The 72089-nt window shown below is 38.2% G+C and overlaps 2 protein-coding genes and 1 pseudogene across 2 annotated transcripts in view; 1 reads left to right on the plus strand and 2 right to left on the minus strand.

Moving 5' to 3' along the window:
• Window positions 1-17163: 17163 nt before the first annotated feature.
• On the minus strand, window positions 17164-28545 carry LOC145824298 (uncharacterized; annotated as a pseudogene).
• A 16990-nt stretch (window positions 28546-45535) lies between these two features.
• ALDH3F1 (aldehyde dehydrogenase 3F1) lies at window positions 45536-52618 on the plus strand. Its single transcript, XM_082867143.1, has 10 exons — window positions 45536-45783; window positions 47686-47754; window positions 48693-48789; window positions 50629-50835; window positions 50924-51048; window positions 51132-51236; window positions 51375-51547; window positions 51632-51722; window positions 51811-51960; window positions 52174-52618. Exons 1-10 carry the CDS (start codon window positions 45601-45603, stop codon window positions 52438-52440), a joined length of 1467 nt encoding a protein of 488 aa, XP_082723269.1. The 5' UTR covers window positions 45536-45600; the 3' UTR covers window positions 52441-52618.
• Window positions 52619-68058: 15440 nt separating this feature from the next.
• Window positions 68059-72089, minus strand: part of LOC114264203 (S-adenosyl-L-methionine-dependent methyltransferases superfamily protein) — a 4131-nt gene continuing 100 nt past the window's right edge. The window contains exons 1-9 of the mRNA XM_082923020.1: window positions 71656-72089; window positions 70575-71517; window positions 70347-70496; window positions 69690-69960; window positions 69481-69591; window positions 69227-69401; window positions 68857-69129; window positions 68590-68784; window positions 68059-68470 (exon numbers count right to left, since the gene is read on the minus strand). The exon at window positions 71656-72089 is cut by the window's right edge and continues 100 nt beyond it. Of these exons, the coding sequence (XP_082779146.1) occupies window positions 68254-68470; window positions 68590-68784; window positions 68857-69129; window positions 69227-69401; window positions 69481-69591; window positions 69690-69960; window positions 70347-70496; window positions 70575-71517; window positions 71656-71969 (2649 nt within the window). The 5' untranslated portion in view covers window positions 71970-72089 and the 3' untranslated portion in view covers window positions 68059-68253. The remainder of the gene's footprint in view (window positions 68471-68589; window positions 68785-68856; window positions 69130-69226; window positions 69402-69480; window positions 69592-69689; window positions 69961-70346; window positions 70497-70574; window positions 71518-71655) is intronic.

The raw sequence follows: 72089 nt of genomic DNA on the forward strand, positions 1-72089 counted from the left end.
AATAGACTCAAATCAAGCTAGAATGACATGCTACTTCATGAAGCACACAAGGCTAGTTTGTGTGATTTACACTACAAGTGCATTAGGCATGCATGGAGTGATAAAACCAAGCAAAAACAGCGGCATGCCACAGCAAAATAACCACAAATACATCCTAAGATATGGCTAACATAAACGTAACAAACATGCTCACACATGAGGCATTCAAAACAAGTAAACAAGACACAAGGAGAGGGGATGACCCTCTCCTATTTAAGACTCCAAAACCACCTTTCCACCACTGGTAGAAAGGTCATGCAAAGGTTGTAACAAGAGCCTAAAGGGATGGCTCAAAACAAGGCCTAAGAGGGGAGTAGATCACCCTAAACGAAAAAGTGACCTTAAACAAACTTTTTAAGAATGCAAAAATAGAACTTTTTCCAGTAGAAAGCTAAGCTTAAAAAAACATGCAAGAATGGCTAAAATCTTAAGCAAGAATGGGGGTTTTAAGGGATAGATACTCACCCTTGAAGACCTTCTTTAAAACTGCAGCTCCAGTAAGCTTTTCAAGCTCAAATCAACGCAAGAACACGAAAAACAACTTCAAGAAGCCTCAGCAACACAAGCAAGGTGTTTAAGTGTGTGTTTGTGTGTTAAACTAAGACAAAGCTACACTTTTGAAGCACAAAACAAGAAAAAGAGAGATATAGATACAAAGCTATATCTATAACTCTCAGCCCATTTTTATGAGCCTCTAAAATGAAGGAGGAGCCTCTCTTTATATAGAAGAAAGGCAATGCAAAGCTTGTTAAACATGCTTGAAAAGGGCTTCATCCCTCCATACACGTGTATGGAGAAGGGATGAGTGAAAACCAGCTGGCTCAAAAGATCTAGCATGAAATCTGCTGAGACAAGGTATTCTATCAGCCATCATCAGTGGCCGGCAGTGCCTCATTTATGGCCTCATCAATGGCAGGCAGGGACAAATGCATGGCCGGCAGTGGCAGAGAGTGGCCGACAGTGCACCAAGAGGAGCATGCTGAAAGGACCGACATATGGTCTAAAAATAGGGTAGAAAGGATAAAGCGTTTGGAAAACTCAAACCTGTGACGTTCCGCTGCGAAAGTCGAGTACCTGACGAGCAATCGAACTTGTGGTTAGATGTACCTGCAAGCACAACCAAGTCTTGAGAACGGTAAAAAAATGGGGTGTCTACACTGTCATAGAAAGATAAGACTCCGGCGGTGGTTCGTCCACCCGGGGACACTCCGACGATCAAATCAGTACTTAATTATCTCTCAAAGATAGCAAGCAGTGCTTAACTCACTATCCAAGATACAAAAAATGTACCTCAGACCCGCGAGGGTGACTTACTTTTATAGCCAGCACTAACCTGATCTTTATAGAAGCCTAGCCTCGCTTGGACTCTGGCTTAAAGCTTATCCTGGACTCTCTAATAGATAAAGATAAACTCTCTAAGAGCTTTATCCTTATCCAGGTTGAGGCCTTCCCCCATTCTAGGACACTTATAGCTTATCTGTTTATCTCAAATTTCGGTATCTCTGCAGATAACCTCGGCCTAGCCGAGATAACCTCGGCACCATGACCAAGACACGTGGCACCTCGACTGACACTTCGGTGTCACCTTAGCCACGTATTATCATTCACAAAATATGTCCCCACAACTGCCCCCTAGGAATGACAACAGGCGGGGAAGGGTTGGGGACCCCACTTCCCGTCCCTGATGCCCGATAGTGAGAAATTCCCCGTCCCCGCCCCCGATCCCCGGCAAGGACCCCCCGCCCCTAAGGATCGAGTATCCTCGACCCCGCCAAATCCCCGAATTACAGAAATTTTTTTTTTTAAGAAAAAAAAAATTAAACATCTTATTAACAGAATTTGTATATATTTTAAAATTAAAAGAAAATCTGTACATCCCATAGCACAATCTGTAAAATTGAGAAAATCTCATAGCATAAAATTAAAAGAGAATCTATAAAGTTAACAGAAAATCTGTACATGTTTTAAAAATTTAAACAACCTATTAAGAGAATCTGTAATCTGTACATATTTTCAATAATCTGTCAATATGACTAATAAGAGAATCTGTCAACATAATCTGTCAAGCTAAACTCAATAGCAAATTAAAAAATCTGTACATATTTTTAAAAAATCTATAATCTGTCAATACAACCACTTGCAGAATCTGTCAACATAATCTGTCAAGCTAAACTAAATAGCAAATTAAAAATATGTACAAGTTGACATAATCTGTCAATAGCATAGTAACATAATCTGTCAATAGCATAGCAACATAATCTATCAATAGCATAGCATAATCTACATAAAAAATTCAACAAGTTGACAGATTCCATCAAGCAGCCATAATCTGTCAACTGAAATAGCATATTCAGTCCAGCAGCCCACATAAAGGAAAATTTAACAAGTTGCAAACATAATAATTAGTCCCAAGCACAACCCGCATGGGATAGGCTACCCAAAAAATAAAATTAAAAAAAAAAAATCCATTACAATATAAAAAAGAAGATTGTTTGTCCAATACAACTTTCATCATCTTTCAAACCACATTACAACTTTCATCATCTCCTTTAACTTGAATTCCTGTTAAATAACAAAAAGGGAAAAAAAAACAAATAATCAATATTAATAATAAGATGTAAAAAATGTTAACAATTAAAACAAAAAAGATGACAACTAGCACAAAAGTTGCACACGACTCATCCGAGTCGATCTCATCATCATCATATATAGTTGCATAGCCCACCGATTCCAATGTTGAATTTCCTAAAAAAGTAAAGACTATAAATTCAATATTGAAATTATTTCATGGTAATATAAAAGTGAAATACTAATATGTAGATTAGATGAAATAATAATGAGTACCTTTCATCTCAACACCCCACAACCAACTTTGTGCACACATTAATGCCTCTAATGTGTTTGGATGAAGTCTACTATGATGTGGACTCACCAACCTTCCACTAGTACTAAATACTGACTCAGAAGCAACAGTGGATACGTGAATAGCTAAAATATCCCTAACTATTGCTTGTAAGGTCGGATACTTTGGTCTGTTGGCTTTCCACTAATTCAAAACATCAAAATCTGAAGTTATTGGCAAAACATCATTTTCTAGATAATGGTCCAACTCTGATCTTACATTCTTCATTTTTTTACTTCTCTTTCTACTAACAAACAAATCAAACTCTGAAAAGGGTCTCTGTAACAATTTATGAATGAATAGAAGAGTCACCAACAACATCGGTCTCCATACCAACTCGATACTGATACTCTTACAACAAATCATAACAAATCTGATAAACCCTATCAACTTCGTCTTCAGCTTTTTTTTCCATAAAGTTTTTCAAAATAAAACTCCAATACACTCAACTTATACCTAGGATCAAGTACCACAGCAACTTCAATAACACCATGTATCACTAACCAATATTTATCAATTTTTTCAACCATTTTTGATGCCATTGTTCTAATCACTTCAATTTCACAAGAGAGCCATTGAGACAGTGTCATCCTAATCTCACATAAAGTTGGGAAACAAACATTGGCTGTGGGATACTTAGTACCAGAAAATAACTCTATGATAGAAAAAATATTTTAAACCTCCCACTAATCTCTCTAGGAAACTCTCATTCTTGCTCACTTGGCACAGTCTTATATTGGGGCTCTCTAATTTTCAACCGAGAAAAGACATCCTTATACAATAAGGCAGTCTAAAGCATCAAGTAGGTTGAATTCCACCTAGTTGCATAATCAAGTCCTAATTTCTTAGTATGTGGATTACGCAATTGATTGACTGTTTCTTCAAAAAAAATTTGTCTTTTTGGTGTTGATGTCCAATAAGCTACACTCTCTCGAATTTTCTCCACAGCCACTCATATGACATCCAGTCCATCTTTCATAATCAAATTCAAAATATGCGCGTAACAACGCATATGAAACAAAGTACCACCCAACAACAGCGATGTGTTACTCAATTTATCCATCAACATGGTAATCATGGCTTCATTTGTGGAACATGGGCAAATACAGATGCATTAAAATAATGCAAAATTGGGAATGAAAATAAAGAAGTTGAGGACTTACCAAGTAGTGTCGACGGAAAGGACGCTGGAATGACGATCGCTGGAGTCAAATGGCGTAAGTGGTCAGAGCCAAATGACGAAATACTTGCCAGAATAGATGATTAGAACGTTACAAAAGTTTCAAAACACGAAAATGGCTGTTTTTGGGAGAAAAACTTTAGAGAGAGAAAAATTGAAAAACGGAGGGAAAACAAGAAATGTAAAGTGAAGAGACGGAGAGAGAGATATTTTGTTAAAACGCGAAAAGGTGGCGAAGCATAAATGACATGCCTTGGATGACGTGTTTGTCAGACGGCGTGTGAGAAGTGACGCGACCTGATGGCGCGTGTCAAGTACGGATCAAGGGAAAAAAGACACGTGGTGGAAACGGTTGAGAAACCATGCGTGACAGCTCATGTGCAGATAAAAATCTTGGAGTTCTTGGTTTAATGGAGCGAGAACCTCAGCTAGGAGGACGATCTCGATTAAAGAACTTGAAAAACTTGGTTCTTGGTTCTAAGGCATTGATAAGACACACTGCAGTCTTTAGCCGACCTGTGATGACCCCAATAATAAAGGGTATAGTAAGTTTTTAGCCAGCGCGTTATGTGGACAAATGACATAGGTTCCATCACCTTAGGATGCCGAGGTAATAAAACCTAGGGGACAGTAGAGATGGTAATCGGAACCCGGCCCGACGGGGACCTGACCCCCCGACCTCGAATTAAGCGGTTATTCCCTGAAAAATATCCCCGACGGGCCGGGGATGGTTTTTAAAAATGTATCCCCTGTGATGTTCGGGCTAGGGAGGGGGATACGTGTTTCAGTCCCAAACCCGGCCCGACCCCGACCCCGACCCCGATCCCGATCCCTATCCCCACCTCGTATAAACCCCGATGTGAAATTACTATTTTGCCCTTCATTATATATATGTGCGCGTATAGGGTATTAGGGTTTGGTTGAAACACTCTGCTCTCATCTCACACACGAAACACGCTATTCTCTCTCTCTCTCTCTCTCTCTCTCTCTCTCCGCCGTTGCCAAGAGCTTAGGGTTTTGCCTTCCCCTCTCTCTCTCTCTCACACAACGAACAACGGCTGACGCTCCTCCGTCACCGCCGATCCTCCCTTACTGCTGCTCGTTGCTCACCACCGATTATCCTCCTTCACTGTCACTGCTACTCTCTCTATCTCTTCGACGTTGTCAAGAACTTTAGGGTTTCACCTCCCCCTCTCTCTCTCACACAACGAACGACGGTTGCCGCTTCTCCGTCACTTCAGATCCTCCGTCACCACTGCTCGTACCTCACCGTCGATCATCCTCCCTCACCGCTGCTGTTTCGGATATCTCTTTCTCTCTCTCTCTCTCTTTAGGGATTTCGATCTACTAGGGTTTACAGACATATATATATATATATATATCAGAGTTTATTTATTTTTCTCTAAATTTATTTATTTATTTATTTTAGTGTTTTCTCTAATCAAAATATATATGATTGATCTGTAATCTATTATTGATTTGTTGTATATATATGTGATTGATCTGATGTTACTGATCTGTTATATATATATATATATGAAATTTAATCTGTATCTGTTATTTATTGATCTGTTATGATCTGTATCTGTCTTTGTTATATGGAATTTGTATCTGTATCTGTTTCTGTTATTTATGAAATTTGATATTTATTAAGCAGAGTTATATATGATTGAAAATTATTTATGAATATGAAATTTGATTTGTATCTGTTATATGAAATTTGAAATATGATTGATCTATATCTGTTATTTATTAAGCAGAGTTATATATATATGATTGATCTGTTATTGATCTGTTATCTGTTACTTATTAATCTGTTAGTAGAGTTATTTATTAAGCAGAGTTATCTATTATTTGAAATTATAGTTAATTTTATTAAGCAGAGTTTGTAACCTGTAATTTTTTACAATGAAAGAAAAAAATAGAAAGAAAGAAAGAAAGAGGTTGATGAAGCATCAATGAATAATGTTTTCAAGAGCTCTCTAATACACATCAGTGATGATATGATTGGTTCTTGGGTTTGTGAAAATGTGACTTCAAAACTTTGAACTAGGGCAATAAAGCTAGCTAACAAAGTGTGAATAAATAAGAGAGCTCTTATTTGCAGACACAATCAAAATGTGATATTTTTTTAAATTATTGATTTGTTTATTTTATTAATCTGTTTGTGACCTGATTTGTTAATGATTCATTCACATTTTAATTCAATCCATATTATTTTTATAAAGGTAAAAAATGTTAGATGTTAACTCTCAAGTACTAGTTAACCCTGAACTATCAGTTAACTCTCAAGTGCCATTTGAGAGTAACGCATCATAACAATCATCGCCAGTTACCAACTCACTTACGAACTCACCGTCTCCCCTCTCTAATAAAAATGTTATTGATTTAGAAGAAGAGTCTAATACTTGTGGAGGAAGTGAAAAAAAAACCTAGTGTTGTGTGGGAACACTTTAAGAAACAACTAGTCAATGGGGTACAGAAGGCAATATGTAATTATTGTAATAAGCATCTTGGAGGTGATTCAAAAAATAGAACTAGGCATTTGTATGATCACCATTGGAGTTGTACTAAGAAAAAAATGATGGACATGAGGCAAAAAGTTTTAACTAACAACTTTAATAGAGAGAGTCCAAAAATGAATTATTATATTTTTTTATCAAGATTTTGCTAGGAAAGAGTTGTCACATGCCATAATATTATATGAATATCCCCTCTCTATCATAGATCATGTTGGCTTTAAACGATATTCAGCCGCACTTCAACCATTGTTTAAAGTGCTTTCTCGAAATACGATGAAGAGTGATATTTTAAAGATTTATGATTATGAGAAGGTGAAGACATTGAGTTTGGTGGAGTATAATAAAAGTAGAGTAGCAATTACAACTGATATGTGAACTGCTAGCAATCAAAAGAAAGGATTTATGGCTGTCACCGCATACTTTATTGATAATTTATGGGCATTGCAAAGTCACATTTTGAGGTATATATTTGTAAATTTGCAAATCATTTAAAAGTTATATCTTATTCAGTTCAATTTGCATGTTATTAATACTTGTGCATGAATATTATATTTTAGGTTTATTTATGTTCCATGTCCACACACAAAAGAAGTTCCCTGTGATACTTTGCTTGAGTGTATGATGGATTGGAATATTGATAGAAAAATATCTGCTGTTACTGTTGATAATTGGATTGAGTTATATGCCTTAAACATATTAAAGATTTCCTTAAAAGTTATTAAATAAAGAAGAACTAGAACTAGAACAAAAACAAAATATATATTATTCAAATAAATTATCACTTATTACAAGTTAAATGAACTTAAACAACAGCAAAAAATTGAAAAATATAACAATCGATAAAAAAAAAAATAAGGATTCAAAAAAAATAATACTGGCTTACTCCTAAAATTGCTAATTTAATTATTTATAATTAAAAACTAATATCACGATTTGTAAGTGGCTTAATTGAGGTTTTCTTCGTCTTCTCTGATCATATTTATAGGCCACAGTGGCGCGTGCCATGATCCATTTGTTAGGTTGTTACCTTTTATACACCTCCTTGGTATTGGAGTCCGTTTATTTTGGGTATGGGAAGGGAATTGAGATTAAAATAGTTGTGGGTCTTATTTAATGTGTTATTTATTTATAGAATTGAGAAAGGGATTGTTAAGGTGAAGGGCTTAGGACAGACCTTACAGATGAGATTTGGATGGACCTCTAAGACATGATATTAGAAAAACAGTCTGACGGATTAAAAAAAAAATTTCTAAAAATTTTTTATTTTATTTTTATTTTAAATTTTTTTTTTTACATGTTGGGCATTTTTTTTAAAACATTAATGTTTAATATTTTTATATTAAACATATTTGTTTTATTATTTTATATTTATTTTATATAAATAATTTAACAATCCCTATACTAACAACTATCATCAAAACAAATACAATTTTACTTAATACATTCACTATCAATCCCCTCACTAACAATCTCCTCACTATCAATCACTTTTATCCTACTTTCATAAACTAACGGGGCCTTAGCCTCTTAGGGGTTATTTAAGATGTCCTAAATAAGTGCACTTTTTGACTTTTTGGACTAAAAAGTTGAGGAAAAAAATATGGCCGTTTGGGTTAACTTTTTGACTTTTTATGAAAAAATTGTATGAATTAGTGTGTATGGAAAAATTAGGCTGGGGAGTTGTGCAGCTGTACTTTTTGACTTTTGATGAATAGTGATAACTTTTTAACTTTTTTAGTATCTTTTTGACTTTTTAAATTTTTTTCAACTTGCCAAACTTAGCCTTAATAAGCAATGTGCACCCTGCACAAACTAATAACAATAGTAATATTAATAATAATAAATGATAAAAATAATAAAATATGACCATAATCATTTAAAAAGATAATTTATTATTTGAATCGGCAGATCACAGTAGGATTAAATTTGGTCACAATTAATTTATTACAATCAACGTAAAAATTAATATATAGTGTCAATAGCAGGCTAATTATTATTATTATTTTTTTAAGTTAGTCTTAAAAAAATGCATCAAAAAGTCCAAATATTTAAACAAAACTAATTATAATACTTAATAATTAAAAAAATTTATAGCGATAAACCTTCTTAAGCCAAACAGTAACCAACTTCTAAGAAACTTTATGCATTTAGGCGTAAACCTTGAACAAACATTTGCACAGCCCCATAACAACTGATGGGAGGGATTAGAAAAGTTTAGACGAAAACCAAAAAAGTTAGGTATCTATAAATAATAATAAAATTAAATAAATTATTATTTGGGCTAAATTACGTACTTGAATCCCGAGCCCAACCCATTTGCTAAGGCTTCATTTGATAAGTGACTTTTTGACTTTTTTAGTTATTTGAACTTGCTAGTTTGGAAAAGATTTTTAGTTTTTTTGACTTTTTAAATTTTTTTATGAGAGAAAGAATATAATGATTATTAGTTGAATGTGATATTTTGTCTTATTAAACTAAAAAATATATTTTATTTTTTGTGATTATTTTAGCCAAAATAATCCCAAAATCCACTCCCCAAAACCGTATGAGTTAAAACACCTTCTCAAGTCTTAAAAAAATTGGGCTAGGTTGGGTGGCTAGAGGGACTTGCCCATCCCTGATCGTGAGGTATAAAAAGGGTTGGGCAATATGACAGGTCAATGAGATCTATTATTGATTTTGTTTTGATATGTTGAATTATTTATTTTGTAAAAACTTTTGTATATATGCTCATGAAAAAAATTTAATAATTGTAAGTTTTTATTTTATCATATTTGTCATTAAAAAATTACATAGTCTATTTTTAAAAATTTACTTGTTATCAATTTTGTCAGAAACAAACATAATAAAATAAAAATAGTATGATTATCGAATTGACCGAATATTTTCTTTGAATAATATATTTTAAAATTTTTATAAAATAAATGATTCAAATTATTAAAATAAAATTTATAATGAGTTCATAAATCAGGACTATTTTCTCAAATTTATATTTGAAATTGAGTGAAGTCGCCCTATTAAAAAAATTGCAACACCACGTCATTTTGACTCCTTCAGAGTACTTCAGGGAGTCCAATAATAAAAGGAAAAAAAAAATTGAGTACTTCATGGAGTATTGTATTTAGGGGTGAGCAGCAGATATATCGATTCATCAAAATTGATCGAATCGAATCGATCCACCGCATTTTGGACGAATGCGTGATGACGAGCGGACGGTTGCGGATTGATTTTCTCTAATCCGCAAATCTGGCGGACGAATGACAGATTTGAGATTCCTTTAGCCGCAACCGAAGCGCCAAACCGCGAGCACCCCTAGTAATTTATAAGACTTTATGTTTTAAGTTTATTTAAATATTTTGTTTGTGTTTTCAATTAAAAAAATTAAATATTCTGTTGAAAAAAAGTTTTCAACTTGAATATCTTTTTTGAATTGAAAAAAATAAACGTATTATTTATCTATATTTTTTGGTTTTTAAATCTATCTCTAAAAATAATAAGGAAACAATATGATATATGCTGGTTGATTTTTGTTTTCAAAAACAGATATAAATGTAACAATACAGAGACATACAATCTCTACTACCACTCTGTTCATGGTTTTGGTGGTTTGAATTATTTTTATATTTTAAGAACCATATATTGTAATATTTTATGTGGATGAGACATGCTGTGATTGTAGTATGTGAATAAGGCATGCAGTGATTGTGATATTCTAAAGTTTCAAACTTTCTTGCTTTGGATAAGGCATGCAATGATTGTAATATTTTTTAAGTCATTGATTGTAATACTTTCTTTCTTTTTTTTTTTTTTTTGAGGAAGTACATAAGTTGAATTATGTTGAAAATTTATAAAATTTTAAACCGCCAAACCGATTCGCATCCATCCTCTAAACCGCCAATCCGCTCAATCCACATCCGCCGGATTGGCGGACGGATGCGGATTGATTTTCTCCAATCCGCTAATCTGGCGAACGAATGGCGGATTAAAGGTTCTGTGGCCGCAACCGACCCACGCACACCCCTAATTGTACTCTAGTAGATCTGGACCAGAAGTTATTGTTTGAGCTTTGGACACCATCACGTGGTGTTCTGTTCCGGATTTGGAGTGGCTCTTGTGCGGGGTATACAACAATTATTGTTGTGCAGTTAAATGGGTCTATTTTAGAATTTATTTTGATAATCTGAATTATTTCTATTTTAGAATACATCAAATAAAACATACCTAAAAAAAATCAAGTTAATCGGATATTGTTTACCATTTCATCCACTTACATTTGTATTCATTTTAATACTGTAAATCCCAATTGTTATTTATTTTTGTAGATACAAATATGAGTAGATGAATAGGTAAATGATATCCAATTAACTTGATTTTTTATAAGTATGTTCTATTTGATGTATTCTAAAATGTGAATAGTTCAGATTGTCGAAATGAGTCTTGAAATGGGTCCATTTGGCTACATAACAGTGGCTACTGTGCACCCCTACACAGTAACAACCCCAAATCCGTTACTCCAATGATGTTGTGATTGGTGAAGGGGACAAGATGCATGAATTTGTGTTGGGTGATTGAGAAACATGAGAGACATTGTGAATTATGATTGGTGTGAGATATAATTACGTAATGCTCCAAGACTAACTAATAATTTTTCAGATCAAACACCTATTGAGCCTTCGTTTGGCAATGACTTTTTTAGTTGGCTTTTTGACTTTTTTTAACTTTTTTAACCTGTGACTTTTTTGTTCGTTTGGTATTATTGATTGGCTTTTTTGGATTTTTAGCTTTGGAATAGTAAATTTTTTTTTTTTTATCTTTTTATGATTTTTGACTTTTTGTAATTTTTTAATTTTTTTTTATCCTTTTATAATTATTTTGCCCAACATATTTACCAAACACCACCTGAAACTGAGATCACATGATTATGTGGTCCTCCACAATGATGGTTAATTTAGCAACTCATCCACCTTCTTATTTCAATGCCAAATGTGGCACAAATTTTTACTGTCAAGTAAATTGATGATTAATGCCAAGATCATGTCGCCACGAGATTTCCTGTTCCAAAATTTGACTCGTCTTCAACATCCTGCAAGACTTGCTCTGCATATCAAGCATCTAGAGTCTATATATAATTTAACTATAATTGGTCCCCAAATTTCTAATATGTTACATGGATACTATATTTATTAACACAAGGCTCTTCAAAGCTGGTCTTTTTCTTAAAACAACTAGTAATTATTTTTCTTTCCCTCGTTCCCTCTGTTACAATATTTAAGAGAAAAAAATTTGTATTGTATTAAATGTTGTGTTGAATAATTATGCAATAATATATACAAGACTCATTTATATAGGAAAAGAGAAACCTAAGTATGATAATTCTAAATATGGTAATGAATATAATATGATATGTATGATAGACAAAATATGTAGTTATTATATTTAACACCTCTTCAAACTCAAGTAAGGATACCAACTTGAGTTTGAAGAGAGAAAGTAAAACATGAAATTGTGGAGATGTGGTTTGAAAATACTCTTCTGATCTTGGGGGGAGCTTGTGATCCGCTGATAGTCACCTGAAAAGGAATAAACACTCCGGTCAGGGGTGCCGGAATTAGTACTCCGACGGACAAGTCAGTCTCTACACTCAATAATGCTTGTATTCTATGTTTAGCACAACAATTCTCACATACCTTTCTTATTCTATTGCTCATTTATTTATACTTGTTCCCTGGGCCTCGGGGCCAGGCCCACTCTTCACTCATCATCCTCTTATTTACTCAACTCCATAGTTCAATATTTATTCGGCCTATTTGTATTATTCAGCATTTTGATCGTGTAGGATAGAGCCGAGTAGTGTCTGTCTTCCAGAGTACGCTTCCGACTCTTCCAATTATCCGGCTCCTACAATTGCCCCCCAAACACCCCACTAGCATCAGTTAGTCGGCGTGTTTGGCTTATAGTCTGGGCAGTCAAAAATTCGACGGTTAACCCTCTTCCCAATGCGCGTCAGAACGCGTACATGCTTTTTGGTCACTGCAACGCTTTCGTGCCTCATTCATGCTTCTCTCGCATTTATTACGATTTGAAACTTCAGTCTCTTCGAATGCATGTTTTTTCGAATATTTGAACCTCCTGGATTGCCAGTCGGTGTCTCTTCTCCAACGTGTTTTCTACGTCTCTTCTCTGTCTTCTCCTTTGTCTTTCATAAGTTTTCTTCTCTTTACAACCTTACTTTCCGTATTTATCTTTGATTTTAGAATATCCTTGGGTCCTTACTAGGATGGCTAAGCATTTGAAAGACCTCCTTTCTGAGGTCTTTGGCCGATAAAGCTTCCAAGCTCAAGGGCCGAGTACTATTCCGAATTCGGAACGCCCTCTAGAATGAAAACATTTACACATCAAGGCAGGGATATGAAGGTTGAGCCAGTACAACCGCATGAACAAGACAAAACATGCCAGCATTCAAAATAAGATGCTTAATTAAACATATAAAAATTCAAAATGAGATAAACTTTTAAAATAAAACATTTTATTCGATTAAACAGTAATTACAAAAATGCAATCCGCGTTCGAAGCATTACAATATTTGTTCTCATACGGCGTCGCGTTGGTACAGCAGCAGCGCTGAATCAACGCCCGTTGATCGGAGAGCATCCGCAACTTGAAATGCCTTGATCTGACCATACTTGAATCTGCGATGTTCACACCGGCGAGACAATCACTCTCGAGGTGGAGAGCTTCGACACCATAGACAACGTCAAGGCCAAGATCTAGGACAAGAAAGGAATTCCTCACGAAAACAGTAATACTCAACAGTCGCGGCGCTACGTCGGCCTCATTTCTCGATGGCGGTTGCGGAGAACTCCCCCATTGCTATTTCTCCCTTTGGGCTGATCTGCTTCGATGACTTAAAGGCTGACGTTTTTCCCATTTTTTGAACGCCCTACCTCCCGCGCGAGTGGGTTCTATGCTGCGATTCATTGCAATGTCAAGCTTAGCCAAAGTCAAAGTTTCTCCTCTACTGCTGAAGAAAACTCCATTTGACATTCACACTTATCTAACCCCACGCAACAAAATCGTTTTAAATCGAGTCTGAACACAGTAAGTGAAGTTACTAGAGCAAAAAGTCCGAGGTACTTTATTTCTAAATCCTTGCAGCGACCCCGAGGCGATTTCATTAACGCAACCCCAAAAGACGGACGCCGAGCGATATTGGCCACAGCCACTCCACGTACTAATTCTTGACTTTTTTGGAGTTAAAATGGCCTAATTATATAAACGGCAATTATAGATGAGCTGACTGTCTCCGGATTCGGAGCCCCAAGTGCATGACACCTTTAGGCCGGTTACGCCTCCGAATTCGGAGCCTTATCGGCGCAATGGATTGTGCATGACATACCAAATATATATTTAATAAAAAATGCTCATGACAAGCCGGCATGTAACCGTTCGGAATTAAAATGCCTAGTTGACTCGAGCCGGTCAATGTTTATACAATGAAACACATGCAAACACGTGTGTGCCAAATGCAAATTACAATGAAACATTTTATTCAATCAGACAAAAATTACATAGTTATGAACGCGATCTGTGTTCGAACATTACATTGAGTGTTTTTACACGACGTCGCCCTCATCCTCACTCTGCTCGACTTTAAAGGCGAAAAATGGAAAATGGTTACGCTGGTACAGTGGCAATGCCTTGTTGACGCTCGCTACTCAGAGAGCTTCTTCGGCCTGAAGCGCCTTGATCCAACCATGCTTAAATCCATGATTTTTACATCGGCAAACTTTCTTGGTGAGCTTTTCCTTCGTCTTCTGTATCCCTACTTTCCGGCCTTCGTGGAAGCCTTGTTCATAGGCCCTCCCCTTTGCGGATTCCATCGCGAACATGCTCGCCGTATCGCGATCGGCGAGCGCGGTACTGATAAGCCGCTGGGTGACCCTTTCTTCCACGATTGGGTTACCCTGTCCGACGAGTTGTGCCTAAACAGCCTTGACCTTCCTTAGCTTACGCTCAGCCACCTCCGCGCGAGCCTCCAAGCTTCAGATGCGTTTATCCCTCTTCTCTATTTCTCGGCGGGCAGCACGGAGACGCATGCCGATTTCATAGGCAGTGTAGAGCCCCTTCACCGCACCGTGAATGCCTTCACGAAACACTTCAAAGTCCTGCCGACCTACCATCGACTGCTGGACCTCGAGAGGAAAAATCTGTCAAGCAAATTTGACTACCACACTTGAATCTCGAACGATCGATTCTGCATTTATCATGGGTCTATTCCCCACGAAGACTGCAAAACTCAGTGGGCGTGGGTTCGCACCGGGCTCCTTTCCAAAACGGGGTTACGGGGATTTGCCCTATGGCTCCTTGTCCCTCCTAGGCGACCTACTTCGACGACGAGGAGATTCACGTCTCTCCCGATCCCTCGAAATCCTACCTCCTGCACGCCAAGGTTCGCCACTTCGATTCATGTCTCCTCCCAGCTCAGCTAGCGTCCTCGCCTCCCCTTTACTGTTTAAAAAGAGTCTATTCGACATTCGTGCTTGTTTATTCTTCATCAAAGACCTGGACTGAGTTACTCACTGAGCACATAGATAGAACCTTTATTCATTTATTCCCTACGAGGGTAGCACCACCAAGGCAATCTCATTAATATCGAAACCTCAACAGCCCGGTGCCGACCTAGTCGTGCCCCCATCAAACACCGTTATTCGGCAGTCTTAACTTTCGCAAGGGCAGATTCATCAATTTATTCGGCTTATGTGCCGCAGCCGCTTCACGAATCGACTCGACAATATTGTCTGATTCGACGTTAACGTTCATGAACCAGCTGGGGCAGGGGCAGATTCATCAATCTATTCGGCTTAAGTGCCGCAGTCGCTTCACGAATCGACTAGACAATATTGTCTAATTGGGCGTTAAGGTTCATGAACTAGCTAGGGCAGGGGCAGATTCATCAATCTATTCGGCTTAAGTGCCGCAGCCGCTTCACGAATCGACTCGTCAATATTGTCTGATTCGGGGTTTAACGTTCATGAACAAGCTGGGGCAGGGGCAGATTCATCAATCTATTTGGCTTAAGTGCCGCAGCCGCTTCACGAATCGACTCGTCAATATTATCTGATTCGGCGTTTAAAGTTCATGAACCAGCTGGGGTAGGGGCAGATTCATCAATCTATTCGGCTTAAGTGCCGTAGCCGCTTCATGAATCGACTCGACAATATTGTCTGATTCGGCGTTAAAGTTCATGAACCAGCTGGAGCAGGGACAGATTCATCAATCTATTCGGCTTAAGTGCCGCAGCCGCTTCACGAATCAACTCGACAATATTGTCTGATTCGGCGTTAAAGTTCATGAACCAGCTGGGGCAAGGGCAAATTCATCAATCTATTCGGCTTGAGTGCTGCAACCGCTTCATAAATCGATTTACTAGTCCTATTTGGCACTAAGAGTCGATTTACTTGTTCGGATAAATTAAAAGTTTAAACTAATATAATTGCCAAGATTACACTAATATCCAATCGATAGTTAGAAGGCACAACGGACAATAATCATTTTATCCAAAGTAGTGAAAGGCAAAACTCTTCATTAATATCAAAAAATGCGTACAAGTAATAGTGAAACAGGAAGGAAATTTTTATTAATAAATTGAGCGCAGATAGTGACTAATTTATACATGAAAATTACCTTGAACTAACAAGAATCCACTAAACAAAAACGTATATTGAAATTGAAGATACCTAATAAAACTAGAATGTCTCCCAAAATCAATCCTCGGGATCAGACAAAAGTGGCTCAACGTCCACTTGCTCGTATGGAATTGGCAAGGCCAATGTAACTCCAGCGGTAGCAAGGGCTTTGAGCCACCCATGTTTGAATCCCCAATTCTCGAATTTGGGGACCTCATCTACGTATTCCTTCAAGGCGGCACTCTTCCCAGCCTCTAGCGCCGTAGAAGCTTCAGATTCGGCTTTTTCCTTAGTCGCCTTCAATTCTTCTAACTTGGCCTCTACCTTGGAAAATGCCTCCTAGGCTAACTTGAGTGACTCCTCGCTCGCGTTTGCCCTATCCTCGGCTTCAAATCTGAGCCGGTCAACAGTCCGAGCCCTCTCCTTTTCAGCTTCGGCTCGAGCACTTTCCATTGCGGCTCTCATTGCCTCGAACTCGGTCCTGTTTTTTTCACCTTCAGCTTCAAACTTTAAGCGGCCAATTCTTTCAATGGCATCACGCTGCCGACGGCCTTGTTCGGCTATCCTTCCAACTGTCTGCAAAACAAGTTTGGATCACCACACCAAGCAATATCATATGCAAACCAAACCAAACGAGAAGGGCCGACTGGGCAGCGAACACTATAGCTACCAAATCCGGCTCTTCTCGAAAGGTGGCCTTGTCAGCCGGTAGCGAAACTGAGGCGGCCAAGCTCAACGCCACGGCTGGATCCTTCATGGTAGATGCGTCAGAGGAGATTGGCGTGTCTTTGATCTTTGGTTGAACAACGAAAGGGACAATCACGTCAAACTCCTCTAAGCGAGGCTGTTTGCCAACAGGGCTATCTTCTGAGCCGGCCCCTCCCTCAGCGAAACGTTTTTCGCCCTCTCTTTTGAAACCATTCGTTCTTCCATAACCTGCTGTTCAGCCCCCTCCATCTTGGCCATAACAACTTGAGCCGTTTCTTCTCCAGTAACCGATTGTAAAGATTCAACCGGGGCAGGCTCAGAACAGGCGGCCATTCGCTCGACATTTCTCTTTCTCGCCATCTGCGTGAGATTTTCCCGAGCCATGCCTTCAGAAAAAGTGCCGGGTAGATCTCCCAAGTTTGTAAAAATATCTCCGAAGGAAAACTCCGCCCGACCCAAAGCGGACGGAGAGTTAGGCTGGTTAAGACTGGCTGCCGCAAACGCTGATTTCAGAGCTTCGTCGACCTCTTCGGCCTCTGTAGTGAACACCTTCGTTGATTCGGCAACTACTTCGACTACCGGCTCTAAGTCTTGCTCCGAATCAGAAGCTTTGAGACCAATTTGCCTGAGGGCCTTGAAGTTGGAGAAGACAAGAGCCGTAAGGTGTTGTTCGCCGGTTGGGATCGGAATGTCGTCCTCGGCAGAGAATGTAGTATAGGTAGGCTCGTACCGCAGGAGAATATGGGCGGCTCTCCCTTGCTTATGTACGTTTGGACGGCCAAAGTACTTTAGTGCAGTATTAATTTTCGCAAGGACTTCATCATCAGCCGAGGTCAGAATCCTCTTCAACTTATTGCCTGTAAAAACAAAGGGTTAGACTTCGAGAAAAAATCGAATAAAAGAAAGATCAACAAATAGGGAGTTATACGGCAACCTGGTTCACCCCTCCGTCTGGGAATAGGGTCTAGGCGATCTTTGCCTTTGCCGAATTCCCAGTTGCCTCGGACATTGACCATTACATCATCAACTCATTTGCCAGAGCTGCAAGTATCGTTATCAAGTGATGGTCGGTGTCTTTAGTCCTGAGAAAATAGCGCCTGAGCCGACCGGAGGATTTGGCTAAAGCGTAGCAGTGCCGAATCGCCGGAATGCCAAGACTGATCCCGATACGCCGGTTCAACTCTACAATTCCAATTATAATTCGAAAAAAATTCACATTGGGTTGTGAAGGAATCAAACCCCAATAGCGGAGGATGGCCCTAAGAAATGGGTGTAGGGGAAAGCGAACTCTGCCCTCCGCAATGGATAGGAGAGGAAAGACAATTGTATTTTGGTCATCCCTCTCCATATCAAGGGTATTGTCCGTTACTAGAGATAGATGGACATCATCGGGGATAGAGAAATGTCTTCAGAACCCAGAAATTCGACCCTTAGAAATGAGGTCTTTCAAATGCAGGACCCAAGGATATTCTAAAATCAAAGATAAATGCGGAAAGTACGGTTGCAAAGAGAAGAAAACTTACGAAAGGCAAAGGAGAAGACGAAGAAGAGTCGTAGAAAACGCGTTGGAGATAAGACACCGAATGGCAATCCAAGAGGTTCAAATATTCGAAAAAGCATGCATTCGAAGAGACTGAAATTTCAAATCTTAATAAATGCGAGAGAAGCATGAGTGAAATAGGAAAAACGTCAGTCTCTAAGTCGTCGAAGCAGATCAGCCCAAAGGGAGAAACAACAATAGGGGAGTTCTCCGCAACTGCCACCAAGAAATGAGGCCGACGTAGCGCCGTGACCGTTGAGTATTACAGTTTTCGTGAGGAATTCCTTTCTTGTCCTAGATCTTGGCCTTGACGTTGTCTATGGTGTCAAAGCTCTCCACCTCGAGAGTGATTGTCTTGCCAGTGTAAACATCGCAGATTTAAGCATGGTCAGATCAAGGCATTTCAAGTTGCGGATGCTCTCTGATCAGCGGGCGTTGATTCGGCGCGGTTGCTGTACCAACGCGATGCCGTATGAGAACAGATATTGTAATGCTTCGAACGTGGATTATGTTTTTGTAATTACTGTTTATTCAAATAAAATGTTTTATTTTAAAAGTTTATCTCATTCTGAATTTTTATATGCTTAATTAAGCATCTTATTTTGAATGCTGGCACGTTTTGTCTTGTTCATGCGGTTGTACTGGCTCAACCTACATATCCCTGCCTTGATGTGTAAATGTTTTCATTCCGGAGGGCACTCCGAATTCAGAATACTACTCGGCCCTTGCGCTTGGAAGCTTTATCCGTCTTGTGCCGATGGGGCTCCGAATCCGGAGTCTTTTGGGGCTCCAAATCCGGAGACTTAGTTTAGCTAATCGTGATATTCACGAAGGGCGCTCCGAATACGAAGGCTTAATCGGCCCAAAGACGTTATGCACCGATGGGGCTCCGAATCTGGAGACTTAGTTTAGCCAATCGTGATATCCACGGAGGGCGCTCCGAATCCAGAGGCTTAATCGTCTCAAAGACGTCATGCGCCGATGGGGCTCCAAATCCGGAGACTTAGTTTTGCCAATCGTGATATCTACGAAGGGAGCTTTGAATCCAAAGGCTTTTTCATCCCAAAGACGTCATGCGCTGATGGGGCTCCGAATCCGGAGACTTAGTTTGGCCAATCGTCATATCCACGAAGGGCGCTCCGAATCTGACAACTTTTTCGTCCCAAAGACGTCATGCGCCGATGGGGCTCCGAATCTGGAGACTTAGTTTGGCCAATCTTGATATCCACGAAAGGGCACTCCGTATCCGGAGGCTTAATCGGCCCAAAGACATCATGCTCTGATGGGGCTCCGAATCCGGAGACTTAGTTTGGCCAATCGTGATATCCACGAATGGCGCTCCGAATCCAGAGGCTTTTTCGTCCCAAAAACGTCATGTGCCGATGGGGCTCCAAATCCGGAGACTTAGTTTGGCCAATCGTGATATCCACTAAGGGCACTTCGAATCTGAAGACTTTTTCGTCCCAAAGATGTCATGCGTCGATGGGACTCCGAATCCGGAGACTTAGTTTGGCCAATCGTGATATCCACGAAAGGCGCTCCGAATCCGGAGGCTTAATCGACCCAAAGACGTCATGCGCCGATGTGGCTTCGAATCCGGAGACTTAGTTTGGCTAATCGTGATATCCACGAAGGGCGCTCCGAATCTGGAGGCTTAATCGGCCCAAAGACGTCATGCGCCGATGGGGCTCTAACTCCGAAGACTTAGTTTTTCCAATCGTGATATCCACGAAGGGCGCTCCGAATCCGGAGGCTTTTTCGTCCCAAAGACGCCATGTGCCGATGGGACTCTGAATCCGGAGACTTAGTTTGGCCAATCGTGATATCCACGGAGGGCGCTCCGAATTCGGAGGCTTTTTCATCCCAAAGACGTCATGCGCCGATGGGGCTCCGGATCCGGAGACTTAGTTTGGCCAATCGTGATATCCATGAAAAGTGCTTCGAATCCGGAGGCTTAATCGACCCAAAGACGTCATGCGCCGATGGGGCTCCGAATCCGGAGACTTAGTTTGGCCAATCATGATATCCACGAAGGGCGCTCCGAATCCGGAGTCTTTTTCGTCCTAAAGACGTCATGCACCGATGGGGCTCCGAATCCGGAGACTTAGTTTGGCCAATCGTGATATCCATGAAGGCCGCTTCGAATCCGAAAGCTTTTTCGTCCCAAAGACATCATGCGCCGATGGGGCTCCGAATCTGGAGACTTAGTTTAGCCAATCATGATATCTACGAAGGGCGCTCTGAATCCGAAGGCTTAATCGGCCCAAAGACGTCATGCGCCGATAGGGCTCTGAATCCGGAGACTGAATTTGGCCAATCGTGATATCCACGAAGGGCGCTCCGAATCCGGAGGCTTTTTCGTCCCAAAGACGTCATGCGCCGATGGGGCTCCGAATTCGGAAACTTAGTTTGGCCAATCGTGATATCCACGAGGAGCGCTCCGAATCTGGAGGCTTTTTCATCCCAAAGACGTCATGCGCCGATGGGGCTCCGAATCCGGAGACTTAGTTTGGCCAATCGTGATATCTACGAAGGGCGCTCCAATTCCGGAGGCTTTTTCGTCCCAAAGACGTCATGCGCCGATGGGGCTCCGAATCCGGAGACTTAGTTTGGCCAATCGTGATATCCACGAAGGGCGCTCCGAATCCGGAGGCATTTTCGTCCCAAAGACGTCATGAGCCGATGAGGCTCTGAATAAGGAGACTTAGTTTAGCCAATCGTGATATCCATGATGGGCGCTCCGAATCCGGAGGCTTAATCGGCCCAAAGACGTCATGCACCAATGGGGCTCCTCATCCGGAGACTTAGTTTGGCTAATCGTGATATCCACGATGAGCGCTCCGAATCCGGAGGCCTTTTCGTCCCAAAGACGTCATGCGCCGATGGGGCTCCGAATCCGGAGACTTAGTTTGGCCAATCGTGATATCTATGAAGGGTGCTCCGAATCCGGATGCTTAATTGGCCCAAAGACGTCATACGCCGATGGGGCTCCGAATCCAGAAACTTATTTTGGCCAATCGTGATATCTACGAGAGGCGCTCCGAATCCAGAGGCTTTTTCGTCCCAAAGACGTCATGCGCTGATGGGGCTCCGAATCCGGAGACTTAGTTTGGCCAATCGTGATATCCACGAAGGCGCTCCGAATCCGGAGGCTTTTTCGTCGGAGCGCTATTTTAAATAATTATCCAGCTTCTGAACAAGAATCCTTCCATTACAAAGGTGGAATGTGTACATAGCGAATCTTTTAGAACTAGGATCATTCCCCACAAGTCGGGTTTGATGATAGAATTTTCGTGAGTGCTTCAGGAGCAATGCCGCGTACCTAATTTTCCATCAACCGGTCTCCTATCATCCGGAAATACTTCAGGAGCAACTTTCCCGGCGTGTAGTGGCGCGGCTGAACGTGTTGATCATACGTCCTGGCAAGCTACCGCTGGTATCGCCTAGAGCTTCCGTGGCTTTTCGCTAGGGAGTTGTCCAACGTCGTCGCGACTGTTTCGATTCGGCACTTCTGTGGAGTTGACCTGCGACTCTATTGGTGTCTTTCTAGAAAGGAGATAACATGCTTTGTGCGGATTGCCGGGAACCATGGATCTGCTCAATGCCGTGTTTGGTCGGGAAGTGTAGCAGCTGATGATAGGTGCTTGGCACGGCCTGAATATGATGCAACCAAGTTCACCCCATGATGAGATTATACAGCGAAGGGAGATTGACGACCAAGAATTCCACATCCACTGTTTAGGAGCCCGCTCGAACAGAAAGTGTGATTTTCCCCAATGGGTACTCTGGATTTGCGTTGAAGCCGAATAATGGGTGAGGAGCCGGAGACAGGTCTAATTTGTTGAAGCCGAGTTTGATGAAGGTCTCGTAATACATAACCTCCGAAGTGCTCCCTTGGTCTATGAGGATGCGTTCAACGGTAATTCGATTTACGTATAGTTCAATGACCAATGGATCAATATGGGGGAGTGTTATGCCGATAAGATCGAAATCGTCGAAGACAATACTCGGTGCTTCATGGGGCTGTTTCGTTGGTGTGCGTTGCCTCTGGGGGGCTAACTGAATTACGTGTACGGTACGTGGCGTTGGAAGGCTGTATATCATATGAATAACGCCGAGCGGAGGTGAGTCCTGCCGAAGGGCAACTGTTTTGATTGCGCTCTTTCAGACATGTTGCTGGAGGCGACCATCTTAGACCAATTCCTCAATGTGGTCTTTCAAAGCATAGCAACTGTCCGTATCATGACCGTGATCTTTGTAATATTCACACCGCCTGTCCTGCCTTCTCGTGTCAGGGGGTCCAACCATTTTGGACGGCCATTTGAAGAACGGAATATGTTAGATTTTGGACATAACCGAGCTGATTAGCTCTGACAGCTCCGTATATTTCTTGTCAGCGTGCTTTGTGCGCCTGCTATCGACCTGCAGTTGCTCATTTGCTCGGTGTGAGCATTGATCGCTTGATCGACGAGAATCCCGTTTCTTGTCTCGTTTAGTTCGTTGTCATGGTTCAGGACTCTAAGGTGGTACGAAACTTATTGGCTAAGCAATTTCAAGAGGGGCCGTTTTGTTGGCCATTTGTCCAGCTTTAACCTGTAAAGTGTCGTCTTCCACTTTGCAGTATTTCTCAACTTTCTTCATCAATGCCCAGACTTTTTTGAGGGGCCTTCTTATCAGGGAGCTGCGGAGGGCACTGTCTAGGTGTAATCCCATTTTGAAGGTGGTTGAGTCGTTGCAGGCGTCGTCAACAAGATTAAAGCACTCCCAATATCGTGCCGAATACGTCCTTAATGTTTCTCCCGGCTGGATTTGCATTGCCCAGAGAGAGTCGGCTTGTTTCAGCTGGACCTCGTTAGTGATGAATTTGGCCCTGAAGGATTTCTGTAATTGTTGGAAAGTTTTGATCGAAGCCGGCTCCAATTTATAATACCACCTGACGGCCAATGGTCATAAACTGTTGGGGAATATTTGGCACATGAGGGCCTCGTCATCTACATGCAATGTCATGGCTTGCTTATAGTGGCAGATGTGGTCGGTGGGGTCTGATTTGCCGTCGTACAAGGTGAATGACGGTGCTTTGAATTTCTTGGGTAGCACCGCCTTTTCAATCCGTCATACGAAGGGATCGTGTTAATCTTCGTCCGAAATGTGCCTTCTTTGCTTGTGCCTTATATGGGGACTTTCTTCAGAAGAACTGGTAGTTTCAAGTTGCCCCTTCTTCCTGGGCTCCAAAGATAACGAGTCGGAGCCGCTATCAGTGTCGTCTTGTCGGGCTCGAGGTCGTCGACCACCTGCCTGCGGAGATCGATCCGGCTTTAGGCGTACAGCTTGTTTGGACTTCGCCACTTCCAATGCCAGATCTTCACGTAGACGTTCGTTCTCCAACCTTTGTTCGTTTTGCTTTACTTGTTCCATGATCACTTGCATTGCTTCATGCTCTGGAGTCGAGGGTGAGGCGAAAATCAGAGTGCGTCTTACAGGGACGGTGTCCTGTCCAAGCATGTTTGATGGAGTGAGGTCGTCTCTTTGCGTTGTTTCATCAGTGGCTATCGGAGGGTCTTCCGTTGTGCCAGCCATGGATGTGTTTGAGTATTCCCATAGACGGTGCCAATTGTGGAGATGTGGTTTGGAAATACTCTTCTGATCTTGGGGGGAACTTGTGGCAATCCTTACCTCTGATTAATGTTAAACTGCGATTGAGAATGATAAGTAACTGATTTGACTGAGATTCCGAATTGATTGCGAGTGTATACTGTTTTAAATGCATTTCTATCTGTTAGTCATTAAATGACCTGTTCATGTTTTATCTTTGAATTGCGAATTGAAAGTCCTATCGGCGACCGAATCAGAAATCGATTGGTATTTTATGTTAATTAGAATTTATGTGATTTTATGGTAGTTTTAACTTAAATTTGATTTGGAATGATTAAATTGGATTAAATAATGTAAATCACATTAGTTCAAGTAAATTACCAAAATGCCATTAGTGGGCCACTTTCATAAATTATCTTGAGACTTGATTATATGTCAATTTGTTCATCTTCTTGAGGGCAAAACCGTGAGCAAGAGAGGGAGAGTAAGAAGAAATTTAGTTTATCAAGAATTTGGCTTGGAGACTTAGAAGATTTGAAGGATAATTGCATATCACTACTACAAAAACAGATAAAGATCACACTTTTTTTGTGTGATGTATGTTATTTAATCACACCTTTTAAGTTTTATTAAAGTGTGATCTTTGGGAGTGTGATTAAAAGGGGTCATTTTTAATCACACTTTTTAAGTGTGCTTAAAAATATTTAGATCACATCTTTTAAGTGTGATTAAAAATATTTAGATCATACTTCAAAGATGTGATTAAAAATATTTAGATCACACTTCAAAGATGTGATTAAAAATATTTAGATCACACCTTTTAAGTGTGATCTTTGGAAGTGTGATTAAAAAGGATCATTTTTAATCACACTTTTTAAGTGTGATTAATAACATTTAGATTACATCTTTTAAGTGTGATTAAAAATATTTACATCACATCTTTTAAGTGTGATTAATAACATTTAGATCACATCTTTTAAGTGTGATTAATAACTAATAAAATCTGTGATAAAAAAATGATTCGACATATTTGAAAAATAATCAATATTATTTTTGTATGCACATTTGAAGAATGTAATACACACTATATACTATATTTTGAATCATAACCACATATTGAATAGAATAACGTCATATATTTCATAAATGGAAATTAAATATTCAAAAGTATATACAAAAGAATTAAATAAAAAAAAATTAATTGTGCTTACATATATTAAAAAATAAAAAAAAAACTTAAAAAACTAAGTTCTTTAATTCTTGAATCATATTTTGCATCTCTCCAAAAAATTTCTGACCTGAAAAATGAAAACACAAATTAATTCGGAAACCGCTGATGCATATGAATAAACTAAGAAGTTAATTCAGCAAACCAAAATAGGAATATTAATCATTTCTCCTTGATCTTAATCCTTTTGGAAGTAACTTCCCTGTTAACAATTAGATGTCATAGCAACTCAGTGTCAACGACATTGTAATTAGGAGGTCACTAATGAGCACAGTATTTAAAAATGATAAATTTCAATACAGCTTGTGTACGATCTTTTTGTGAATGTATATTATTATTACTATTGAACCATAATTCTAGGTACCCATAAATAAATAAATAAAAACTCAAGAATTTACTCCATTTTTTTTTGTTTGGTAGGGGGGAGAGTACATACATTGCAGTCTGCATTTTCTTTGGCACCTTTGGAGGAAAAAGAAGAGAAAACAGCAACCCATTTCATGCATGTCTGTTTACCAAAGAATAAGTGCAAACGCTAACAGCTAGCACAAGCGTATGAAAAATCATAAAGAAAATACATTATTATCACAAAAATAATTACTACTATTAGAAATTAAAAGGCATACTGTTGATCCTACGTCAACTTAAACAGCTACTGATGCTTCAGTTTTCCATACTAAATTGTACAACACGTAGTTCAGAATATATGTTGACCATAACAAAGTTGGTTTTAGCATTATAACTATATTTTAATCTCTTTTTTTCTTTGGTTGAGATCATTGGAAGTGAACACAGTTTCTTCCCATCCCAAGCTTCGCATCAAACCTAACTGGGAGTGTTTCCCTTGCTTCCTTCTACAAGGAACATAAAAATTCGGGTGCAAAATTGTGCTTAGAGTCTCAGATCAAGTATTATTCAATCATTTCCCCCTTCCTAATGCCAACATGCGTAGTTAAATACAACACAATTTTTTCAACTTTATCCCAATTCAGAGGATAAAAGTCCCATCTGTATGATAAATACCCATTGAAACTTAAACTGCCTATCACAAAGATGGAAATAATTTACCAATACAACAATACACATATTCTCATCAACGTCACGCTACTGGGTGATGAAGGGTTGGCATGTTAGGAAAGATGAAAGGGTTCTGTGTCATTGCACAACAGTTTTTTGCATTCAAGAATAGGAAAAGTACCTTAGTTCCAAGCCGCTTATTTAGAGCTTCATTCCACATATTTGCAGCATATGCCGGCTGCACTCTAGTCCACATAGACATGACAAAAATGACCTGTGAACAGAGTCTGCCAATTAGAAATTTAGCAAAGTTCTCAACATCCTCTCATTGATTCACATGTAATGCAAATGAATGATGGTATCAAGTAGATAGAATTTTTTCGCCGGCAAAAATGAAACAGTGAACATGACTGTCAAAGCACAAAAAAATAAAACAGGAACGAAAAAAGTGACTCCTAAAATTAATAATTCTGGCAAACTATGCACAGTACAAGTCGTGCTAGGCTGCTCATCCATTTGTTATTACTGTAACCAAAAGAATTTCACTCAAAATAGTGAGGATTTATAAACCCCATTGTTTACATTTATATGCATGTGCACTTTCAACACACTATCCACATGTTACCTATGTAATGAAACTATTATAATTCCAAAGCAATGACCATAATAGAACCATATCACCAAATCCAATCAAACCAGAAGGCTTCTGAACCAAGAAAACCTACTAAAATAGTCAAGAAATGCAAAGTATTTAGTAGCATGGCATATGCATCATGGAAAGCCAAGTTTAAACTTTAATACAATATATTAGAAAAATATCAATCTTAAGCATACCAAGTGAGCATCAAGAGGTGGTGGATAGTTGTCAGCAATGGTATCAATCCAACTAAAAATCATGTTGTGATAACCATATGGCTTCCCTGCCATGCTCTAAGCATATTCCCATGCTGCAGTCGAATTAAATTTAGCACGCACATCTGGATGTAAGGGCAGCAACACTACCTGTGGATTGGATTCATACTTGAGAGACAATTCCCACCATTCATCCCATGGAATTACCACAATAATTTCTTCACCCTGAAACACAACCAAGACAATATAAGCATAAAATCTAAGAACATGTTCACATAAATATGGTATAAAGACAATATGATGTTCACACTGCTAAATATGAAGGCCAAAAAAAAAAAAAAAAAGGAATCCACCAATAAACTCAATCCAAGAATTGTTCAAATATTTCCATGTCTATAAAACCAAAAAGGAAAGTTCATTCCAGAAACCAAAATTTGAAAACCTACCTATCTTTTCAAATTTGTATTTTCCAACGCCCCTCACACGTGTTTGCATACATGATATAAGCACTACAATTCTACAGTTCAGTTGTTTTAAACTAAAATTCTTCCCTTGCCAATTCTAGCTTTTTAGGTTTATGAATTCATGCCAATAAGCACACAAATCTAACATGGCTCTAAAGTATAACGTACTGGGTAATTATATGTCTATGGCCATGTTAGGAGTTGGTATTGTGCATGCTTGTCCATGATTTAGGAGCAGTCCTCTGCTTACCTTTTCATTCTCATGTCTAGATTCACCAACCCAAAGATTACCAAATTCATCCTTCAAACAAACTGCTGTATGACCAGCAAATGCACCCGTTACCCACTTCTCCAATGTTTCAAATCCACCCCACCTACCACGGATCTTTGATAATGCTAAGAAATCACCAGAATGGACATCATCTGGATTGATAGTTGCACGTCAAGGCCGAGAACATTTTTCAAATGTCGCACCCATGTGTTTCTTCAAAAATTCTAAGTTAGCATTCTGACCCCAAACAGTGTTAGAGAACAGGGGAAGGGCGTCTGCTAAGGATAACAAGGTCCCCAGCATTCCTGATGGCATAAGAAATACGGAGATTCCATGCTACTTTACCTGCTCAATGATCAATCAGATAGTCAACCTTTTATAACAGATTTCTATAGAAGAATAAAAAGAAAAAGGATGAACAGAATAATACATATTCCAGCTCTGCTTCTTCCTCCAAAGATTCAAATTTCAAAGTATGGTCTCGGGCAGAGAAATAATAATCGCAGGTAATCTTATAAGGCGTTGCAAAAACATACAGATCCATACAGGTCTAGCTGTGAGCTGCAGAAGTCTGTGGAAAGAAAAGGAAAGTTAAGAAAACGAACATTGACAGAGTAGCATGACAAGTAAGAAAATTAGGCATATATTCAAAATTGAAACTCATAAGTCCAAAACAAACTCTGAATATATGCGTGTGAAGGCTGTTCTAGACGCAGCCAATTGGCTGTGGATATAGGCTCACACTTGAATATCAAATTTTAATTTCAAAATGGTTAGGCTAGATACATTAACATGGTCACGTGTTTGTAAAGACACTTGTCGGACACACATCCAAGTCCTATTATTCTTTTAATTATTTTAGACCTGCACACTCTCCCGACACTTGAGGAATAAGCGTGTTCATTGCTTGGACACATGAACAAATTAACTTAGTATACAATGATACAAGAAAACAATATACATTTATAACTATTAACAACCCCCCCCCCCCCACCCAAAACTCCTTTAACTTCATAAATTAATTTTGCACCTTTAACTTCATTAATTAATTTTGTGTTGCATTTTTTTATTATCTTCGAATATAATATTTATATTCATGACATATAACAAATATATAAAACTGTTTATTTTGTGCATAACACCCATGTGTATCCTGCATTTTTTTTAAAAAAAAATTATTGTGTTCTCCACGCTTCTTAGCCAAATATTTTTCGCGAAGCAGGCAAGTAAAGGAATATTACAATGCCTAATAGCTAACATAGATGAAATTTGCACCTCAAAATAGTTAACCCAGTCTCATTCACCAGATGGCTTCTGTTATGAAGCTATCAGTCAAAGAACTCACATCAATCGCTACTTACATTCACTGAAATCAACCTCAAAATTCTGTTCTACCATTTATACTCTTCAAAAGCTCTCCAATACAATCCAAACCCAAAATGACATTGCCTATGGAGCAATTGTAAACATAATCATAACTAGTTACTCTAGTTCAACAATTCTCACAATTCAAATCAAATCAGTCATACACATGTATACAAGTGATAAAAAGAGCGAACCTTGAGGTGAAGAACACCACCGCCCAAACCCCGATCACTGCCGGTGAACTCAAGCCGAGCTTCGTTATCGAAAAAGCAAGCCCCTTTTTACTCAATCGATCCATTGGTAGGGGAGACCGATCCGACGAACGATGGCAACAAGTCAATGACGCTGTGGAGATTGTTGAGCACAGGCCACGAAATCTGCCGAGGAAGAGCTAGAAGGACATCGTTGACTCTGAAGGGTACCTTCAGAGATTCCCCAAAATTCAAACCAAACCCTATTTTTTTTAACCCCAGAATTTCATTCAAAGACAGAAGAGAATGTTACCTGGATAGAACAGAGAAAGAGAGAGACTACGAGCTGTGTAATGGCGAACGGCTAGGGCTCATTTGCCTTTTCGACTGCTCCTCTGCCGCTCGCTGTCGATCGAGAGAGAGGGGGGGTTAAGAAGAGATTAGGGATTTTTGGGTTTGAGATTGGGGATTTTTTGTTTTGGGGGGGGAGCGAGCGGGAATTGGAAAAAAAAAAAGGTGGGGAAGGGAGCGGAATGGAAAACAAAAAGGGGCGGAAATAAAAAATAATTTTTTTTTTTGTAAGAAATGAAATTTAAATAACAAAATAATGTCATTTAACTTTTTTTTTTTTTTTTTTTTGCGACAGGGGTTGCTGTCGTCAAAAAAATTTATTTTTTGTTAAAATATATATATATTTTTGTAGTTAATGAATTTTTTTTTAAAAAATTCTTTTTTTTTTAGTTACTAAGATTGAAAATTTATTTGTTTCATTTTTATTTTAATGAAAAAAAATATTATTATTTTTTATTTGGTAGAAGTAGGGGTAAAAAAATTTTTTTTTTTTTGTCAGAAATGAAATTTAAATAACAAAATAATGTCGTTTAACTTTTTCTCTTTTTTTTTTTTTTTGCGACAGGGGTTGTCGTTGTCAAAAAAAATTATTTTTTGTTAAAATATATATTTTTTTTTTAGTTAATGAATTTTTTTTTTAAAAATTCTTTTTTTTAGTTACTAAGATTGAAAATTTATTTGTTTCATTTTTATTTTAATGAAAAAAATATTATTATTTTTTATTTGGTAGAAGTAGGGGTAATATTTTAATGAAAAATATTTTTCACTAAAATAAAAGTTAATTTTCTGTGGTCAATGAAAAATATTTTTCTACGGCCCATTTTTTTTTTTGTTATTAAAAATCATGAACTAATTTTTTGTGGTAGAGGAAAGGGAGTGGCAGTAATGGTGAAGGTGGTGGATAAGAGATGATGATGGCGGCGGCGAAGGAGATTAGTGGTGAAGTTGTGGTAGTAGTAGAGTAGATGAAGTGGCAAGGGTGAAGGAGAGGTAATGGTAGTAGTAGTGGCAGTAGTGGTGAAGATGGTGGATAAGAGATGATGGTGGTGGTGGTGGTGGTGGTGGTGGTGGTGGTGGTAGCGAAGGAGATTAGTGGTGAAGTTGTGGTAGTGGTAGAGTAGATGAAGTAGCAAGGGTAAATAAGAGGTAATGGTAGTAGTAGTGGTAGTGGTGGCAATGGTAGTAGTAATGGTAGTCGTAGAGGTGAAGTTGCGACAGTGGTAATAATGGTGATAGTGGAATGGCGTTTGCAATAGTGGTGAAGGTGGTAAAGGAGATGGGTGGTGAGAGAGAGAGATGAGTGAGAGACAGATAGAGAAGAGAGAGAGAGAGAGAGAGACAGAGACAGAGACAGAGTGATGAGCGAGAGAGAGAGACAAAGTGGTCGCTAAAAGTGCATTTTCTTATAGTGGATAGATAAATCGAGAGAGAGCTCAGTAAATAGAGAAGACGGAAGGGAGAGAGTGAGCAACACGAACACGGTGGGAGAGAGAGAGAGAGAGAGAGAGAGAGAGAAGAGAGAGAGAGGGACAAAAAGATAAAGAGATAAAGAGTGAGAGACAAAAAAAGAGATAGAAAGAGAAGAGAGATAAACGAGAGAGACAGAGAGAGAGAGATAGAGAGAAGAGAGATGAGGGAGAGAGACATAGAGAGAAGAGAAATGAACGAGAGAGACAGAAAGAGAGATAGAGAGAAGAGAGATGAGCGAGAGAGACAGAGAGAGATGAGAGATGAGAGAGATAGAGAGAAGAGAGATGAGCAAAGAGATAGAGAGAGAAAAGAGATGAGAGAAGAGATAGATGAGTGAGAGACACAGAGAGAGAGAGAGAGATAGATAGACAGAAAGAAAAGAGTGATGAGTGAGAGAGAGAAAGATGAAAAAATAGGTGAAAAGATATAGGCAAAGAGAGAGAGAAAAAAAAAGAGCGAAAAGAGATAAACAAGAGAGAGACAGAGAGAAATGAGCAAGAGAGATAAAGAGAAGAGAGACAGAGAGAGAAGAGAGATGAGAGAAATAGACAGAAGAGAGATGAACGAGAGACATAGAGAGAGAGAGAGACAGACAGACAGACAGACAGAGAAGAGTGATGAGTGAGAGAGAGAAAATAAGAGAGACAGAGACAGAGAGAAAGAGAGAGACAGACAGACAGAGAAGAGTGATGAGTGAGAGAGAAAGAGAGAGAGAGAGAGAGAGAGAAGAGAGACAGAGACAGAGAGATAGAAAGATGAAAAAATAGGTGAAAAAGTTCTATGTCTAAAGCCTCCTTTTCTAGTAGTGAGTCGCCTCTATCATTCATGGGTAGAATAGAGGCGCAGATTTGGGAATTGTATATTTTATATAAAAATCAAATTGAAATATTTTATACAATCACACCTGTTTAGGGAGTGTGATTAAATATATATATATATATATATAATTACACTTATTTAAAAAGTGTGATTAAAAAGTAATAATGTATATATAATCACACTTTAATTTAAATGTGTGATTAAAAAATATATATATAATCACACTTATTTAAAAAGTGTGATTAAAAAGTAGTAGTGTATATATAATCAAACTTTAATTAGAAGGTGTGATTAAAAAATATATAAATAATCACACTTTAATTAGAATTTGTGGTTAAAAAATATATATATATAATCACACTTATTTTAAAAGTGTGATTAAAAAGTAGTAGTGTATATACAATCACACTTTAATTAGAATGTGTGATTAAAAAATATATAAATAATCACATTTTAATTAGAATGTGTGATTAAAAAATATATATATAATCACACTTGTTTAAAAAGTGTGATTAAAAAGTAGTAGTGTATATATAATCACACTTTAATTAGAAGGTGTGATTAAAAATATATATATATATAATCACACTTAATTGAAAAGTGACATAAAAAATAAATATTATCACACTCAATCAAATTAAGTGTAATTAAAATATCAATCTAATTTTTTTTATCACACTTCCAATAAAAGTGAGATCTTTTTTTTTTGTCAAAGTGTGATCTTTAACTATTTTTGTAATAGTGTATTGAGCTTCCATACCTTGATATTCAAGACCTAAGGTAGGAAATTATCTTCTTGATTGTGAATTCTAGTTGTACCTTGCATGGTTCATGGGAACATTGGAGATTATAGTCAAATTATGGCTTTAAATGTTGTATTGAGTAGCTATGGTTGCATGCATGTTCATATCATAGTGTTTTGACGTTGTTTTTCATGAAATCCTCACATGCATGTCCATTTCCTAGTTATAGTTCATGAATTCATCATGTTTTTGAAAGGATTGACTCATTTGATCATGTGTTAGAGGTTTTGAATTCAATTGAATACATGCATTTGAATGTACATCTTGTTCTTGAAGTTTATTTGAAATTTGTGTTTAATTAATCTACCTTTAGGCTTTGATTTTGCAAATTGATATTTGAAACATGTCATATTATGGGTTTAAAGTGTTTTTCCAGAAAATTAGCCTAAAATGATCGAGTTTAAGGCTTAAATGCTTGAGTTTTGTGCTTGGGGATGAATCTGGAAATTCCAGATTTTGGACCCACGCCCGAGAGTAGGACTTCACGCTCAAGCGTACACTCTGAGTCTTACACTTCCGCTCGAGCGTAGGAAGCCACGCTCCAACGTGAAATGCATATGCCTAGAAGTTCATTTGTTTTGCAATCCGCTCGAGCGAGGAACTTCATGCTCGAGCGTGGACCTGAGTATTACGCTCGAGCGTGGATCGAGTGCCCATCGAGCGTGATTTTTGTGCATCTAGTACTTTTGCCTGAGTTTGTAATGCGCTCGAGCGGGAAATGTCACGCTCGAGCGGAGCTCCTTTGTCTGCATGTCCGCTCGAGCGTAGAAAGCCACGCTCGAGCAGGACCCCTGTTTTCTGAAAATTTTGAAAAGTGTTTTAAAGTGAATCTTTGCATCCTCTTTCTATCATAGGGATTCCTAAGCCATGTTTAAGGCATCTTAATGAGGATATTGATGTAGAACCACACCGAGTCAAGATAGGGACTAAATTGTTGATTCCCAAGTGTGTAACTTAGTGTATGTTCGTTCTGTAACTGTGTAGGGTTGGCATTCGAGGACGCTCATTAGCTGCTTATAGCCCAGTGCTTTGTGAGTAACAATGTTGTAAAGATATGTTCAATTATGAATATTTTTTGAATGATTAACTGTTCTGTTTACTGAAACGTTACTGTTAATGAATGAATGTTTGTCCTATTTGTAAACTGTATTCGTGGCATCCTTAGCAACTTACAGTTACTGTACTGTTACTGCTACTGTCACAGAGATCTCTGTCGATTCCCAAGTTTAGAACCACTACTGTTATTGTTATGATGGCCATCAACTGACTGTTCGGTCTGTTAAGACCTACGGCACTGTTTTGCTATGGGATGTACCATATATGACTGTTATGGTTTCTAAACGACTGATATGACTGTTTAATTACTGAAAGGACATTCATTCTTAACCTCTTTACACAACTGTTATTCACTGGGCTTTAACTCACTGTTTATATATATATATGTAGGTGTCCAGGCACCGGACCGGAGCTAGGGGCATCGGGTTAGCTCTCGTTTTGTCAAGCCAACCGTTGTGCCTCACTGCGAGGTTCCAAGTCGTTTCAAGCCAAGGCTGGTTTGGGGTGTTTTAGATTTCCCCTTTTGCCTTTGTTCTATAATAAATGTTAAGACTTGTACTGTACTGTGCTAATTAGGGATTTGGTCCCTAACCTGGATGTTTGTACATATGGTGTATATATGTTTTGCTTATGAATGTAAATATGTTCAGAAAAGTCTTTTTGCATACAGACGGTCACAGCTCCTTGGACATCTTTTATTTACTGTTTTGGCTTCCGCCAACCCCTTACTCTGTATTACTGTCATTACTATTGAGCAGGCCTTCGGTAATCACGGATTACTGGCCGGTTACAATGCTTAAACCCATAGGGGCGGGTTTGGGTTGTGACAGAGTGATATCAAAGCGATATCAAATCACGAGTTATACCGCACACACGTGTCCAAATGAGCTATAGGATGTCCTAGAAAAGTGAATAGGGCATTGCATTAGCACTGAAAAAGTGTGTGTGGCCATGACATGAATATATGCGCTAATGTGTTTATGTAAGAAATTCCTATGTTTATTATTACTGTATTGCATATAGTGAAATGGACAATGCAAGGAATGCCGATGAAACAGAATCATCTGATGCCAGAATGGCAAGATTAGAAAGGACAGTTGAACTGTTGACTGAGGCCTTGAGGTTACAACAGAACCAACAGCCCTCACCTCCTCCGGTACAACCTGAACAGAATGTTAATGAGGATATAATTGCCTTAACCCAGAAGTTCAGCAAAATGAAACCACCATCCTTTCAGGGAGGCCTTGAACCATTAAAGGCCGAAGCATGGGTGCTAGAAACAAAGAAATTGTTCGAAGTATTTCCGTGTTCTGAAGCACATAAGGTGCTATTGGCTACCTTTACTTTGCAAGAGGAAGCTAGACGGTGGTGGATGCTCATCCGTGACACCGACACTGTTATGACTTGAGCTCAGTTTAATGGAGCCTTCTTTGATTAATACTTCCCTCAGTGTGTCAGGGATCGCAAGGTGACTGCGTTTGAACAGTTGAAACAACGTACCATGTCCGTGGCTGAGTATGAATCTAAGTTCACTGAACTTGCCCGTTACGCACCGCACATGGTGGATACTGATTATAAAAAGGCTAGGAAGTTTGAAGGCAGCCTCAATGTAGAAATACTAGACCGAATTAACATCTTGAAATTACTGAAATGTGTGGATGTTCTTGACCGAGCAATAATGGCCGAGTCAAATATCGAAGCATTAAAACAGACTGAAACACCAACAACTGAATGGCATGGTAAGAGACGGGGTTTTAAGTTTAAGAAAGGCCGAAATAACTCACTGAACAAAAAGCAAAATACAGGGTCAACGACCAGTTCTAGTCAGGGAAGTGGTTCCGTACCACCCTACTCCGAATGTGGGAAAAGACATAAAGGGGTTTGTTATAAGATTTCCGGTGCTTGTTACAGGTGTGGCAAGGTAGGCCACATGGTTAAAGATTACCCTTCCACAGCTCAAGGCAATAGTAAAACTGCAGCTAGCGCCGCAGCATCAACTGCTCCACCGAAACCCAACCCCAAAGCTACCGGAAAAGAGCCTCTAAGGCAAGGCCGAGTGTTCGCACTTGTACCGGGAGATGTGCAGAATACTGAGACCGTTGTGTCAGGTATACTCTCAATTTGTGCTCAAAATGCTTATATTCTTATTGATTCGGGGTCTACGCATTCATATGTCTCGCATGCTTTTTCGCAAAAATTAAATAGACCACTAGAACCCATGAACTATTTGTTAGCTGTATCTTCACCCGTTAGGGGATCCATGACATGTGCTTATATGTACCCTACATGTGAAATTATTGTTGGGGATGTGCATTTGTATATTGATTTACTGCCTTTGAATATCGATCATTTTGATGTCATATTGGGAATGGACTGGTTAACAAAATATCATGCTACCATAGACTGTATAACAAAACAAATTGTTTTCCGTCCACCTGGTTTACCTGAATTTGTATTTAATGGAGTTGGAGTAGTACCTCCCCCATATTTGATTTCGTCTATGAAAGCTTTTAAACTAATTAAGAAGGAATGTAAAGGGTATCTATGTTGTATATTGATTGTACCCACTGATACTAAAGCTAATGTGGACGGTATTCCCATAGTTAGAGAATTCCCAGATGTTTTTTCAGATGATTTGCCAGGGGATTTGATTGACAGGGACATTGAGTTCACCATTGATGTGACTCCGGGTACACAGCCAGTTTCCAAAGCTCCGTACAGAATGGCACCTACCGAACTGAAAGTTCAGGAACTGTTAGATAAGAAGTTCATCAGGCCCAGTACTTCACTGTAGGGCGCTCTAGTTTTGTTTGTGAAAAAGAAAGACGGCTCCTTGAGACTCTGCATTGACTACCGTGAGCTGAACAGGGTAACAGTGAAAAACAAATATTCATTACCTCGAATTGATGATTTGTTTGACCAGTTACAGGGAGCCTAGGTTTTCTTCAAAATTGACCTTAGATCTGGATACCACCAGTTGAGAGTCAAACCAGGGGACATTGAAAAGACTGCCTTTCGAACGAGGTACAGACATTACGAATTTCTTGTTATGTCTTTCGGAGTTACTAATGCACCTGCTGCATTTATGGACCTTATGAATAGAATTTTCAAACCATTCCTCGATGAATTTGTAGTTGTATTCATAGATGACATTTTGATTTATTCCAAAAGCAAGCAAGAACATGAACGTCATTTGAACATTGCCTTACAGACCTTAAGAGAACAAAAACTCTATGCAAAACTGACTAAATGTGAATTTTGGCTTGATAACGTGATGTTTTTGGGACATGTGATTAGTAAAAATGGCATTTCAGTGGACCCGTAAAAAATTGAAGCAGTGGTAAGTTGGCCTAGACCGACAAACGTTACTGAAGTTCGAAGTTTCTTAGGCTTGGCCGGGTACTACAGAAGGTTTGTGAAAGACTTCTACAAAATTGCCCTACCATTGACTTAGTTGACTCAAAAGGGGATATCATTTGATTGGACCGATCAGAGAAAATCAGTCTTTCAAGAGTTAACGACTCGACTTGTGACTGCATCAATTCTTACCCTACCCTCAGGTATGGGTTATTTTACTATATTTAGTGATGCTTCTCATAAATGTTTGGGATGTGTATTAATGCAGAATGGTAAAGTGATTGCGTATGCTTCCCGACAACTGAGACCACATGAAAAGAACTACCCTACTCACGATTTGGAGCTTGCTGCAGTAGTGTCTACACTGAAAATTTGGCATCACTACCTTTTTGGGGCAACATGTGAAGTGTATACAGATCACAAGAGCTTGAAATATTTCTTCACACAGAAAGAATTGAACATGAGGCCGCGAAGATGGTTAGAACTGATAAAAGATTACGACTTGCAAATTTTGTACTATCCAGGGAAAGCTAACACCGTTGCCGATGCACTGAGTCGGAAATCAGTTGGAAATTTAGCCTGTTTACTCACCGGGTAGAAAGAATTGCTATGTGACCTTGAAAATTTTGAGGTTGAAATTGTTTTACGTAAACAAGGTGGAACCTTAGCCGCTATTTCTGCTTAACCGGTACTAATTGAGGAGATTAAAGAGAAACAGCAACATGATGACCTTTTGAAAAAGGTCATTGATGAACAGGAGTCCAAACCGAGGCTAGACTTTAAATTTGAGAACAATGTGTTGAAATTCCAGGGAAGGTTGCGTGTATCGAATGATTCTGAGCTGAAAAGACGAATTCTGCAAGAGGACCACAATTCAAAACTGTCTATTCATCCAGGAAATACGAAAATGTACCAAGACTTGAAACTGAATTTCTGATGGCCGGGAATGAAGAAAGAGATCGCTGATTTTGTATCGAAATGTCTTCATTGCCAACAAGTTAAAGCTAAACATCAATGACCCGCAGGCTTACTGCAGCCCTTACCGATACCAGAGTAGAAATGGGAACATATCACTATGGATTTCATTGCTGGTTTACCTCGCTCCAGTAAAGGTATGGACTCAATCTGGGTTATTGTTGATAGATTGACTAAATTTGCTCACTTCTTACCTGTCAAAACAATCTATAATGCGGACAAATTGGCTACAATTTATATTGATGAGATTGTTAGGTTGCATGGAGTGCCTGTGTCCATTGTTTCTGATAGGGACTCGAAGTTTACATCGAGATTTTGGCAAAGTCTGCAAACTGCATTGGGTACTGAACTAAGACTAAGTAGTGCATGCCATCCTCAGACAGATGGCCAGTCAAAAAAGAACCATTCAGACTCTGGAAGATTTACTACGAATGTGTGTTCTTAATTTCCAGGGAAATTGGATTGGCAAAACCATGGTGGCGTTTATGCCACTTGGGAAAGGGAAAATGATATGCTGAGAAGATATCCTGAGTTGTTCCCTCTGGATCTAGTATTTTTTCAAAATGAAGGTAATTCGAGTTTGGAGGACCAAGCTCTTTATAAGGAGGGGAGACTGTGACAACCCTCACCTCTGATTAATGCTAAACTACGACTGAGAATGATAAGTAACTAATTTGACTGAGATTCTGAATTGATCGCGAGTGTATACTGTTTTAAATGCACTTCTATCTGTTAGTCATTAAATGATCTATTCATGCTTTATCTTTGAATTGCGAATTGAAGGTCCTGTCGGCGACCGAATCAGAAATCGATTGGTATTTTATATTAATTAGAATTTATGTGATTTTATGATAGTTTTAACTTAAATTTGATTTGGAATGATTAAATTGGATTAAATAATATAAATTACATTAGTTCAAGTAAATTACCAAAATGCCATTAGTGGGCCACTTTCATAAATCATCTTGAGACTTGATTATATGTCAATTTGTTCATCTTCTTGAGGGCAAAATCGTGAACAAGAGAGGGAGAGTAAGAGGAAATTTAGTTTATCAAGAATTTGGCTTGGAGACTTAGAAGATTTGGAGGATAATTGCATATTGAGCTTCCATACCTTGATATTCAAGACCTAAGGTAGGAAATTATCTTCTTGATTGTGAATTCTAGTTGTACCTTACATGGTTCATGGGAACATTGGAGATTAGAGTCAAATTATGGCTTTAAATGTTGTTTTGAGTAGCTATGGTTGCATGCATGTTCATATCATAGTGTTTTGAAGTTGTTTTTCATGAAATCCTCACATGCATGTCCATTTCCTAGTTATAGTTCATGAATTCATCATGTTTTTGAAAGGATTGACTCATTTGATCATGAGTTAGAGGTTTTGAATTCAATTGAATACATGCATGTTGAATGTACATCTTGTTCTTGAAGTTTATTTGAAATTTGTGTTTAATTGATCTACCTTTGGGCTTTGATTTTGCAAATTGATCTTTGAAACATGTCATATTATGGGTTTAAAGTGTTTTTCCAGAAAATTAGCCCAAAAGGATCGAGTTTGAGGCTTAAATGCTTGAGTTTTGTGCTTGGGGATGAATCTGGAAATTTCAGATTTTGGACCCACGCTCGAGCGTAAGACTTCACGCTCGAGCGTACACTCTAAGTCTTGCACTTCCGCTCGAGCGTAGGAAGCCACGCTCGAGCGTAAAATGAGTATGCCCAGAAGTTCATTTGTTTTGCAGTCCCCTCGAGCAAGGGACTTCACACTCGAGCGTGGACCTGAGTCTTACGCTCGAGCGTGGATCGAGTGCCCATCGAGCGTGATTTTTGTGCATCCAGTACTTTTGTCTGAGTTTGCAGTCCGCTCGAGCGGGAAAAGTCACGCTCAAGCGGAGCTCCTTTGTCTGCATGTCCGCTCGAGCATAGAAAGGCACGCTCAAGCGGGATCCTTGTTTTCTGAAAATTTTGAAAAGTGTTTTAAAGTGAATCTTTGCATCCTCTTTCCATCCTAAGCATTCCTAGGCCATGTTTAAGGCATCTTAATGAGGATATTGATGTAGAACCACACCGAGTCAAGATAGGGACTAAGTTGTTGATTACCAAGTGTGTAACTTAATGTGTGTTCGTTCTGTAACTGTGTAGGGTTGGCATCCAAGGACGCTCATTAGCTGCTTATAGCCCAGTGCTCTGTGAGTAACAATGTTGTAAAGATATGTTCAATTATGAATATTTTCTGAATGATCAACTGTTCTGTTTACTGAAACGTTATTGTTAATGAACGAATGTTTGTCCTATTTGTAAACTGTATTCGTGGCATCCTTAGCAACTTACTGTTACTGCTACTGTCACAAAGATCTTTGTTGGTTCCCAAGTTTGGAACCACTACTGTTACTGTTATGATGGCCATCAACTAACTGTTCGGTCTGTTAAGACCTACGGCACTGTTTTGCTATGGGATGTACCACATATGACTGCTATGGTTTCTAAACGACTGATATGACTGTTTAATTACTGAAAGGACATTCATTCTTAACCTCTTTACACAACTGTTATTCACTGTGTTTTAACTCACTGTTTATATATATATGTAGGTATCCAGGCAACGGACTGGAGCTAGGGGCGTCGGGTTAGCTCTCGTTTTGTCAAGCCAACCGTTGTGCCTCACTGCGAGGTTCCAAGTCATTTTAAGCCAAGGCTGGTTTTGGGTGTTTTAGATTTCCCTTTTTGCCTTTGTTCTGTATAAATGTTAAGACTTGTACTGTGCTGTGCTAATTAGGGATTTGGTCCCTAACCTGGATGTTTGTACATATGGTGTATATATGTTTTGCTTATGAATGTGAATATGTTCAGAAAAGTCTTTTTGCATACAGACTGTAACAGCTCATTGGACATCTTTTATTTACTGTTTTGGCTTCCGCCAGTCCCTTACTTTGTATTACTGTCATTATTGTTAAGCAGGCCTTCGGTAATCACGGATTACTGGCCGGTTACGATGCTTAAACCCATAGGGACAGGTTTGGGTCGTGACAGAGCTTGTGATCCGCTGATAGTCACCTGAAAAGGAATAAACACTCTGGTCGGGGGTGCCGGAATTAGCACTCCGACGGACATAGAATACAAGCATTCCTGAGTATGGAGGCTGACTTGTCATCGGAGTGCTAATTCCGGCACCCCCGACCGGAGTGTTTATTCTTTTTCAGGTGACTATCAGGGGATCACAAGCTCCCCCCAAGATCAGAAGAGTATTTCCAAACCACATCTCCACCGAAATAAAACTAAAAATAAAATAAAAGATAAATAGATTACAAAGTCTAAACGGGAGCACAATGACACTTGAGATAGATCAGAGGCCAGAGCTAATACCAAGAGACAATTTAATCATGTCGGACCATTGTAGGAACTGACTGGAATTAATGCTAGGATAGTATAAGATCATACCGGACCGTTGTAGAAATTGCCTGAAACTAATGCTGGGACAGTTTAAGCCCATGCTGGACCGTTGTAGAAGAACTGGATGTTGAACCAAGAAACGTGACGCACACATAACTTATGATGTGATACTGAATGATGATGGCAACAAATAACATTGTGTGTTAAGGAGCGACTTATGAGAAAGTGCGCCAGGGGGCAGTGTGGGTTGTGCGCCAAAGGAGGTGGCTTGGATTGTGCGCTAGAAGGGGCGACTTGAATTGTGCGCCAAAGATGACGGCTTGGGTGTTGCACTAAGAAGCGACTTGGGTGCTGTGCCACAAGAGGCGACTTGAATTGTGCATCACAAGGGATGACTTAGGTTGTTCACATGATGTATAACCATGTTTACCATGATATAGGTATAATATTCCCTTTCAAACTCAAATAGGTTTGAAGATAGAAACCTATATGAGGGTAAAGTAGAGGGAACAACAGAGTAGAACAGAAGCGCGCACACACACAAAAAAAAAAAAGGAATGCGAGTAAAAAAAAATATATATATATATATATATATGATAAAGATATTTGGAGTAAGAATAAACCAAGGGACAGAAGAAGAAATCACCACGAAGCGAAACTAAAAGAAAATATGGCAGCGGAATGAGTTGAGATCCGACAGGCGGCCAAGGTACCCACCGGTGAAGCAAAATTACTAAGTAATTAACCTAACTCTAATAACATGTTACAATATTTAAGAGAGAGAAAGATAATATTATATTATGTGTATATTCAATATTGTGTTAAATAATTATGTAATAATGTATACAAGACTCCTTTATATAGAAAGAGAGAAATCTAAGTATGATAATTCTAAATATGATAATGAATATAATATGATATATTTTATAAAATAGAATATATAATTGCTATATTTAATACCCTTATTGAGTTGATAGATAATTCATTTCTTCTTTTCACTCTGTTTTGTCTTTTATTTATTTATTTTTTCTCTCTTTCACTTAATGAAAAACTTATGATACACACTCTCATATCATAAATAATAATAATAATAATAATAATAAAAAAAAAAAATTAAAAATTATGATTTTTTTTTTAAATTTATGATCCAAACATAATTTTAAAAAATGAAGTTATCCTCAGGCCTCGTTGACAAGGTCTTGTTTGACCAGTGACTTTTTTAGTAAAAATCTAAAAAGTCACCAAAAAAATCAAAAAACTAACAACTTATACTAAAAAGTTAAAGATTCTATTATCTCTCTACTTTTTGCATATCTTTTCATAAAAAATTAAAAATTTATTCTAAACATATTAATTTTTTTACATCATATATTTAGCTAAAAAATTAAAAAATTACTAAAAAATTGTTTCCAAACGAGGCTTCAATCTCACTTTAAGAAATGCTTGGGATGGTTGGTTGGTGTGCTTTCAATGCGTTTCCCTCTCCACCCCCTTTCATGTTGTTGGTTGTATTTAATGTTTGCCAACAACTTGGCAGGACCTTATGTTACAAGTCACTCGCTCTAACTCCCTCCCTCTCCTGTACGCGGAAAAAAATTAATGTTTGCCAACAATTTGTGAGGACCTTATTTTATATGGTCACTCACTCTAACCCCCTCCTATTATTTCTTAGGGTCTATTATTTTATAAGACCTAGCTTGTCTTATATTTGAGATCAAAGTTTGACCGTTTAGTTCAATTTATTGATTTATTTTTGGGTCATGTATCAATAATTTAAATTGTTGAATGTGTAGTACTCGTTGAGTACTATATCTTTATAAAAAGTTACATTAATCGGATATCGATAACTATTTGATCGGATAATATTTGTATAAAAAAATAGAAGGTAAAAAAATAAACGGTTGACAAAAATCTGATCCGATCAAATAGTTATCGATGTCCGATCAACGTGAATTTTTACAAAAATATAGTACTCAACGAGTTTTACACATTAAACGGTTCGGATTATAGAAATAAACATAAAAAATAAGCCCATAAATCGGATTAGACAATCCAATCTCAATCTCAAATATAAGACAAGTTAGACCCTATTTTATAGTCACTCACTCTAATCCCCTCCAATACGTGGGAAAATTATTTGGTTGTATTTAATGTTTGCCAACAATTTGTGAGGACCTTATTTTATATTGTCACTCACTCTAATCCCCGCCTATACGTGGAAAAATTATTTTGAAACTAAAAATTGACATATGTGTAGTGATTGTGAGAGTAATCCTATTGGTAATAGACAAATGAACATTAGAAAACAAAGGCGAGGTTAAAGAGTTGATATTTTTTAAAAAAAGAAAATTTGAGTTTTGAATTTTATTTTGAAGAAATGTTTATATACAAGTTTTAATTTATAAATTTATATTTTATTAAGTCTTAATTAAAAATTTTACGATCGCGATTGGTAGCTCGAGATTTTTGGCTCGAAATTGGCTCGAAAAAGTGAGAGAGGAGGAGGAGGAGGAGGAGGGAGAGGCTGGAGGAGGGGCGGAGGAGGAGGAGGAGGGGGGACTGGAGGGGGCCAACATATCGGGGTGGAGGCGGAGGCGGAAGGCGTAGGGGGGGAGGGGCGGGGGCGGGGGGTGGGGCTGCGAAGCAGAGGCTGCGACGACGATCGGCGGATGCAGGGCTGCGACGATCGGGCAGAGACGACGGCGGAGGGCCGCGACGGCGGGCGGAAGGCCGCGACGGACGACCTGCCTTCTCTCTCTTTCTCTCTCTCTCTCCCCCTCTCTCTCTCCTCTATTTCAGACCAGTATGACGAAGAAGGAGAAAAAAAAAAAAAAAAAAAGACAGCCCAAAACGACGTCGTTTTGGGCTGTCGAGCCAAAATCAAGCCACGAATTTCAAGCTACCAGTCATTTTCAAAAATTTTATTACAAATGAATTTTTGAGTATAAATTTATGATTCTTTAACCTTACTCCGGAATTAAAATCTATTTTTTAAAAAAAATAATTGAAACCAGAGACATGACGTTGACAAGTACGGCTAGATTATAGTTAGGTGGGGATAGGGATAAGGACAAGATGGATTGAGAAAATCGAGGGGTGGGTGGCCTTGTAGTAAGAACATAGGGATTAAGTCCTCAGGTCATGAGTTTAAATTTTCACTGAGCCAATCTCTTAGGCGTAGCACAGTTAGTTAGGAGGTTGGAGCTCAAATTGTCTAACCAGCACTTGGTGTGGGTTCAATGTTCTCCCGCTGTGCGAGTCCTGACTTAAGCGGAGCTTGTCTTAGGAGGTCGAGGCAAGTTCCCAGGTTATAGTCTCCGGGTTCAATGCTTTCCCGCTGTGCGAGTCCTGACTTAAGCGGAGCTTGTTTTGGGAGGTCGGGGCAAGTTCCCAGGTTATAGTCTCCTCACTCGGAACGACTAACAGGACACCTTGGTGATCTCTACAAAGAGGCGCTGCCTTAGACCTACGGGAGAGTAGGGAGGATTTTTCTGTAACCCAAAAAAAAAAAAGAAAAAAGAAGATAGATTGAAAAGAGAAGATCAAATGCAAATGATGAATATATAGTATTGTTTGGAAAGTTGACTATTTTAATAGATTAAAAATTTTGTATTTGAAAAAATAATTATATTTTTTTGTAGTTGAATATAATGTTTATGAAAAAAAAAATAATAATTATGAATTTAACGTGACATTTTATTTTATTAATTATTTTAATAGCATAAAAAGCCAATTAATGGCCTTTCCCAAACAAGGCAGTATAAACGGAAGTGGTGATAGGGAGGGAGAGAGGGAGCAGTAGTAATAGTAGTGGGTATAGGGATGGAGGGAGGGTGGTCGGAAGAGCTGAGAAAAACATTCAGAAGCGGAAGAACAAGAAGCGTTGAATGGAGGAAATCACAGCTGAGAGCCATTCTCAAGATGCTTGAAGATCACCAAAACCACATCTTCAATGCCCTTCTTCAAGATCTCTCCAAACACCCCATCGAAGTTTACCGCGATGAAGTATATCATCTATCTATCTCCCTTCTCTCTCTCTCTCTCTCTCTCTCTCTCTATATATATATATATATATATTAATGAAAATCATATCAAATAAAATTTCTCTCACCCAATATTTTCATGCGCGAATTACACCCCCAGTGAGTTGCAGGAAAAAAAAAAAAAAAAAATCATTAAAAAGTTTATAAATTTAATTATTAATATTTATAAAAAAAAATTCATTGATTTGTAATTAGTTTTTGAAATATGTGATATTACCCTTATTTTCATTTCAATTTTCTCGGGAAATGGCATTTGTGGATTGATGTTAAGTTTGGGCAGATTATAAAGGCGAATTATTTTTTCAATTTTTTTTTTTTTTTTTTTTTGGGGGGGGGGGGTGGGTGTTTAAATTGTTGACAATTTTCTATACCTCACAAACGTGAACTCACATCACACAAATGGAACCTCCTAATCCCCTCCCCTATCCGGCAGCGGGAACGACTTCTCTTCCTACCATTATCCTTCATATGTGGATTCTATTTAGCGCTCCCAACAATATTTTGAATAGTTTCTCATTAATTCCGATGTATCGAAAAAAAAAAAAAAAAATTATCTCATAAATATCATAATGAATAGAGTCCGTGTAAAAACTTATCATTATTAGTTTTAATTTAAACTCATAGTTGTTATCCAGTTAAAAAAGATATGGTTAATTTATTTATATTTTTTTGAACAATTCATCGTTATTGCTAGGCTTATTCTGGTCATCATTCAGGGCTTCTCTCTTGCTGGGTTTTCCAATTGAAGCATGCCGTTGGGTCTCCCATATTTGTTTAGTTTCACGTAATACAAGACACACATTCAACAGAAACAACCTACTTTATAGCAATCAATAATTTTTTTGTTTTTTTTTTTTTTTTACTTTAAAAATTGTTTTCAACCCAAAAATGAAAACAATATGAGAAGTATGGGGTGCTTTTAAACTTTTCATTATTGTTTTATTTTCAAAAATACGAAAAAGGACAAAACATAAACACAACCGAACCAGTCCTGTTCCATTATTATTTATTTATTTAAATTTTTATTTTTGCCTTGTACTTTGGCTGATCTATTTATAAATGATTAATCAAAATCTTGCTGAAAGTTGGACGGATAATCATTTTTAAAAAAAAATAAGAATAATATGGGCTGGGCTGTCTAAAGAGAGATGTAAGTTTAATAGTTTCAACAAGGTATATCTGATGTTAATTTGAGAATATATGCATGTCTGTGTATAAATACTTATGCTGTGTTTGGTTGGGGGATTTGGGGAAGGATTTAGAAAGTGAAATGGAAAATGTAGGTGAAATGTCAATAAAACATGCCTATATTTCACATAGTTTCACACACCTTTTCCCTTTCCCTTTCCAAATCCTTCTCCAAATCCCCCAACCAAACACCCCTTTCCCTTTCCAAATCCTTCTCCAAATCCCCCAACCAAACACAGCATTAGTGAGCATAATTTTTTCTTTTGTGAGTGTTACAATATCAAGAGAAAGACATATAATAATGTGACAAAAAAACACGGCCGAGCAAGCCACTCCCACTTGCCACACAAGGCTAAAACACAATCCAGCCCAAAAAGAAAGAAATCCACTCACAAGCCCGAGAGGCTACACTGAATGAAATCTATTCATAAGGTGCAACAATTAACCATTTATCATGGAATTTAAATTTCACTTAATTTTATTGTTGTTGGATCAAAATCAAATACAAATTCATTGAAACTCTTGATGCCAACCCTTTAGGAACAAACACGATCGTTGCAAACTTTCGTGGCGTTCTTGTAAAAATAGGATGAAAACACCGGAATTCAATTTTTCCGTAGTAATCTATCTCAAGTTATTCAATCATCTAATGACTGCTTGGTTTGTTCTATTGCAGATTGGTGTTGTGAAAAAATCAGCAAACTATTCTCTGAGCAATGTTGAGAAATGGATGGCCCCGAAGAAGGTTTGTTGTTTGTTGTTTGTTTTTGCAACCGAATACCCCCCATTGATCCCTTTGCTTGTCACACATCGTGATTTGTGAGTCCAAAAGTACGACACAAAAAAACTTGTGGTTAGAGTAGTAGCTTTTGTAAGTTGGGATGAAAGCCAATTTACACCAAATGAGTTTCATGTGAATTTGTGAGTTATAAGACTAGGGTTGGCCTGATAGATGAAGCGCTCCCGTAGAAGGCTTGATGCTTCAGTTTGAGTCTTACCATTGCAGATGAAGAATTAAAAAATGAAAAAAATAATATGAAGGTAATAATAAAAATCAAAAGTTAAAAAGAAAAAAAACTTGATGAAGGTGACATGAATACATGCATGTATGAAAAACTTATGCTGTCCTAATGATGGTTTAAATTTGTATGTCCACTATTCTGTAGGATAATAAAATGTAATTCCAAAGTCATTTAACATCATAATAAATCGGAAAATAAAGAGAATGATTGTTGATCCGTGATAAATTCAATATTGCAGAGCAATCCATACCAAATAATATTAATAAATAAAATAAACAAACAAACAAAAATAATATGTTCTTGTCATAGAATAAATTAAGTTATTGATTTGTCTCAAACATAGGCATAGTGTTTCAAAAATTTGTTAGTACTATTGAGACATATCAAGTTTGCAGGAAAAATGCGGAGACTTTTTACTCAAGTGACAAAAGCCACAAGTATCTGAGCATCTTGAACATAAATTAATATTTTTGTTGCTTCAATAGAAAGTTGTGTGAATTCACATAACTGGTGAATCTGTTGAGTATTATGCATCAACTATATATCATGCATTGCATTGAATTCGGTATTAAGTCATCACTTGCATCAACACTATCCGAAGAAGGTAGAATTCATTCAAGCTTGACCTATTCAGTTACTAAAGATCCATTTTTTTGGGCAGGGTCAAATACCATTACTTTTCTTCCCATCGAGAGGAGAAGTGTTGCCAGAACCACTTGGTGTAGTACTTATTTTGGTGCCTTGGAACTTCCCTATCTGTGAGTCCAATTATTTACTGGCATTTGTTGTGGTGATTTCTGATGCTTCTGAGATGGCTAATGAATTATTATACTGCTATGTTACCATCACACTTTGATCAAGAACAAATTCTCATATTTTACTCCATAATTGACAAAAATCGTACAACATTTATTTATCTATACCCTTATGATAGGCCTAACTTTGAAATCATTGTTAGAAATATAGAAAGTGTTGGGATCTGGAATCCCGCCCAAGACCTTATAGAAATTATTCCACGCAGAAAAACACACCCACACTCAAGGAGACACAATATTTAACGTGGTTCGGCCTCAATGCCTACGTCCACGGGAGAGTAGCCGGTTATCACTATAACAATGGAGATATTACAGAAAGATTACAATGGAGGAGGAGCTCACACTCTCCTCACTCACACACTCACCCGTCTCACTCGCTCACACCGAGGAAGACGGTCTCTCCGCCTCAGATATCTCACTCTCTGTAGCTTGCTCTGCTCTATCACTCAAACCCTCCCCTCAGCCTCCATTTATACACTAACAGAATGGAGATGGAGAGGCTGGCCTTGCATATGGCCAGCTATCTTGTGTGTTGGCTTCACATGGCCAGCTCATGTGTGTTGGCTTCACATGGCCAACTCATGCAGCACATGGAGAATCACCCCTCACATGGTGATGATATCCCACAGAAAGCTTGTTGATGGAAGATCATAATTTAAACTTAGGCCAAGTTTGGGAAGACTAAATAAGTGCACTTTTTGTCTTTTTAGACTAAAAAGTTGAGGTTGAAAATATGAATGTTTGGGTTAACTTTTTGACTTTTTATGAAAAAATGTGTAATAAAAAATTGTAAAAATTAGTTTGTAGGAGAAAATTAGAATTGGAAATTGTGCAGCCGTAATTGTTGACTTTGGTCAATAGTAATGACTTTTTAACTTTTTGAGTAACTTTTTGACTTTTTGACTTTTTTTAAACTATCTAAACTTGGCCTTATTACCTTGTCTTAAGTAGCATAGATGCTTCTAAGAAGGTGTTGTATCATGTCCAACACTTTGTATGTTGTGTCTATCTATTTTTAAAGATTTTCTACACTCAAATATACTCAGACACTTGGAGAACATACATTTCTATTACTTAGGCCTCGTTTGGCAAGAGGCTATTTTAGCCAATTAGTCAAAAAGTTACTAAATTAGCCAAAAAGCCAACAACCCATACCAAAAAGTCAAAGATTCTCTTTTCTGTCTACTTTTTACACATCTTTTCGTAATTAGCCAAAAAGTCATCCCAAACATACAAGTTTTTTTTATCTACCTTTTTAGCCAAATAGTCAAAAAGTTACTAAATTAGCCTGTTTCCAAACGAGGCCTTAGATACATGTGAAACACATTAGAAAGCTTCAACAAAATAATATGAAATCCAATGATAAAAGACAAACAACATATTTTATACATTTTCTCCTCCTTTAGATTTAAAAAAATAGTATCTTTAAATTAAATATTCATATATATGACATATAATAATTGTTTATCCTTGCATATGCTACATAATAAATATATAGAACTATATACTTTGCATTTCACACACGTTTTATATCCTTCATTTTTTTTTTAAAATGTCAGCTTTTCTTTGTCATGTCACGTGTTCGTGTCCTTACTTCTTAGACCGTGTCATAGTATCAAAATCAAAGGCTGAAGAGCCAGTCCACACTTGACAAAAATTGTATAACATTTATATAAGCCTAACTCATGGACTGTAGGCCCGACACCCAATTAAGATGTATGCACAATGACTATATTAACAATTTATTATCTGTACATTAAGTACTCATTTGATTTTATGCAGCACTGGCATTGGATCCAGTGATTGGGGCAATATCTGCCGGAAACACAATTGTCCTAAAACCGTCAGAGCTAGCCCCAGCATGTTCTGCTTTTCTTGCTAGCACCATCCCTCTTTACCTGGACCACACAGCCATCAAAGTCATTGAAGGCGGAACGGACATCGCCGAACAACTGCTGCAGCAGAGATGGGACAAGATATTTTTCACAGGTACTATATTACCCTTTGTTTGTTAACAGTGTGGATTTTGAGAGTTAATATAGGCGTTGCCTTAATCAATGTTGTTTGTTGTTTTCAGGGAGTCCACGAGTAGGACGGATTGTAATGTCTGAAGCTGCAAAGCATTTAACACCAGTTACTCTAGAGCTGGGCGGAAAATGCCCTGCCATTCTCGACTCCCTCTCTGACCCTTCAGATATCGAGGTTTTGTGACCTATTTGCGCTACACAGATTTACAAGGTTATATTGTTGGCTTGCTTTTATATGTTTTAGGTGTTGGTTTTAAGGTGGCTGCCAAGAGAATAGCTGGAGGGAAGTGGGGGCCTTGCAGTGGACAAGCTTGTATAGCAGTAGATTATGTGCTTGTGGAACACGAGTTTGCATCTATGCTGGTACAAATGATAGCTATATTCACTGTTCTAATTGTCATCTAATGTATAGGTAACATGATTTCAGAGTACAATATATTTGTGTGTGCTTGCTTCTTTCTTTTTCTTTTTCTCTTTTTTTTTTTTTCTTTTTCTTTTCAGATTGAATCCCTGAAGAAGACTATCAGTAAATTTTACGGCGGAAGCCTGGAAAACTTGAAGAACCTCTCGAGAATTGTGAACAAGCACCACTTTGATAGACTACGCAACATTCTCAAAGACCCTACCGTTGCAGCCTCCATTGTTTATGGTGGTTCACTAGATGAAAAGAACTTGTAACGCCCTTATATCCACACTTCCAATTGCATATTTTTTGGGGGGGGGGACTTAAATCTGATTTTTTTTTTTTTTTTTTACAGGATCATCGAGCCAACAATCTTGGTAAATCCTCCGCTGGATGCTGAGATCATGACTGAAGAAATATTCGGCCCATTGCTTCCAATTATCACAGTAAAATAAATTGTACCCCTTATAGTTGTTAAGGTTATCTAAGACGATCATCTGTTTAAACCGTGTTATATTTTCTTTTTTTGTACAGTTGACTAATATTCAACAAAGCATCGAGTTCATAAATTCAAAGCCAAAGCCTCTTGCCTTGTATGCATTCACCAAAAACGAGACATTCAAGAAGCAGATTTTAACAGAAACATCATCAGGGAGCGTGACTTTCAATGACGTCATGCCTCAAGTATTGCCCTCTTTTTCTTGCTTTCATATTGAAAACGAGCAGTGCTAGGTGCAAAGAAAATATATTGTGTGGCTGAGATTTATTTTCAGCATGACCCACATCATGCTCAAGTTGAATTTCAACCATACAACGCATTTTCAGTGCAAATTTAGTGTTCTGACACTGCACCTAGTATTATTGAAAGCTTATTCAGGTTTCTTGATACATTTGCAGTTTTTATGTGACACATTACCATTTGGAGGCGTTGGGCAGAGTGGGTTTGGGAGGTACCATGGGAAGTACTCTTTTGACACGTTTAGTCACGAAAAGGCAGTTCTGCATAGAAGCTACTTCCTTGAACTGGAGCCGAGGTATCCGCCATGGAATGACTTCAAGATGGAGTTCATCAGATTGGCTTACAAATTTGATTACTTGGGACTTCTCCTACTCTTGTTGGGCTTCCAGCTGAGAAGAACATTCACATCAAACCACTTGGACTAAAAAGAACAGCAACAGAATATGCAGTTTGTCTCTGTGCCAAACATGTTTTTTGGGTACTAAACTACAAGGCCTGTCTATCCAGGATAATACTGTGGGTCACATGCTTAGATTTCTATCTAAAAATAATATTTGCTAAAAACCATTAGATAGTTTAAATATCACACATATTGCTATACAACAGATTGCCCCTGCCTGGGTGATTGGGGTGTTGATCCGCCTCCTCACCGGTGGATATATTGTCTGGTAATGTATGCTAATAATCTATGTACTATTCAGTGCGTTTGGTTTGAGTTTTCTGAAATAATTTTTTTGAAAATTGATTTTTTTAGTTTTCGTATTTTTTTGTTTTTAATGAATATTTTTTAAATTTTAAACATTTTTTTTACTTTTTTAGATGCATCTACTTAGATGTATCTAAAAAGTATAAAATTTGTGAAAAAATATTTTAAAAAAATAATAAATACATAAAAATATAAAAAAATGTACTGAATTCTTATATTTTTTATATTTTTGGTATTTAGTGAATTTTTAAAAGATTTTTTTTATAATTTTTTTACTTTTTAGGTGTATTTATGTTAGGTGTGTCTAAAAAGTAAAAAAAAAAATTATTTAAAATATTTAAAAAATTCAATAAAAATAAAAAAATACAAAAAATAAGAAATTAAAATTTTCTGAAAAGTGTTTTTTGAAATAGTAGTAACAAGGATGCTCATTGTTTTTATTTTGTGTCATTTTGCGAACCTCGGTGTTACATTGGACTCTTCTATTCTCCGTACCTATAAGACAATACCAAAGGATAGTTTCTCTTTGCAAACCAAAGTATAGTTTACTTTGCAAAACATTTTTGTTTTTGTGTGGTACAAAACTGCAATGCCCTGGAATAAAATTTCTCCCATAGGATTGGGCAGTCATGAAATTGAACCTCTTTAATTTTTTAATGCAGTTTAGGATGAAAAGTTCTAAACTAATGAACCCAGTGTATGGGGAATTCTATTTGAACTTAAAATATGTTCAAGTACACCCAATTTAAATTAATAAATTTAATTCTTATTATATCATAATATAAATTTACTAATAAAGATAATACATATTAAATCTTAAAATAATTTTTTTTCTTCACATGGTATTCCTTAATCAGTTATTCCTATGTAAATCTCTATATTTTCTTTTCTAAGAGATCAAAGTTATTTCTTCTTCTTCCTCCTCCCTCTAAAATTTCAATCCATCCTACCAAAACTCACAATCATTATCAACATCATTGTTTTATATTATTTTGAAACTCTAAACCCTAAAAGAAAATTTGAATAAAATCACATAATGGATGAGAGTAATAATTAAAATAGTTTTTTGAAGCAACTCATCAAAAACGAGATAAGTATTCATATAAAGTGGTTTCACAATTTTTATAGAGCACCATCAATTATTTTCTATATCGTTTTTTTGACAAAAATTAAAGAACTCAATAATTAGATTAACAATAATATATTATTGGAGTTCTTATTTATAAGTTTGGTTTTTTCTTTTTCACGAGCATTCTCGTGGATAATTTATAATAAGTTTTTTTTTTTCTATATTAAAAAGTTTTATAATTCTTATGTAAAAATTTAATTTTTTTCTGTATTTATAATGATTATGTGCATATAAGTTTTGTTTTTTTTTTTTTGTTTTTTTTTGTTCTCTGTATTTGAGAATCATTTTTTGCATTGAAAAGTTTTTGAAATAATTTAGTTTTTTTAGTTTATTTATTACTTATTATTTGGGTTTATTTTGAGGGTAATTTTTTTAAAAAATAATAGGATGTAGTAAGAGTAAAATAAAATTTTAAATAATTAAATAAGGTATACTTAAAAATTGATAGTACTTTAATGAATTTTTTTTTTGGAAGTAGAATGCCCCGGTGTATGCCAAGTTAAGATTAATCGAAGGCCCACAGCCTAGCCCAAGGCCGCCTCGGCTTGTCCGTAGACCTAGTTCAAGAACGCAGTAGGCCTTTTTGGGCCAAGTCCGTTGGGTTCGGGTCTAAGGTTTCGGCCTGCAAGTTAGTCCAACTCAAGATTGGCAAAAAGATGCCTGCTACGCTTAACTCAAGAACAGCCGATTAGGCGACGAATCGTCCACGTTGGGCATCGAGAAGAAAGAGTTGACGGAGAAATCACCATCGCCGCCGTTGATACGTATGGGACGTCTATTACGATGAACTCGAAGCATACAACAAACTACTCTCCCAAAACCAAAATCAATCCTGAATCTAAATTAGTCCCAATCCGAGGCTTGTTCATAATTGATGCATATAATTCATTGACACCGTTTATACAGATCTAAATTGCATTACATATCTTTAATTTTCATGTATTGTTTTGTTGATGATTTTTTCAATGTTTATAGATTGGTTGTTGTTGTTTGTGATGCTTTAATTTTTGGTATGTTTGGAATTAGATTCATAGACTATGCCTTAAATTATCTCAATTTAATTCCTTAGGTTAATCATCTTTGTAGTCCTTAAATTAAAGATAAAATGTGAAAATTATAAATGTATATCATAATATTATATGGGAAATTTTAATATATACACATTTAAAAGGGACACATCGCATGTACCTCTTAATTATGTCATTTTCTTCTTTAGTTATAACATTATTTTAGTTATAACAGTTTTTTAGTTATATCTCATGTCGTATTTTGTTATGACAATTTTTTTTTTTTTTTTAATTATGACTCAGAAAGTATAAAGTTGGGCTTTGCTTCCCTCTAATCCCAGATCGGACTGGAGGGTGCTGTTAGGCCCATGAGATTCACTGTAATTCCCGTTTTGATAATTCGAACCGTTTAATGTGTAAAATTCACTGAGTACTACGTAGCTATAAAAAAATCACATTATTAGATATCAATAACTACGTGATCAAATCAATTTTGTATAAAAAAAAAAAATAGACAGTTAAAAAATAAATGGTTGACAGAAAACTGATCCAATGAGATAGCTATCAATATTTGATCAAAGTGATTTTTTACAGGCATATAGTACTCGATGAGTTCTACATATTGAACAATTTAGATTATCGAAACGGGACCCGTAATGGGATCCCACAAGCCCAACAACACCCTTCAATTCGATCTGGGACTGTAGGTAAGCCACTGGCTGTAAAGTTATGCTATTTGCTTTTTTTAATTGTAAAATACCCACTCTATATAATATATATAAGAATCCAAATATTTTTAAAAAAAAATTCTCAATCGACCACAATTTAAAAACTACGTGTATAGTGTAAGCACTTTATCATTAAAAAAGAATAAAATATAATTTTATATTTTTAAGTCATAATTAAAAAAAATATATCATAGTTAAATACAATATAAAACATAACTAGAAATTTCATAAATTTTTTTTTTGATCAGCAAAAGAAAAGGGAACTTTATTGATGAGATAGAAGATAAATACATCAATAAAGGAAAGAAAAAAAAAAGGGATGAGTGCAACAAGCATCATAGCGAACCAAATCAATCCCAACTAAGTTGGTACCGATAAGATCACCCAATCATATGCAAATACAACATCAAAAGTCGGTGAGAAACCAACCACAATACAAAAAAACCAACCACACCCAAATATAATATAGCCACACCTAATGTAAAATTACAACCCAAAACTAGCAACCAGCAACAACCCAAACATAACAACACAATAAAGCAACAGCCAAAAAGCACTACCCACGTAAACCAGTAGCAACCCCAACTTTACATAAATTAGCCGCAACCCCAGCAGAGCAGCAACACCACTGCCATGAACCTCTACACCACCAAGAGCAACCTCATAACAGCATCCTCAAAACATCAGCACATACCAGCAGCACACTTACCTTGTAAACAATATCTGCCTCTAAATTGATACAGCTATTGCACCTAAAAACCCCAAATACCTTCGATCCAAGTCAACTTCTCAACCCAATTCTCAACCAGCCAACCACCTTATAAATATAAAGCATATACTGAAATAAACAATGGCTTTGAAACTCAAGCTTTCACAGAGGATTTATTTGGTGATGCTTCAAACATCCTTCAACCTTAAGCATGAAATCCATGTAGGATTTACTTGTACTCCAAACTGAGGCCTTTTGAAAATAAAAAACTGACCATTTGGTTGTATTGCATAGACCCTCACCCATCTCTTAGCAGATAACCAAAACATACTTACACTAATGCTTAATCAGACTCCACACCTATATGCTCAACCAATTAGATTGCAGTGAACACCTTAGCTGAGCATCAGCAACAACAGTAGCGAAATTTGTTCTCAACAGCAACAGTAGGCACAAAAGCTTGATCGCAACAACAGCCACAAGACAGACAACAACCGAAGCCAGACACCCAACCTACTAGCAGAAACCTCTACTTGAAGTCAATACACCAGCAGCACCCCCATTACACTAAATAGGAAATCTGCCATAAATTTGAAATAATGGCATGCACAGAATAATGCAGATCCTTCAACTTGGACTTTGCCCATAATGCCACTCTAACCTTCACCAACTCCTCCAAATTCGCAAAATGAGGTAGAGCATTATTAAACAAACAAGCATTTCTTAATTCCCAAACCGACCATAACACAGCCATAGGAACAATTCTCCACAACATCTTTACCTTCTTTTTCACCTTAAAACCAACCCACCAACTAAACAGAGATTGAACTGATTCAAGGATGGCCCAACACAAACCCCACCAATTAATAATCCCAGACCACACTTTCCAAATACTACTACAATGCAGCAGGACATGACTCTGAGTCTCCACCTCTGTCTTGCAAAAAATACACAGAATGTTTGCATTAGACTTGAACACCCCAACCCTTTGCATAAAAGCAGCAGACTTCATCCTACCTCTCCAAGCTAACCAAGACATGAATTGTACCTTAAGAGGTGCAATATTCTTCTAGATATTCATTACAAATCTGAGATTACACCCTTTATGCGAAACCATCCAATCCCACACCGAGGCTACAGAGAAAACACTAGATGGATTAGCCAGCCAAGTACACTGATCCTCCACATGACTCCTTAAACAAGGTACAACTCGAAGGTACTCATACAAGTCAGCCAGATCTTCCTCTTCCCAAGCAAAAGGCTGTCTTTTAAACATAAGATTCCAATGATCACTCTCATTTTTCCTTTGCACAAAATCAAACACTGAACCATCTTTATGAACTGATAAGAAAAAAAGTCTAAGGAAAACAAGAGAGAGGCTCTGGTTATTACACCACACATCCACCCAAAATTTTGTCCTAATGCCATTTCCAATCAAAATCTTAAAATTAGAGAGAAAGAACTCCTTCAAAGATGGATTTCGAGCAGCTAACAATAGAATATCCTTCCATAAAATAGAAACCCCCCCTAACTCCACTAACAATGGACTCCACCTACCTCCAAGCTAACCATACTTGCTACATAACACTTTTTTCCATAAGGCCTTATCTTCCACGCCAAATTTCCACCACTATTTGATCAACAAGCACTCATTAAATTCACTAAGCTTCCTCACACCAAGCCCACCTTGACACTTATTTTTACACACCTCCTCCCACTTAACGAGATGTACTTTTCTCTTCACCTCATCACCACCCCACAGAAAAGTAGACTGAATTCTATCCAACTTATTAGCAATGCCCACAGGCATTTTAAATAAAGACAGAAAATACACGGGCAATCCAGATAATACAGACTTGATCAAGGTTAATCTACCTACAAATGATGGGCATCTCCTTTTCCATAGTGCTAGTTTCTTCTTGAATTTGTCAACTACTGGCTGCCACATTCTCTTACACCTGGGATTTGCACCTAGAGGCATACCTAGGTAATTCAAAGGCAATTTCTAGGTTAAACAATTCAGATTTTTGGAAAATGCCTGAACCAATTCATCTTCAACACCAATTCCACATATTTTACTCTTAGGCCTCGTTTGGGAACAGGCTAATTTAGTAACTTTTTAGCTATTTGGCTAGAAAGGTAGGTAAAAAAAACTTGTATGTTTGGGATAACTTTTTGGCTAATTACGAAAAGATGTGCAAAAAGTAGAGAGAAAAGAGAATCTTTGACTTTTTGGTATGGGTTGTTGGCTTTTTGGCTAATGTAGTAACTTTTTGACTAATTGGCTAAAATAGCCTCTTGCCAAACAAGGCCTTATGGAAATTTATCTTAAGCCCAGATATTATAACTACAATAATATCATAACTAAAAAAATTAATTATAATTAAATAAAAAATAATATAATTAAAATTACATATGATACATTCCTATTAAAACTTACCCATGAAAATAGATTGGTTCACGGTAGATTACAGAATTTTCAATCTATCAAAAATAATTGGGTACACCATTTTTTTCCCAAATCAACCCTGAAGTAGCACACGCCTAGTGGACTAATCGAATCTATTTTAGTGAGTGTTTATTAGTGTTTAGGGTTAGATTTTTTATTCAGAATTTCTGGAGAATTTTTTTTAAAAATTAGGTTTTACTCGGAAAATGATGAACTAAAAAAGTAAGCAAAAAATAAAAATAAAAAAATGTTTTAAAAAAAATCTACCAAAAAACAGTTATTATTATTATTATTATTTTTAATTTTTAACTCTTGTGCACTAGAGCAACCAAAAAAATACAGAATCTGTTTGGTTTAAAGTTTTAAAAAATAATTTTATGAGTTTTTAATTCGTATTTTTATAATTTTAATAATTTTTAAAATTATTTTAATTAATTTTTAAATTTTTAAATTTACTTAATCTTAATATATTTAAAAAGTATAAAAACTTATATAATTTAAAAAAAATCATAAAATACAAAAAATATATAAATGAATTTTTAAGTATATTTAAAAAATAAAAAAATTTGATTTTCAAAAAAACAAACAAGGTGACAATTTTTAAAAATTCGGGTAAATTACACTTACACTCCTTGAGGTTTGGGTTTAATACATATCACCCCTAACGTTTGGAAAATTATACTAACCCCCGATCATTGTAATTATTTAGACGGAATGAAGATATTGAACTTATACACTTTTTCTTTTTTTGCTTTTGCTTTATTTTCTCTTTTTTTTCTCCCTTTCCTTTACTTTTTTTTTTAATGTAATTTTTTCTATTTTTCTACTAAGAGTTGTTACCTTTTATATAAGTAAAGAATTTGTGAAATGAGACTATTAAACATAGGAATAAGAATGTAATTTTCAAAACGTCATGAGGTGGATAGTAATTAAACCAAACCTTAAGGAGTGTGGATGTAACTTACCTTAAAAAATTATAAAAGATAAAAATGTGACCTTTTTAACTTGATGCCAAACGAATCCTAAACACCGGGCCATTAGGGGTGTTTGTTTCAGCTTTTTAGAGCCAACTTATGACTTTTAGCTTGGAAAAAATTATTTTGGACTGTTTGATTAAACTTATTTCAAACAGCTTCTGATTCTAACAGTTTATTTTAACTCAAAAAAGCTATTCTGAGAAGCTGTTCACCCCTTGCTTCTGATTATTAGCTTCTGCTGTGGACATGTTAATTTATGGTTATACTCTTAAATTTTTTTATTTTTTATTTTTTTAAAAATAGAAAAAAACTCAAATGGACTATAGATTATTATTATTATTTTTTATGAGAAATGTAAATAAACAAAAAATAAAAATTAATTAAAAAAGATATTTCACAACTTATTTAACAAACACTACTCAGTAATTTAAATCTATAATCCAACAAGTACACCAAACAGATTAACAACCCTGATTAAAGTCATAACCTATAATATGTTACACCAAACGGGGCCATTGTCTTCAACGGTACAAGGCTCACTTCATTCTTCGAAAATTCAGTGACTTGGAAGCAGGGGTGAGAGGGAGAGAGAGAGAAACGAGGATGATGAAGAGGCAGAGTGTTTACCTGAACCTCAGGTAGTCACTGAATTAGCTCCGGTTCAATAAGCTCAGGGCTGTTGTTCAAACAATGATGTATATATATACTAGTACTAGCAGTAGCTACACTATTGGGGTTGGGCAAATAGAGATCCAAAACCAGCCCTCTCTCTCTCTCTCTCTCTCTCTCTCTCCGTTCTTGCATATCAACGGTGGTTGAGAATTTTGAAGAAATTAAAATTTGATGAATAAGTGCTCCAAATTCATCTTCAATCCTTTTATCAAATGTTAATCAAATCAAGGGAGAGCATTTTTTTCATCAAATTGACAATTCATCAAATTTGAATTGGATGAAAATTGAAAACGATGAAGCATTGGAGATGATTCTTTTTCATCTAATTTGATATTTTAAAAAAAAAAAGGAAAATTTGGAATAAGTGGAGAATTTTTAAAAAGATTTTGATAAAAATTTGATGAAAGATCAATCTTTTTTGGAGATGGTTGTGGTAAACTTAGCCTCGTCTAGAGCATGTTATTTTAATAATTTTTTAATTTTTTTTTATCAAGACATGAGGTAAAAAAGTTATTATTTGATTTGTATTTGAGAAACATGTTTTGAGATAAAAAGTACGAAAAGTTATTATGTGAGTTTGGTAACGAGGAAGAGAACAGAGAGAATGTAAGGTTGGTAACGAGGGAGAGAAAAAGAGAGGGACTGAAAGTTTGTGTTGTTATATTATGTTTCAGTGTAATTACAAGAGAGCAAGCTCCCTCTCTTTATAGAGAGGAGAGGGAGACAATTAGCATCGGATGCCTGGTAATTTACATTGAGAGAAGTTAAAGCTAAAGTGAAGTTCTCTTCTTTACAGCTACACATTGGCCTTTACAGATGCAAGGTCTTTTACAGCTATACATGTTAACAGCCCCCCGCAAACTCAAGGAGGGTAGGCATCGACCAAGTTGAGTTTGGAAACAAGATCACGAAAGCGCCCAGGAGAATGAGCCTTAGTGAAGATATCAGCAGGTTGATCGGCAGAAGCAATTGGGAGAAGATGAACAGTACCACGTGTAACATGTTGTCGAATGAAATGGCAATCAATCTCAATATGCTTGGTGCGATCATGGAAAACATCATTGTGAGCAATCTGAATAGCACTCTGATTGTTACAATAAAGAGCGGTAGCGCCAGAAGAGGAAATACCCATATCAGTGAGGAGCCAGCGAAGCCAGAGAAGTTCTTGAGTAGTATCGGCAAGAGCTCGGTATTCAGCTTCGGTGCTAGAACGGGCAGTGAGGGATTGTTTTTTGCTACGCCAAGTAAGAAGAGAATCCCCTAAGAAGAAACAGAAGCCCGTGGTGGAGCGTCGATCCGTAGGATCCCCAGCCCAATCAGCATCAGAGAAGGCACGCAGTTCCAGAGATGAGGAAACAGAGTAGTGAAGGCCATGGAACAGGGTGCCTTTGATGTACCGAAGGATATGAAGGAGAGCAGTATAGTGGGGAGTGCGAGGAGCCGACATGTACTGACTAACAATGTGAACAGCATAGGCAATGTCAGGACGAGTTACTGTGAGATAGACAAGACTGCCGACGAGCTGACGATAGAGAGTAGCATCAGGGAGGAGAGCCCCGTCAAGAGGAGTGAGACGAATCTGAGGATCAACTGGAGTAGATGTAGTTTTGCAATCAGTAAGACCAGCACGAGCCAGAAGATCGGATGCATATTTGGCCTGAGATAAGTAAGAGCCAGTAGGATCATGAGAGACTTCAAGGCCTAAGAAGTAGTTGAGAGTACCAAGGTCCTTCATCTCAAACTGACGGTGGAGAAAGCGTTTGAGGTGGAGAATACCAGCGGCATCATTACCAGTGATAATCATATCATCCACATACAGAAGGAGAAGAGTGGTACCATGAGGAGTAGTCCGGATAAAAAGAGCAGAGTCATAGGAGCTGGAGGTGAACCCAAAGTCATGAATGGTAGAACTGAACTTAGCAAACCAGGCACGGGGTGCTTGCTTGAGGCCATAGAGGGCACGCTGTAGTTTGCAAACCTTATGAGGGGGAAAAGTAGACCCAGGGGGAGGTTGCATGTAGACCTCCTCAAGAAGATTACCATTGAGGAAGGCATTTTTGACATCCATTTGAAAAAGCTCCCAGTGGCGAGCAGCAGCAACAGCCAGTAAACTGCGAACAGAGGTAAGCCGAGCAACAGGAGCGAAGGTTTCCTCATAATCAATCCCATATTCCTGATTGAAACCCTTGGCAACAAGACGAGCTTTGTAGCGTTCAATCGAGCCATCAGAATGAGTCTTGATTTTGTAAACCCATTTGCAGCCAATCGCAGTTTTGCCAGGAGGAAGGTCAACAAGATCCCAAGTATGAGTTTTGTCCAAAGCCTGAAGTTCATCAGTCATAGCTTGCTGCCAAAGAGGATTAGTACAAGCCTCACGATAGGAGGTAGGTTCATAAGTAGAAAAGGCAGCAGACCCAACAATATAATCACGAAGGTGGATGGGAGGTTGAGTTACCCGGTGTGGTCGACCCGTAGGAGGATCGGTGGGAGGAAGAACCAGTGGAGAAGGAGATGGTGCAGGGAGAGGGGGACCTTCAGGGAGAGCAGTCTGATGGGGAGCAGGAGTGAGCAAGGGCGTCTCAATGACAGAGGGACCTGTATCAAAATCATCAGAGAAGAGATCGATGGAAGGATTAGTAAACAGTACATTAGTGGAAAGTGCAGGTAAGTGAAATGAGGAGAGGGAGGAAAACATTTGGTGCTCCCAAAACACTACATGGCGGGAGATACGAAGACGTTTAGAGAGAGGGTCCCAACAGCGAAAGCCTTTATGTTCAATTCCATACCCAAGAAAGCAACAAAGACGAGAACGCGGTTCAAGCTTGGTGCGTTCATGAGATTGAAGGAGAACAAAGCAGGCAGAGCCAAAAACCCGAAGATTAGCATAGGGAGGAGGAGTGCCATGCAGACGTTCAAATGGAGTTTGATTATGGATGACAGGGGAAGGAGCACAATTGATAGTGTAGACAGCAGTGAGGGCAGCTTCCCCCCAAAAGTTTTCAGGGCAGGAAGAAGAAAGAAGGAGAGCGCGAGTAGTGTCAAGAATATGCCTATGTTTCCGTTCAGCACGGCCATTTTGCTGGGACGTGCCAGCACAGGAACGATGAGGCAGTGTACCATGACTCTGAAGAAAAGAAAGGAAATCTGAATCCCGATATTCCATAGCATTGTCGGAGCGAAAAAGTTTGATGGTTTTAGAAAATTGGGTGTGGATCATTTGAGCAAATCGATAATAAATAGTTTTGAGGTCAGACCGAGTTTTCATGAGAAAAATCCAGGTAAACCGTGAAAAATCATCAATGAAAACAACAAAATAACGAGATCCCCCCATAGTAGTGGTAGGGGAAGGGCCCCAAATATCTGAATGTATAAGATCAAAAGGTGCACAGGAAACAGAAGTACTTTTATTGAATGATAAAGTAGGTTGTTTGGCAAGTTGACAGGGTATACAATCGAAAGTATCTGGAATTACATGACCCAATTGTCCACTAGAAACCAAAGACTTTAAGCGAGTAATAGAAATATGTCCTAAGCGACAATGCCAAAGCTGAAAAGGAGATAATGAGGAAGCAGAGGCAGGAGCAGCAATCTGAGGAGAGGCAGGAACATGAAGGTGAATGAGCTCATAGAGACGTCCATGCTTACGGCCGATCCCAATAGTCTGCCTCGTCTGAGGGTCCTGCACCAAACAATGAGTAGCAGAAAAGGTGACAGTTAGACCAAGTTCACATAATTGACCAATAGAGATAAGGTTTAAAGTGAGAGCAGGGATATGATAAACTTGAGGTAAAGTTAAGGAAGATGTGGAAACAGTACCAAGATGACGGACAGTCATGAGAGAACCATCAGCAGTTTGAATTGAGGGAATATGAGGAGAGGAAGAGATAGAAGAAAATATAGTTGAACTGGAGGTCATATGATTACAACAAGCAGAATCAAAATACCAAGAAGTGTTACCTGGAATTACAGACAAAGCAGTAGGAGGAGGTGTACCAGAAGGGGAGAGAAGGTGTTTGAACATGGCCTCGACATCTGTTGGAGAAAAGAGAGGGGTAGACGGAGCCGGAGACTCAGAAAAACCCTCAGCGGCAGCAGCAGCAGTGGCGGTGTGAGGAAACTGATTCCCAGGATGAGATTGGTTCCTGGAACGATGAAAGCTCCCCCGAGAAGAACCACCGCGAGAAGAGTGGTTGTTGGAGGATGAGCGGGATGGATGGCGAAAACAATCCTGTTGCAGATGACCAGGACTAAGTTTGTTGCAATATCGGCAGGTTCTGACTGGGCAATTGACCAGGAGATGTGTGGAAGGAAGGCCCCGATTCTGACAGTAGAGACAGGCAGTGGTCCACTGGGGGAATGATGGTTGGTACGGGGGAGTGGCAAGAACAGAGTCCACATGATGAGGTTGGAGAGTACCAAGACGAGTCTCTTCTGATAGCAACTCAGACATAGCTTGTTCCAGAGTGGGCAAGGGATGGCGATGAAGAAGAGAGGCACGTACAGGCTCAAAAGATGAAGTGAGAGCCATAAGAAAGTGCACCAACCTTTGCTGATTACGATAAGCAGTAAATAAAACAGCATCTTCTTGGTGAGGCCAAGTTGGTTCAGAAAGAGCAAGCTGGTCCCAAACGGAGTACATTTGAGAGAGGAAGTCATTGATGGACTGACTAGATTCTTGGCGCATCCGATGAAGTTGGCTCTGAAGTTGATATTGATGAGCAAGACCAGTAGTCTGGTAGCGTTCTTTCAAAAAATCCCAGATATCTTTGGCAGGAGTGGTGACAGAGTCAAGCTGAAAGCGGCCAAACTGAAGACTGATAGAGGTAACAGACGTATTCCGAAACCAGGTAATGATTTGATAATTCTTACTGTCCCATTCCTCAAGGCGATCTTCATATGTAGGAGTAGCAGGGGAAATAGTGGTTTCAGCAGTGTCTTTGACCGGTTGGGTGATGTCCCCGGTGATAATTCGCCAGAGCTTCTTTCCTTTGAGGAAGGAAGACATGGCTTGGGCCCATAGAACATAGTTGGAACCATCCAAAATAACGGAAATAGGATGGGAGGCATCAGGACGATCCATAATAATAGTGGAGGAGGGCTAAATGGATAGGGAGAGACCTGTAGGAGCAAAATTAGGTAAAACAGAGTGTACCAGTGAGTCCGGAAGGTCGAAAATAGCTAGGAAAGGTGGGCTGTGCAGGGATGATGTCAGCAGGGTGGAAAATGAGGTCAGCGGCGCACGTTAGCAGGAAGGGCGTGCGGCGCACGGTAGCAGAGGGGACTGGCAGCGTATGTTAGCAGAATGGCGCACGCGGGTGCACAATAGCGGAACGGCGCACGCGTGGCTCACGGTAGTCGAACGGCGCACGCTGGTGCACGGTAGCAGGTGCGGCGCACGACAGGGCAGGATGGAAGGCGCGTGGCAGCGCGTGTGAGAGTGGCAACGGAAGCAGAGACGCGCCGAGAGAAGAAGCGGCGCGTGAGAGCGCGTGAAGGCTTGTTTGGTGATGGGCTTGGTGCCGTTGGGATCGTAGGGAAATTCCGAGCTGTTTGGTATAGTCCACTGTGTACGGAACTAAGACCTAAAATTGAGGGATGCCAGAATTGTGTTTCTAAGATCTGATACCATGTGAGTTTGGTAACGAGGAAGAGAACAGAGAGAATGTAAGGTTGGTAACGAGGGAGAGAAAAAGAGAGGGACTGAAAGTTTGTGTTGTTATATTATGTTTCAGTGTAATTACAAGAGAGCAAGCTCCCTCTCTTTATAGAGAGGAGAGGGAGACAATTAGCATCGGATGCCTGGTAATTTACATTGAGAGAAGTTAAAGCTAAAGTGAAGTTCTCTTCTTTACAGCTACACATTGGCCTTTACAGATGCAAGGTCTTTTACAGCTATACATGTTAACAAAATTGACAATTCATCAAATTTGAATTGGATGAAAATTGAAAACGATGAAGCATTGGAGATGATTCTTTTTCATCTAATTTGATATTTTAAAAAAAAAAAGGAAAATTTGGAATAAGTGGAGAATTTTTAAAAAGATTTTGATAAAAATTTGATGAAAGATCAATCTTTTTTGGAGATGGTTGTGGTAAACTTAGCCTCGTCTAGAGCATGTTATTTTAATAATTTTTTAATTTTTTTTTATCAAGACATGAGGTAAAAAAGTTATTATTTGATTTGTATTTGAGAAACATGTTTTGAGATAAAAAGTACGAAAATTTGTTTGATTTGGTTTTTTTTCAAAAGATATTTTGAAAAATTATTTTGAGAGAGAGTTTTGAAAAAAACGATTGGTTTGATGTGTATGAGAGAGAGATTTGTTTGAAAAATTTGTAAACCAAACAAGTTTTGGAAAAAAAATTTGGAAAAATTTATTTGGTTTGATTACTTTTTGAAAACTTATTTGTAGATAATTTTTTCCAAAATTTTTTGAGAAACACAAACCAAACAAGGCCATGTTTGGGATGATATTTTGATTTTTTTATAAAAATATATGCAGAAATTAGAGGGAAAAAAGAATCTGTGACTTTTTGATTTAAATTATAGATTCTTTAATTTTTTAAATAATTTTTTAATTTTTAAATTAAAACTATTACTTCCAGCCCAGTTGTTTTATTAGTCCTGTTTTGTTGCAGTTATTGTGTATTTTAATGATTATCACCACGTCCCGCTCTCAGGCTAAGTTTGGGAAGTTCAGGGGAAAAAAGGCCAAGTTACTCTCTTTACATTTTTGTACGTTTTTTCATAAAAAAAATTAAAAAGTAAAGAGGAAAAAAAAACCCAAACGCCCTCTCAGCTTTGCGCTGACATGAATTATATGTTTACATGAATTTAAAGAGTCAACATGCTACGTAATTGTTAAAATATGGCTGCACTGATGTCTCCAATACTAAAATGATAAGACAGAAATGCTAGATTGATATATTGTTGATCCATTACTCACATTTGACTTCATCAAATTACCCTTCTTGGAGATTTTGATGGTAAATTTTCTTTGATATTTTGCTATGGTTTAAATGCCAAAATGAGAAGGGATCTTTATCCTATAGTACTAGAACCTCAATCCTATGCCCATATTTTCTTATTCCTGCAATGTATACTGAGAGAGGCGTTCTACAAGTTCATTCAGTTATCTGTTTTGAGAAAACATGTTTCCATCTAACTTGGCAGTCTTAGAATCGCATACTTAATTGCAACGAGGGTTGTGTATTTTTTGTCTGGACATAAGGTATACCCTGCATGCCAAGTGCATATTCAGTGAATTACATGAGCAACCTTTTGTTGTAGTAGAGCTTGACTTTCGAAGTAGTTATTTTCCAAGATGTATTCATTGCTTACATTTTAATGAGTATTTATGAGTGGCATTTTTTCTTTGTAATTGGTTTTTCTTTTTGCTGGGGTGCGAAGTCAAGACTAAATCAACACGGATTGTAGATTTGATCTCAGCAACTTTAGTTTATCACTAAGTTTCAGTGCTTGGGTCAACCTCCCATGCTTGACTCACTATCCTGTTTTTGTTCTTGAGTGGAATTTCACCAAAAAATGTGACTAGATTCAAGAAAAAGGAAGTATATAAAATGGGTGCAAGACTTTCCTACTTAAAACAAAATTGAAGGAATTATTCAGCCAATTAGCTATTACAACACTTTTAACTGATCCTATTACAGCAATGTTTATGTTGCCATTAATTGACAGCAGTGATAAAAATACATTTATCTTGCAGTATTTCAGCAGATAAATGTCATGTTCCTAAGTTACCAGAATGCTACAACATGAACTGTTGAAATTTTGCCTTCTTTCTTACAGACTGTCCAAGAGGTCCATATAATTTGAAGCCATATGTTGTTTATCTCCATATCAAGAAGCAGGTGCATATATATCTGGGCGCCAATCTGACTTCTGTGCACTGAGTATCCCTTCCTGGTTTTTGGAGAAGGTTAAATGAACCTCCCAGTGCATGGACTTCAGCAAGTTCTCGACTTCTCCAATTGTCGCCGATTCATCACGGACAATCAACTTACCACCTGGCCTGACTATTCTATCAACCTCTGCCATGACAGGTCCAATTTTGCACCTGCCAAAGCCAAACGAGGTACATATGGTTATCTTATGGGTTCTAAAGAAAAAAAAAAAAAAAAGGAAACGAAGAGAAGATGAAAATGAAATATCAATGCAATAACCCAACTAGACTACCTCTTTTTCAGCTTTGAAAAAAGGTGATCAGCATGTAGGAGATCGTAGGTTCGGGGGTACGTGCTAAAGGATTCACACCAGTCATGGTATATCCCAAAGAGGCCACGTTCATAGATTATGGGAAGTGTATCTGGAGAGTCTATGTTCACTACATTCATGACCCACACTTTAAGGTCCTTCATTGCCGCAGCAAACCTGTAAGCACCATTGTGATGTATCATATGCAATGACATAGTAAACATGGCTATATATGAAGATTATTTTTACCCTCCATAAACAGCTCTCATGTCCATGATGTTTCTCACATTGGCCCAGCTGATTCCCAATCCACTGAGATACGTCTTGCTCACCACCTGTTTCCAATGTTGGTAGTCTGTCAAGAAATCATCAGGAGCTGGCTTCCCATAAATTCCCATCTGGGATTTGTTTAACCAGTATGGAGGTGTCTGTAGCCGGCTAGGCCAATCCACAGGCCATCGGGACCCTCTCTCAGTCTCTTCCTCTGGCACACGGTGCATGCAGGACTGCAGAGCTACATACCTGAAAATGTCACCGCAGATCGAATTATAGTCAGCACTTCATTAGCAAACTCTGAAAGTAATGTATGAATCATGCTTTGATGTGTAAGGAAACCTACCAGGCAGCATTTGGATCATCATCAGTTTTACACATTGGAGGTTTGTTATGCTTTCTTTGGTCATAACATTCGTTTGAGGATGCTTTGCGGTAGATGGCAACACCGACAGAATTTAGTTTGTCTTTCTTGATGGTAATAAGCTCCCAACAGATTTTTTTTGTTAGTGCAGACATTTCTGATAGAAAACTACATGTCAGTTTGTGGTAAAATTCCAATCCTTGTTCAAAGAAAATAAGCAAAGTTTGGAAATTTACCTTTCCAGATCTCTACATCTTCTTCAAGTGTCTGGTACACAGGTGTGGCTGACCAAGCAAAGTAGCCCCCTGGTCGTAGAACACGGTTCAGTTCCAGAAGAAGAGCACCGCCTTCATACAAATCATTCAAATTTTGTTAGGAAAGCGGAAAAAAGAAAGGTTGTTAGATTTTGTTGAGAGTATTGAAACTCTTGAGAATTGGTAAAAACCTTCGACGTGCCAGGGAACCCGACAACGTGCGCAATGGAGAAGATCAAACACCCTGCTCGGAAATGGCAGCCGCTGAGAGCCCATGACAGCAGATATTGCAGGTATTCCTCTTTCAAGGGCAAACTGAACTTGAGCCTCGTGTTCATCTTTGGGTGCAAAAGACATCGTAATAACATCTTTTTCAAAAAGGAAGCCCCCAAAGCTCGCTACCCCACAACCAACATCCAATATGACTCGTGTGTGCTTCCCCCAAGCAATATCAGGTACTGCCTGCATAGATTAACGTTGCTGTTCAATGACACTACTACGATACCTGCCTATTGTTTTGCTATGAACTCATGAAAATATAGATAATCTTAGCTATGTGACAAAGCATCTTGTTTCCATCTTCTAAAATTGATGGAATGTTCATGATACCCAATGTATGTGTCCATCACTATATGTGTGTGTGTGTTCTACTGCATTTTCTTTTCAATGAGTCAAAACCTAAGAATTTAATATCTTAAAGCAATAGAATCTGAGATATAGATGATCTTTTGGGGGGGGGGGGGGGGGGGGGGGGGGGGGGGGGGTGGTGGGGGGTTGGAGAAAAAAAAGTGTGGGCAATGCTAGAAGAACCAAATCAATGTGGGTGCATCTGAATAGGGAAAACCCACCTCTTCAATGAATTCAATATAGTGTATTGCACCATGTATGAACTGTGTGCCACCACCTGGAAAAGTGAGGAACTCACCCGTCACCTTTACCCAATTCTGGTGCCCTTTCACCTCTGCTAGCAAGGTGTGAGGAACATTATGATACCATATCTGTCAATACCCATAAATTCAAGATTATAGACACTCGTGCAATCAATTAATGATCTAACTGTTCAGGTGAAATCATACCTTGTCTCTGCTTTTAGGCCACTCTATAGGCCTCTTGTAACCCTCCGGGACAGGGACAAGGCAGGTGGGAGGCTCCTCAGGACAATGCCTCTCGCGATGCTCAAAATGCCTTGTAGTACGCAACTTTTTCACTGCTTTCTCATTGTCTAAACAGGGTATGTAGTCTTTACCTGCCGTTGCATTACACAGCTGCCATGTATACCCATAGATGCTCCCATCTTGATCTCCCGGTCCATTGTTCCGTCTCTCTTTTTGGTTCTCAGATTGATCTGCTTGCGTTGACCAGGATTTCTTTGACTCTTTAGACTCTTTCGGTATCCCTGAAGTCTCTCCCCCTAAGAACGAATCGTCTGGATTTGATTGAGTTGCCTTCTCTTCTTTATGTTTGGCGTCTATGTTTGTGTTTGAGTTGCTCTCATGTTGGCTTTTGCTATTTTGAGTTTGATCTTGAGTTTTGGTGGTAGTTGTTTCTTGGGACTTTTGATCATCATTTTTAGTGGAGGATTGTTGGGGTAGTGCTTCATTTTGGGGTAGTGCTTCATCATGTTCTATTTGATCATGGCTTGTTCCCTCTTGCAATAGTTGTTGTGACTGCTCTTTTTGTTGTTGCTGACGTTCTTGCTTTTGCTCGTCTTCTTTTCGCTGTTGATGTTGCACGGTTTGTTGTTGATCTTTATACGATATCTGGTCTTGTAAGCTTCCTTGGTGATCATCACTTGTTTGTTGACTATCCCCACCTACAGAGCTCTTCTGGGTTGATGCGTCGTGTTTGCTTTCTTGTTCTATAACTCTTTCTTCAACTTGTTGGTTCTGTGTCATTGTACTTTCCTCGGACACCTGAGTCTCACGTAGTTTTTGCTTCTCTTGTTCTTCAACCGACTCTTTACCCTGCAACCCTTGTGGGTTCTCTTCAACAACCGAACCACCACTCCTTTCTTGTTCGCTTTCTTGTTTGTTACTTTCTGCAGCATGAATTTCTTGTTCCACTAGTTCTTGTTTATCTTTACTAATGTTACTCTCGGCTTCATTTGCAGTCTCACTCGAACTTTCTGAATTTGCCGAGTTCTGATCTTCCTGAGACTTTTCCTCGACATTGGTGTTCTTGGAATCATCAGATTTGATGGCGTCTTCAGGGAGCTGACCCGGATTGTCTTCAAAAACTGCCGAACTATCCTTGTTGGAGAGTTCAGTTTGACGAGAAGTTTTGGTGGAAGGGTAGTCGCCGGTGGTGGTGGAGGTGGCAGCTCGGGTGGTGGTTTCCGGTGGGATTACAGAGTTTGAGGTCATCATCCACACGCCCAAAACGCATAATGCGATGAAGACAATGGTTGTTACAGTTGATGTATAAGAAGAGCCCGATGAGCGCTTATTTGAGCGTGCCTTCCCGAAAGCCATGTTTGTTGTGGGGGGGATCAGTGTGAGGGTGGAAGAGAGGGAAAGCTATGCAAAGAAGAATGTAAAATAGGGTAAAAATGAAGTTATATGGAGATGGAGAGTAAGGAGGGAGAGGTTTCA

Source organism: Camellia sinensis, chromosome 4 (assembly GCF_055761805.1).
Source record: "Camellia sinensis isolate YWXY chromosome 4, ASM5576180v1, whole genome shotgun sequence".
Classification (NCBI taxonomy): Eukaryota; Viridiplantae; Streptophyta; class Magnoliopsida; order Ericales; family Theaceae; genus Camellia; species Camellia sinensis.

What these genes read in the sequence shown, in the direction of transcription:
- ALDH3F1 (XM_082867143.1), top strand. Translation starts at nt 45,601, where the DNA reads ATGGAGGGAGGGTGGTCGGAAGAGCTGAGAAAAACATTCAGAAGCGGA. An exon ending in TCGAAGTTTACCGCGATGAA is followed by an intron (nt 45,784 to 47,685) that starts GTATATCATCTA and finishes GTTCTATTGCAG; the next exon opens with ATTGGTGTTGTGAAAAAATC. An exon ending in AATGGATGGCCCCGAAGAAG is followed by an intron (nt 47,755 to 48,692) that starts GTTTGTTGTTTG and finishes TTTTTTGGGCAG; the next exon opens with GGTCAAATACCATTACTTTT.